The 72,089-nt window shown below is 41.6% G+C and overlaps 2 protein-coding genes and 1 long non-coding RNA gene across 3 annotated transcripts; 1 reads left to right on the forward strand and 2 right to left on the reverse strand.

The window, feature by feature from the left end:
- Window positions 1-8,372: 8,372 nt before the first annotated feature.
- LOC135311920 (transcription factor SOX-17-like) lies at window positions 8,373-10,620 on the reverse strand. The gene is made up of 2 exons (XM_064442715.1): window positions 9,891-10,620; window positions 8,373-9,662 (listed from the first exon to the last, which is right to left on the reverse strand). The coding sequence occupies exons 1-2, from the start codon at window positions 10,603-10,605 to the stop codon at window positions 8,716-8,718; spliced, it is 1,662 nt and encodes a 553-aa protein (XP_064298785.1). The 5' UTR covers window positions 10,606-10,620; the 3' UTR covers window positions 8,373-8,715.
- A 6,580-nt stretch (window positions 10,621-17,200) lies between these two features.
- On the reverse strand, window positions 17,201-19,245 carry LOC135311922 (transcription factor SOX-17-like). The gene is made up of 2 exons (XM_064442717.1): window positions 18,753-19,245; window positions 17,201-18,524 (listed from the first exon to the last, which is right to left on the reverse strand). The coding sequence occupies exons 1-2, from the start codon at window positions 19,048-19,050 to the stop codon at window positions 17,572-17,574; spliced, it is 1,251 nt and encodes a 416-aa protein (XP_064298787.1). The 5' UTR covers window positions 19,051-19,245; the 3' UTR covers window positions 17,201-17,571.
- Window positions 19,246-21,958: 2,713 nt separating this feature from the next.
- LOC135311921 (uncharacterized) lies at window positions 21,959-30,721 on the forward strand. Its single transcript, XR_010371471.1, has 3 exons — window positions 21,959-22,875; window positions 25,152-25,342; window positions 28,058-30,721. It is a non-coding gene; the product is annotated as an uncharacterized LOC135311921 (long non-coding RNA).
- Window positions 30,722-72,089: the final 41,368 nt, after the last annotated feature.

The raw sequence follows: 72,089 nt of genomic DNA on the forward strand, positions 1-72,089 counted from the left end.
CTTTCTTTTAGTTTCTTTATCCTCTCACTATTTGTAATGTAGTGTTAATTGTTTGGTTTAATATCTTTCTGGTTATCAAAGTTAGGCCAATTTATCTGCAACCCTCCAGTGTTGCTGTACGCTGTTGCTGTTGCTGTGTCTCCGGGACACAGGGCTCTACCCACCCTGGGGACAGTGATGCACAGACATCAATATGATGGATACAAAATGCCTGTTTATTTAACTGCGTCACACACTTATATAGCTCTTGCGCTTCCTGTTCCTGCCACTCCTATGGGGAGGAGTCTATCTTTCCGTCACAGCCTGTGATCTTCCAGTCGCCGATCCCTGTCTATTCCCCTGCACTCCAGGTCAGGCTTTCCTTAAGAAAAATACTGTTTGTCCTTTTTCATTCCAGGGAATCTTCCTCAGGATTGTGAAACAGAATGAGAATGTAATGATTACTCTCACTGAGTTACCCCTGATTTTTAGATTTTCCACCATGGGTTTCCACCAGTTCACAGAATCACAGAATGGCAGGGGTTGGAAGGGACCTCTGGAGACCACCTCTTCCAACCCCCCTGCTTGAGCAGTGACACCCAGAGCAGGGGGCACAGGAACGCATCCAGGCGGGTTTTGAGTGTCTCCAGGGAAGGAGACTCCACACCCTCCCTGGGCAGCCTGTGCCACTGCTCTGTCACCCTCACAGGAAAGAAGTTTTTTCCCACATTGAGGTGGAACTTCCTGTGTTCCAGCTTGTGCCCATTGCCCCTTGTCCTGTTGTTGGGCACCACTGAAAAGGGTTTGGCCACATCCTCTTGACACCTGGCCTTTAGATATTTATAGGTATTGATGAAATCCCCCCTCAGCCTTCTCTTCTCCAGGCTGAACAAACCCAGTTCAAACATAATTATTTTTAGAAAACTGGAGATTGCATAACTACCGCTTTTGAAAATTTTACTACACCTAGCAGAATAAAACTACTGATTTAAAGGCCTAGTACAGACAAAAGCCAATTGCCTTCCCACTTGAATAATTTTTCCCCTCAGCTCTTGATTATTGTTATTTTTTCCATTAGTTGTCCTTCCTCAGTGCTTTGTACTTAAGATGCTATAAATACAGTGCAGTGTTTCAGAGGTTGGTCTCCTTGCTCATGCTGTAAAAGGAGAGAAAACCTGTTTGACAAATGAGCTTTCCAAGCAGTGACAGTCACAGTAAAAACTGACACTGTTTACCTTCCTGCTATCAAGGATAACAGAGGTAAACTTTGGAAATCAGTTGGTTTCTCTTGCTTTAACGTAAACCATGAGAACTCATGGAGGTTACAGATATTGGAAAATATCTGTAATTCCTGGATATTACTGTAGTTCTAATTTAGGAAGTATGAAGAGTCAAGTGAACATGGTTTGTTTATATGGGATGTCACAACACTGTTATTGTTATTCATCACTTGGCACAAAGGGAACCTTGGAGTACTTCCAGACAATCTACAAACTGGAGTAATTTCACATAATACTTGAGACAGCTGAAGAGGTAGCATCAGGAATGGGTTTTTATCTAGCTCAGACACTGAGATTCACTCCCAGGTGTCAACTGAAGAACACTTCAGGTCTATGATAAATTCAGCTCCAAAAGGAGCTACTTATACTGCATGAGCAATCACATATTCCAACCAAGACCCTGCTCTCAACCAAGATGCTGCTCCATGAGGATGCAGGTCTTCAGGAAGTCCTATGCCATACCTGCCAGTCTTGTGTTATTGTCTTGAATACCCCTAGTACATCTCAAATGGTGCCAGACCCTGAAGTTCAGGCAAGAACAGCATTATTTGGAAGGTATTTGGGTCACAAAATCCGTTGATGAAGAATACATTGAAAACCTTGAGAGAATATTTCTTAGGCTGCGGATGAGAACTTAGCACACAAGAATGACTACAAACTTTTCCAAAACTCAGGGATATGCTATAGCCTTATTGCTGATGTAAACTCAAAGACAAAGTCAAAGGCAATCTTACTGTCACCTAGCTACAAAATGCTTAAAAATTCTGTTCCTTTTTTGAGATGATCAGTTATTTTGTCCTTAGCAGAGGTAAAGATTCCCTAAACCATGAATAAAAGTGAATAGAATATTGCAACATTCTTGATTAAGCCAAAAGTCTAAAAAAGCATCTGAAAAGATTAGTACATACCACAATATGTATTTGCCTAAAAGTCAGTTTGTTAAGCTTCTCTCTATGAAACAGGAATACAAGTTTACATGTGACAGAAGATCACAATAAAAAGTCTGTCGGCTTTTCTTTCAGATCTCTAACCGGTAAAATAGAAAAATGTTCATACTGACAGAAAAAGATCTGGTAAGTTAAAAAGGTTCCCTAACAACTTCATGAAAATGTATTTATTGTGGTTACAGATCATCAACATCATGTTTCAGACCCTAACTCAATAGAATGTCATTAATGGCAGCACCACTGCTAAAGAGATGAGCAAAAAGCTTGTTACGATAGTTGAAAACCAAACTGAGAGGCAGATCACTTGTCACTACCAAGAGCAACTGGCAACATTTTCTGAAGGTATTGAATAGAAAAGTGAGTAACGCAGGAAACAGAGCAGTGAAGGAATCAAATCTTTCCCCGAGGAAGTGGAGGCTGCTTAGTTGCCAGGCTGCAGAGGTGGAGAACAGTGTTTGTTATACTGCAGAAGGAATCCCAGGAATTTCTAATATTTCATTTAAGGGAAAATTCTATTCTTACATGCACTGCCAGCCACACTTGTCATCAGCAGATCACAACCAAAGGAGACTAAAAGCAGCCAATACTTTTCCTATGTCAAATAAATTCTTAGCAATAGTATTACAGTGTTGTTAAAGTGAAAAGGGGCGGTATTACATAAATCCAAACTAAAGTATAATAAGCATATTGATTCTGGATCATGAAGGGCAGCTAGCTGCCCTGCTGAAGTTTAGGATTTGTGTAGTTTTTTCTGCAATACCCAGGTCATGCGTGCACAGCAAATTATATGAAGGCCATTTGTGAACAGTGAAATGAAAATTCTTGCCCAAGGATGTATGTTGTAGCTCGGGACTGTTACACAAATAGAGGAAATAGCACAATTATGTCAAGGTTGTCAGGCAACAGAACAAGCATGAACATGCTGTGGTTTACTGCAGTAGGTGGCTTCTCTACAGCAGTAAGCCCATATTGACTGAACTATTAACAGGACATATATTTTGATAGCAGTAAGTAGTCATTCTGAATTACTTTATGTATACTGAGTCAATCCAAATAGATCATCCTGACCGGCAGAAGCATGAAGGTTGTTAGGAATGCAACAATATTCATGCCCAAATTACCCCTAAAGAGTTTCAGTCATCTGTCACATCAGCTTTTTCAAATTCCGCCAAAACTAGACAATTATCTATAAATACAAGCAAGCGATTTGCTCTTTTCTTCTAAACATAGATGACATACAACACATTGCAATTCTTTTCATAAAGGAGAGAAATGAACGTTATGCTACTACAAATTGTTATCAGATGTTATTTATCCTTTCTCAGCCATCTAGTGGTCATGTTCGCTGGCAAGACCTCTTCTGAAGGGAGGCAGCATGGCTGCTCATGTCAACCTAACTATGTTCTCGGCGCATAGCTTACTGAGGGAAAGCAGTCATTCAGGCTCCGTTGTGCATATTTGATTTTTCATGTTATGAAAAAGCTGCGACAGATGAGTTGCAAACTCTGCTCTGCATTTTTAAGAGGAGCAAACTTGGAAGCCAAATTACTAACAGCGATTGCCGCCCTAGAAAAAGTTATAACGTGCTGCAGTTTTACTATACTGGAATTATAAACAGAGGGAAGCGCCGCGTAGTCCCAAGCCCTCATCAGCACTTAGCTGCTTCTCTGATGGTTTAGTCAACAACGATGTGCTGAAAGCTACAACTCAGATGCCACCTGAACCATTAGGCACTCGCGTGTCTACCATGAGCCACACACAAAGTTCCCAGTGCTGACATAAACTCAAAGCAGACAGGTTGCTCCCGCTACAGGTCCATGAACACTACCCGCAGAGCAAAACTGGACTAAACCCAAAAACTAATAATTTAATTTGGATCAGTGTTATTGGTTTTGTCACCATGAAGAAGTTTGTGGAAGCACAGCCTCAGGTTGGTCACTTAAGGTGGCAAAGTTCTGACACAGGATTTTCAAACTGAGGGTTTTCCTCTGTTAGCAACAGTGCTCTGAGCTTGATCTCCTTGATGCAAATTTTCGTTTGAATCTTTTACTTTCAGTCTTGTCAAGACCCAAATTTCTAAAGAAAGTGTTTCACTGACTGACAGGCTGTTTGGAAAATTTTCTGTCCTGAGACAGAATTCATCTGGATGGAATTTTTGTGAGTTTTGAAAGACAAAGCCTGTTTTTCTATGGGTAGCTGTCCCCCACACTAATGACACAGAGTATAGTGATGCTGCACTTGCTGAGAAGTTAGTAAGGAATGCTTTAGGTTCTGTAATTGGAAATCAGGCTCTCCTCACATGGATGAAACACACCTGAGATCCCTTGCTGGATGCTAAGAAAAGGCTGACGGAGTATAAGATCATTTTCAGACACTTTAATTTATGGCAACAAAATAGCGGCCTTGTTATTTTTCATATCTCCAGTGGTGATTTCCAGTCTGTATATGAGTAGGTACAAAACAGCTGTTATTCCCCGAGACATTGCCCTGACCTATTTGGGAATAGCAGGATAGATCTTCTCTTTTTTGCCTCAGTTTCGCTTGTGGGTTTCTCACTCTGCTTTCAAAGAATATTTGTATTGAAATAACATAGAAAATTTCGGCTGAGAATAGAAGAGATAGCACTTGTATCTTGATAAATTCTAGCAAGTTTTCCATGCATTAAATAGCTCTCTACAGGTTTAACCTGCCATTCCAAATCCATGGTGAATTAAGTCCATTCTTTTTAAAGCAAGCCAAGGATATTGTGAATCAAGGCTCTTACATCAATATTAGTGAGTGTTTTGTAATATTACACTTTCAGACATCATACCCAGATCAAAAATATGAAAAATTGAAACATATTCCATTCATCTGATGCCAAATCTGCTTCACTTTGCTCACGGAAACCACTAACCATTTTCACTGTTGATTTAAATGAGCAAAATGATCGTACATTGACATCTTGAAAGAATATGCATGTCATCAAGGAAATATATGTAGTCTAGCTCATGGTAACTTACAGAAGTGATACTTTTCATTAAAATCATCAAAGCATAAGCCAAAAGCAAGACTACATAACCTGACTATACCTTAGACTGTTCTCCAGTAAGTAATACTGATCTGTGCATTTGAAACCAGGATTTGTAATGTATTGATCAATCCACGTCCATGAATTCACAAATACTGGTTTACCTTTCCAGTTAATTTGAACACAACCTTTAGCCACAAAAACATATTCTAATAATCTTTATCTTTGTTCAACAGGGGACAAATTTTTGCTTTAAACAGGATGTGTGCAGGATAAATTTTGTTTCTGAACGGCAATAACAAGAAGCTTTAAAGTAAATCAGACACCGTAAAGTAATTCCACAATGCCTTGGAAAGAACCCAAGACTTGCTGGTACCTAAATATATTCTCTATGGGTAAATGGATCGGCCACCCCCAATGTGAACAATAACTATATTCCCCTGATAACTCCACGGAGTACTCCATGAAATTAGTTTTCTCGCTGATAAGGATGGAAATTTAAACTGATGCTTATTAAAAATGCAGAAGATGCTAGAATCCTACTTTAAACAATGACACAGTAAAATTTTATTTTAATGAAAAACTGTGTTTCTAAAAGATTGCTTCAGCATTTTTCAATGCCAATGTCAGAGACATGGAATTGTTTTGCCTCACAGAACATCTATGATATAGAAACGAATTACTTAATAATGAGAGGAGATACCCATAACAAAAGAGCCTCAGCAGCTCAAATATTTTCACTCTGCTCATTACTAATTCCCTATAGGTGAAATACATTCCAATAACAAGTGTCCTGAAGTATTCTGAAAACGGCTGGAAACAGATCCTTAAAATTTTTTTTATTGTGAAATTCCTGGAGATTGCATCAAGTTTCAGGACAATTGGTGTTTTAAATTTTTTAATAGCTCAAATGCTTTTCCTAAACATGTATTAAAATTTTCTGTATTTTCCCTGGTGCTCTTTATATTGAGATTCTTTACTAAAGGACTCATGAGATCATTAGTAGTTTGGTTTTACCTGTGTCAAGAGACATATTACATAACCTTTGGATGTTTCCATTTCTTAAAAGTTTGACACTTATGTCATTTATATTCTAAGAGCTGTGGCCCTTTCAAATTCTAGAGATACGTGTAAGTTATATCCATGCGTTAATTAAATCTCAGACACCTTAGAACTGTATTTAATCTTAAAAAATACACAGGATAAAAGAAATAATGAGAACATATTGCAATGTACTACCTGTTTTTCAGTTGCAAACTCTTCCATAGACAGTAAGACAGCCAGTGAGAAATACCGTCTCTACACAATCATGTACCTATTTAATTAAATACATTTTTAAAACACTGGAGTAAGCCAAGGTGCTTATTCATAATTTACCTGACAAGAAGTATAAATTAGTCATTATTTAGGACTACGCTGCCATAGTTAAATTGTTTTTGCTCTATTGTCCTAGGTTTCTCCACTTTATACTGCGATCCAAACCCAGAATTTAAAACCTATCTATCAATTTACATTAATGTAGTAATCAATCCACATACAGCCATAAATGTATTGCTGGCTAAAACACTTCATATATTTCCCTCGTCTGAAAATCCATATTCATTTAAGAAAGATTTTCAATAAGTAAATCAATAGTTTTAAGAATCTCTGGAAAGGAAACAATATCACTCTCACTAACCAAACTAACCAAAGCAACATGGCCTCTGTAGAGCAGGTCTAAGGAATAAAATAAAATATGGAACAAAATCTAATAAAATTACTTTTATATTAAAATACTTAAGAGCATCCACACCCTAATTTCCAACTTACGGTACAGGTGGCTTTGTATGTGTGATGACCCTTGATCTATCACAACAGAAGAAAACAGAGTCCCTTTAAGAATTCCAGAAACCTGCTCTGATAGCCTCAGTTGATCAGAACAGCCAGAACCACTAGAGATTGACATGTACAACACTTACCAGCCCATAAACTCCTCATGCAGCAGCTCCAGGGAAACCAATAGTGAATCTGGGCAAGGAATTGTACTTGAGCCCGTCCCGCCCATGCTTTCACAGCAGTATCAAAGTAAGCACTGCACAGGCAAGGCCCAGCCACCCAGAGCAGCGTGGTACCCAGAGCACGAATGGGACGCTGTTAACCACACTACTCATACCGGAGAGTGCTCAGTGTAGCCTGTCAATATAGGACAAATTACATTATCCCTACGCAGGATTTTTTAAAAAATATTTGTCTTATTCTGGAACCAATACAGCAGTTAAATTAATGTTCCTGTTCCTAAATAAGTGCCCACCTCTGGTAAATAGCCCAAATGCCTAAGTATCGTACTGAGATGATGTCGAATGTGGTACAGATAGCGATGCCCGCATCTCAAGTAATCTCTCAAGAGTTTCCATTTAGTTGTTAAGCTTTTTGCTTACCTGAGAGCACATGATGAGAATGAGACGCACTCTTGCACTGGCAGAAATGTCACAGAGCAGTGCAGCTGAACATGCTAAAAAACCTCCTGTTTTAATGGCTGATACTGGCTGTTGACTCAGAGCAATCAAGCATTTGGGCTAATGTGGGTTTTTTTCTCCTTATTGACATAAGCCTGAAGCCTGTGACACAGAATGACCTAAACCTACTTGAAGGTAGGTGGCAGAACGTAAAAGAACTTGTAACTACAGTACCAATGCTATTTGTAAATCATTTGGTTCAAACAGAAATCACTACGTAAAGCAAAATCACCTTCACGTCTGCAGTATCCAAATCCAGTGGGCTCCCAGGCACATTTTAAAATTAGTATCTCAAACTTACCTAGCTGCTTTGTTATGGAGACTATAGTTTCAGGGCGGGGGGTTTTCCCAGTGCATTAATGACAACTGCAAATTCCAGTTGACACTTACAAACCAAAAAAAATATCCTACAAAAGACGCGGGTTCTGTGCTCCAAGAGACAGACCGCAGCAGAGGTCTAGCCATCCACCTATGTAACAGGAACACAGCCACACCAGGGAACAAATTTCTTTGGTCCTGGAGACCATTTCAGAGCCACTGTCATGGTGAAAGAAAGTGTCACACAGAATCTGCGTTCTCTTTACTCCACCTTAGGGCATGACTGATTTAACTTTAGATTAGTCTCCCAAGAGGGCCACGTGGCCAAGAGAAAAACAGAAACAGCCATACATAAATTTATTTTCCTGAAGTACAAAAAAAAGAGGATAAATATAGACAAAAACAGGTAATAAAAACGTGCTCCGGCCAAACAAGTAACGGTGCTGATGTTGCAAGAACGACAGTTTTGGGCATGGATGTAAGAAAGATGTAAACATGCTGGCACATGAGTCGAAAACCAGTTTGAACCACGCTTTTAATGTGCACGACGAAAGTAGCATATTTCCGCCCGCCGGGGTTTGTGAAAGTCTCCCAGTCCGATTCAAATAAATTACATAAATAGGAGCGGGGCCGGGCACCTCCCTGCCCGTCGGTCGGCGCGCCCCCGAGCCAGTCCCTCCTCATCCTCACACGTCGGGGTAGCCGCAGTAGTAGACGGCGGTGCTGGCGTCCGACACGGCCGAGGAGACGGGCCCCGCGCCCGCCTCGGGGCCCGCGAAGGGCAGCCCCAGCTCGGGCTTGCAGGCGAAGCGCAGGTACTGCTCGAACTCGGTGCGGTCCACCTCGCCCAGCAGCTCCTCCTGCGGCAAGTGCTCCAGCGGCTCCCGGCACGGCGCCGCCTCGGGCGGCGGCGACGGCTGCCCGACCGCCCCCGGCCCCAGCGCCGGCCCCAGCGCCGGCCCCAGCGCCGCCGGCGGCCCCAGCGGCCCGCGGCCCGGGCCCGGCGGCTGGCAGGCCTGCCCGTAGTAGGCGTGCAGCGGCGGCGGGCAGCCCAGCAGCCCCTGCAGCGAGCCGCCCGGCCCCAGCGCCTCGCCGGGCGGCAGGTGCCGGCGCAGCGCGGCGCCCGCCGGGCTCTCGGCCGCCGCCGACGGGTACTCGGCCGCCGCCGCCGACGGGTGCGGGGCGTAGCCGTAGGGCCCCAGCGGGCACTCCTCCTGCAGCCCCGCCGCCAGGAACGGCGCCTCGCTCTCCGCCGCGTCCAGCGGCGACGGGTCCGGCGTCGGCAGCCCGTAGCCGTCGAAGCCGGCGCCCAGCGGCGGACAGTCCCGGTAGTGGCCCGCCGCCGCCGCGTAGCCCTGCTCGCCGTAGGGCAGGCCCAGGCCCTCCACGCACATCCTGCCGCCGCCGCCGCCGCCGCCGCCGCCGGGCTCGCCGCCCAGCCCGGGCCCCGCCGCCTCCGCCAGGCCGTGCTGCAGGAAGCCGCTCTCCGCCCGCTTCAGGCGCTTCACCTGCTTCCGCCGCCGCGGCCGGTACTTGTAGTTGGGGTGGTCCTGCATGTGCTGCACCCGCAGCCGCTCCGCCTCCTCCACGAACGGCCGCTTCTCCGACAGTGACAGCGCCTTCCACGATTTACCTGCCACCACGAGCACCGTCAGACCGGCCGCCCACCGCAGCCCCGCGGCCCCCGCGACCGACCGACCGACCGCGGGCTCCGCGCCCTCGCTCCCGCACCCCGCCGCTACCCGCGCCGCCACCCCCGGGCACTCCCGGCTCCCGCCCGCCGACGGCCCCGGCTCACCGGCACCCCCGGGACCCCCCGCCACCCGCCCGACGGCACCCCCGGGAACCCCCCTCTGCTCACCCAGCATCTTGCTGAGCTCGGCGTTGTGCAGGTCCGGGTTCTGCTGCGCCAGCCGCTTGCGCTCGTCCTTGGCCCACACCATGAAGGCGTTCATGGGCCGCCGGATCCGCGCCTCGCTCTTGCTCCGGCCGCCCGCCGCCCCCGACGGCGCCGCCTCGCCCTTCGCCTTCGCCTCGCCCAGCGGGCTCAGCGGCTCTGCCCAGGGGCAGGGGCCCACGGCCGGCATCATGGTGGGCAGCGAGCACCGCCCCTGCGCCTGGTCGTCGCTGCTGGCGTAGCCCGCATCGGGGCTGCTCATCTCGGGTCGGGAGGCGCCGCCGCCGCCAAGGCCGGGCGCTGCGGCGGGGCGGCGGGACGGGCTCGCCGCTGGGGCCCCGCTCGCTGCTGCCGCCCGCCGCCGCCCGGCCCTATTTGAGCTGCGGCGCGGCCAATGGGGCGGCGGGGGCGGGCGCGCCGCGGGACGGTGCCGCCGGCGGCTCCCGCTGGGGCGGCCCCGGGGCTCCTCCCGCCGCCGCCGCCGCTCGCCGGGGCTGGTGGCTCCCGCGCTCCCCGTGGGACCGGGTGCCCCTGGCGAGGGCGCGGAGTTGCTTCGGTGTGTCGCGGTACCGCGGAGCAGCGCCGCCCCCCGGCAGAGATCTCCTCCCGCCCGGCTCCCGCCTCCGCTTCGCGGGCTCCGCTCCCGCCGCCCGCCCAGCGCTTTGCCTCCTCGGCTCATCTGTCTCGTTAAGCCACGGAGTGTTCAAAACCAAGCCGACCCAGGGAAGTTCACCGGAGTGTTTAGAAAGGCTGTGGATACAGCCCTCCCTGTTTTTCCTAAAAAGGGGTTTATGGGGTTTTTCTGCCACTTGATTTCACGACTGTCCGACTGCCGTCATCGCGACGGGTGCCGATAACCGGGACCTGCTCATCAGCTGTTAGGATTCTTCCGTTTTAACCTTTCCAGTGCCTGAGCGTACTCGCGGCCGTGCCGTGGCCGCGCCCTCACCACGCGTGGGGCAGGCACGCTGCCAGTGCAGGTCCCGCGCGGGCTGGATGCGCCGCCGGTTCCCCACGGCCGCGCCACCGGCGGCCGGGGCGCGTTTGTCGGACCACTTCGTCGTGCAGCGCGACCGCACAAGCCGAGAGCATCCCTGCCTTCACCCTGGAAATACAGCGTCTTATTTCAATACAGAGGCTGTGCAGCTACGGGGGGAGGGGGGTGGGGAATACCGAATAAAGCCCGTGCCCTCCCCTATTAAGTTTGCCGGCCGTCGAGGATAAGGCCTTTTTACCCCCAGCAAGGCGCGTTTTTCCACGGCAGCCTCTCTCTGCTACGGTGGGCGCGGCGGGGCGGGGAGGGCGGGGTCCCGCCGGGGCGGGGCGGGGGCTGCCGGGGGTAACGGAGTGGGAGTACCCCCGGCAGCTCCCTGCCCTCGGGGACACCCCCCCCCCGGCTTCTCCACCGACCGACACGGGAATTCTTTAAGGCATCCTGCCACTTCTTGCCCGATACCTCCGTGCTCGTGCCTCGCTTGAAGTCGCGACTGACCACCTTGGCGTTAGTCCCCGACGAAGCGCGGGGCTGGCGCGAGTTGTTTAGTCCTTTGTCTCCCGCGTGAGGTTGCAACTGGGGACCCCGAAAAGCGAAGGCAAATGCCTGCGGGCGGGGGAGGGGCCGGGGGCGGGAGCCGTCCCGGAGGAACGGCCAAGGGGCCACTGGAAGGCAAAGGTGTCCACTTAAGGCTGACAGAAATCCGTTCTGAGAGAATTTAGCTGATTATATTTACATTAAACCCCCTTAAACTGCGGGGAGGAATGGCTTCTCCGCTCTAGTTTTTCACGCACACACAAAATTCTTGAGGTATCTATTTTAAATTTCCCCGGTACAGAAATACGCAGCCGCCCCCGTTCCCTGCCGTAACCCGGGGCCGACTTTTAGCGAAAAAAATTTGACATCCTCAAGGACGAGGCGCGGGGAGGGGGGACACGACACGACACGGGACGACGACAGGACCCGTCCCGCAACTGCCCCGGCGCCGCTTTCGGCGGGCTCTCGGCGAGGCTGAAGCCGCACCGCGCCTCCTCTCGGACGCCTGCGCGGCGCTCCCGTCCTCTTATGTCACCCCTCCGCGCCCGCCCTGGCGCCCCCGATCGTGCTGCTCGGCAGCGGGACAGCGAGGCCACCGCGGGGCGGGGATTTGCCGCCCGGAGCCCCCCGGGCGAGCGGCGGGTCGCCCCGTGGATCCTCCACCCGCGGGCTGCGCCCTCCGTACCGGCCCGGTTAGGCTGGGAACCGGCCTCCTCCGAGCAAGCGTGGCTTTGAAACGCGTTTCGGACGTAATCTGTTGATTACGTCTAAGCATGTAACTCCACCCGGTCTTCAGCCCTGGGAGCCCACAAGCACCCGGGGGACACGGCGATCCGGAGTGAGACCGGATCACAGGTGGCTCCGCGCGGCGCTCTGCGCGGGCGGGGGAACAAGCAGCTCACCCTTCTCCTGCGCGGGCCCCAACGCCTTCATCACCTGTCGCCTTTGCAGGGCAGGAGCTGCTTATTCCCGCTGACAGCCATGTTCTCTTTGTTTTCCCTTTCGGAAGCTGTGGTGGGCCTTGGGTTTTTTTCCCCAGCCCAATGAATTAAGCTGAGGATAGATTGGGTGGCATCCCTGCTGGAGAGAGGTCACAGAATCACGGAATGTTAGGTGTTGGAAGGGTCCTCTGGAGATCACCTCGTCCAACCCCCCTGCTTGAGCAGTGACACCCAGAGCAGGGGGCACAGGAACGCGTCCAGGTGGGTTTTGAATGTCTCCAGGGAAGGAGACTCCACACCCTCCCTGGGCAGCCTGTGCCACTGCTCTGTCACCCTCACAGGAAAGAAGTTTTTTCTCACATTGAGGTGGAACTTCCTGTGTTCCAACTTGTGCCCATGGCCCCTTGTCCTGTCACTGGGCACTATTCAAAAGAGCCTAGTCCCATCATCCTGACAGCCTCACTTTAGATATTTATAGGTATTGATGAAATCCCCCCTCAGCCTTCTCTTCTCCAGGCTGAACAGACCCAGGTCTCTCAGCCTTTCCTCATAAGGGAGATGCTCCAGTCCCCTGATCATCTTGGTAGCTCTCTGCTGGGCTTGCTTGAGCAGTTCCCTGTCCTTGAACTGGGGGTCACCCGGCTGCCATGGCAGGTGCGAGGACAATTACAGAGCTGCTCTTGCTCTGGGCCAGGATTCACCTCTTAGTTGAAATCTCTTTATGCCACAGACCTCCTGTGAGCTCCTCAGCAAATCATTCAGGGTGAAATACGTACACTTGAAGTATCAAAAAGCAGCAGTCTTGACTTCTCAGGAAGAGACGAGACTTCTCGAGAAGCCTTGTCCTGCCAGCACACCATGCTGCAGCTGCCTCTGTTTAAACACACAGAGGGTGAAAGCAACTGTCCTCTTTTTGTGGATGGGAAGCTGAAGCAGGGCGATGGAGCTCTGACCTGACAGGCATTTAATTACTCAACACATTAATTCTCTCTTCATCCTTAAGCACACGTGAGTATGTAAGCACTGGAATTTACAGACCTTGCCGTGGCACAGGCTACCCGGTGCTGCCACGCAGCCACCACCAGGCCCGATGGGGCACACAAGTATCTATGTGATGGACCCGAGGAGACATTTGCGCCAGTTTTCTGCCCTCGTCAAATCGCGGGGCAATTCGGTGGCGGATCTCAAGGGAAAGTGAAGCCCGGCGGGCCCCTGGGAGCTCCCACTGCTGGCTGCCAACAGCGGGTCCCACTGCGCTGCAGGCAGAGCTGCAGGGCTGCGGGCAGGGCTGGAACAGGCAGGTGGCCCGTCAGTGGTTGTAATGCCGGGGACCCGACACAGCCCCCTCCGGCCCGGCAGCCACACGAGCACGGCGCCGCTGTCGTTGAGGCTTGTCGCAAGGCTGCAAACGACCTGCCGCTGTCACCCACGCCGTTTGCACCAGTGTCATTGCCCACGCCCGGGTGGCCAGCTGGGGTTTTCAGGACACCTTCCCGTGTGGGCATGCTAAAAGCAGAGGGTTTTGTGTCCTTCACAGGCAATTTAAACAGCGGGGGAGATGGGGGAGGTATTTATTCCAAAAGAAGACTAGGGTCGCCAAGTAAACAAAGAAAACTGGTCTGCAAGAATTCCTGCAGCAGTATTGCTGCTAATGCCTTCTGTGAATTACTCTCTTTCTAGTCTGAAAAGCACATGGCTACCAGAAACGGACAGAAACCCGCTAAGGCAAAGCTGTTTTTCAGAGCACAAGAGCGCTGTTTCCTGTCCCGTCCAGCCCCAGCCACTCTCCACTAGCGAGTGGGGTTTTCTTCTGCAGTCCTGCCTTTTCCCCGCCATCTGCCTGGTATAGACGAACCTTGGGCTGGTTTTAACTCAACACCTTTGTATGAAACCTCTTTCTCTTGGGCTAGGCCTACTTCCTTTTCTACCGATTTACCTAAGGAATAGAGAGCGCACGCACACACACACAAAAAAGAAAAACGAAAGGAAGAAAAAGGCGCTTGCAGTGCGACACCCACGTAAGGAGCTTGGCTGCGTTAGGAAAAATTGAGATCCGATTACAGATGTCTTGAAACATGATGAATTGGCAAGAAAGGGACAAAAAACCCAACCAACCAAACAAACAAACAAAAAAAAACAAACAAAAAAGATAAGAGCTTCATACCTTTTGGGCACAAGTGGCCTGAGGGAGCTGCACAGAGCGCTCATGGTCCCTGTGGGAAGGGGCCTGAAGGCTCTGCCCAGCTAATGCCCCATTTAACTGGAGAGCAGATGTTCTGGCAAGGTTAAAGAGGCATTTAAAGATGTCACCCCATCTTTTTGGTGAAGCGAGGAGCAAACCAGAACCACTGCAGGAAGGGCCAATGGGGTTTCCAGGGAGAGAAGAGCCCTGGTGCACCACGGCAGAATGAGGAGGCCATGAGGCGCCTCGTTCCGTGGCACATATGTGCAGCCTTCCCCACAGCCTCCCAAGGCAGGTAGCGACCGCTTCCACCCCCTGACCGTTCCAGAACCATGGAAAATACTTGCGAAAGGTAATAAATCAGTTTGAAGTCCTTTTAATACACGATTGTCGTGGGCATTCATGGGATGTGAGGAAGGTTTGACATTTCCAACAGGCCTACAGGACAGGTTTGGGTGTATAACCTTTGGAATCGGAAAGTCGAGACATGCTCTATGGAACTTAGGGCTCGGACAGAGCTTCAGAAAATTTTGCTCCAAGTATATTGGCAGTGCATAAACTTGCCACATTTTAAGCATGTTAAAGAAGATTCAGACAGTTGTTCTCACAGGAAGGAGTGGCAGGGTGGGGGGAACTACACGTCTGGATACATACAGGAAAGCACATCCCTTAGATTTGAGTCTGCAAAAGCTCTGTGCAAAGGGCTGTTGTGAGATCTTCCCGTACATCATCACCACACACTGTTTGGCACCCAGGACTGCTATGCTGGCCAGCCCTTTTTCTAAAACCTGTATATTTATTTAATGCAATTTATTGTCAGTCCCATCTGGTATTACTATAAAAGTTAAGTAGAAGATTTTCAACCTTCGTCATGAACCCGCTTACAATTTCAAGTCCCCTGCAGCTTTCAGCTGTTCGACCAGCTGGGGTGAAGGAGAGAGGAGGGGAGCAAACCCTGCACCTCACTGGAAAATGATGAGAAATGGTGGCCAAACTTATCAAAAGCATAATAATTATCTATTTGCAAAAACAACCAGAGCGATTTTCCTCCAGAAAGCCGTGTATGTGTGCACAAAGGGCAAAACGACTTTAATGTAATCCTGTGAGTTATACCCATATAATAAAAGGAAAACTCAACCAAACAAACCCACCATTTCTCATGCCTATTTCTTTACTGGGTTTACGTACCTGTGCTTAGGAACACGTTACAAATCTTTCAAAAGTAAAGAATCAAGAAGACATCTAATGTCCTCGCCTTGAGCTCGTTGACCTCATTGACAAATTCCTTGACCTCATTCAGGGATACGTCATTTTTCCTCATGTACATGTGGAAGAGGAATGAAGTGAGTGGCAGGGTGGACATTTTAGGTATACCTCAGAGAACTGAAGACTGTTTGAAAAGTAAAACGGGAAGATGGAGAAACTAGAGGGTACAGAACATTATGGGTTTGAAAGCATTTGAATTCAAGACACACTTATACCATCCAATTATACAGTCAGTTTTTGCCGAGGAGGCTGTGCTTGAAACTCACTGACTGAGGCAGCTTGCACCTGGGTCCGCATATGCTATTTTGTCTTTCACCGGTACAAACAGAAGCCTCTCTAAATGCAATTTGAAAATGCACCCAATTTAATTTCCCGTCCTCACGGAAGACAGGTTAATCAGTGGGCAAGTCTGCCACTTCGTCCTCGGTCCCCTCCTCCCCAGGGCTCCGTTCCACAGCTTTATCTTAGGAAGCAAACGACCCAGGTGACTCTTCCCCCCTCCCCCCGATTTAAGTAATAAACATAATTTACGAGTCCTGCCCCACAGCCAGAGTGAGTCCCACCACCTAAATGAAAACGCAGTTTTTCCACGGCCGTTTAACTGCAGAGCGTGTATTTGTCAGTCACAGAGACATTTCTACCTGTAGTGCTGAGACAGCGTAAGGAACCTCCTTAGCACAAGGAAAGGTGAGGTGCTTTGCCCCACGGTTGAAGGTGCCGCCGTGGCTGGGTGCCCGAGAGGCTGCTCCTGGCCGGCCGCCTCCACTAGCGGCTCGTGTCGAAATTTTTCACCTACTTTGAACCCCGATTTAGTGCTCTCATTCTCCGCAGCGGAGAGCTGGTGCCCCTCGCTGCCCCCCTTCCCCGGCGCAGCAGGGGCAGCCCCCGGGGCACCAAAGACCTTCCCTCGGGGTGCTTTAGCAAGCGCTTACCCCGCCACTGCAGCGAGGCGCTTTTCTTGATGGCAGCCCCAGGGTCCACGATTACATTAAACACAGACCCAAACCCCGACCCACTTTGGTAAGAGCTTTCTTATAGGCTTTTACACTTCAAACAAAAAATATGTCGCCCCTTCTTTTTTTTTTTTTTTTAAATTCAATTATATTAATCAACCGCCTAAGAAACCATCAAAAATGTTAAAAACAAACAAGCAAACAAGAACAGCATGACATAGGCAGTTTCAGAACGCTTAAAGCTTTATGATTTGAGCAAGAGAGACAGAAGACGATGGCCACAGAAAAGCTGACAGGACCTAATGCTTAGTGCAAGGGAAATTAGTAAGAGTAGTTGTAAAAGCAATAACAATCGATTACGGAGGGTGATAGCACCTCTTTGAGAAGAAATCAAGGACCGGTTTTATTATTTTCCCTTTATTTGTAAAAGTGCAAAATAATTCTGTACAAATCCGAAATATAAAACCCAGCACTCTGTACAACGTTACAAAAGCATACGGATCTCTAACAAGATCTCAGAAATTGTATTCCACCTGCGTAACTAGTATCACGATCCCACAGAAGGAACAGTTTTACATGTCACTGTCGGACAGCGATGGCGTAAGACCCGCACCACCGGGACAGCGAGATGGCATGTGGCCTTTCAAACCTCGAGCAGGTCACGGACACCCTGTCAGTTCTCAAGATTCAAATAAATTACATAAATAGGAGCGGGGCCGGGCACCTCCCTGCCCGTCGGTCGGCGCGCCCCCGAGCCAGTCCCTCCTCATCCTCACACGTCGGGGTAGCCGCAGTAGTAGACGGCGGTGCTGGCGTCCGACACGGCCGAGGAGACGGGCCCCGCGCCCGCCTCGGGGCCCGCGAAGGGCAGCCCCAGCTCGGGCTTGCAGGCGAAGCGCAGGTACTGCTCGAACTCGGTGCGGTCCACCTCGCCCAGCAGCTCCTCCTGCGGCAAGTGCTCCAGCGGCTCCCGGCACGGCGCCGCCTCGGGCGGCGGCGACGGCTGCCCGACCGCCCCCGGCCCCAGCGCCGGCCCCAGCGCCGGCCCCAGCGCCGCCGGCGGCCCCAGCGGCCCGCGGCCCGGGCCCGGCGGCTGGCAGGCCTGCCCGTAGTAGGCGTGCAGCGGCGGCGGGCAGCCCAGCAGCCCCTGCAGCGAGCCGCCCGGCCCCAGCGCCTCGCCGGGCGGCAGGTGCCGGCGCAGCGCGGCGCCCGCCGGGCTCTCGGCCGCCGCCGACGGGTACTCGGCCGCCGCCGCCGACGGGTGCGGGGCGTAGCCGTAGGGCCCCAGCGGGCACTCCTCCTGCAGCCCCGCCGCCAGGAACGGCGCCTCGCTCTCCGCCGCGTCCAGCGGCGACGGGTCCGGCGTCGGCAGCCCGTAGCCGTCGAAGCCGGCGCCCAGCGGCGGACAGTCCCGGTAGTGGCCCGCCGCCGCCGCGTAGCCCTGCTCGCCGTAGGGCAGGCCCAGGCCCTCCACGCACATCCTGCCGCCGCCGCCGCCGCCGCCGCCGCCGCCGCCGGGCTCGCCGCCCAGCCCGGGCCCCGCCGCCTCCGCCAGGCCGTGCTGCAGGAAGCCGCTCTCCGCCCGCTTCAGGCGCTTCACCTGCTTCCGCCGCCGCGGCCGGTACTTGTAGTTGGGGTGGTCCTGCATGTGCTGCACCCGCAGCCGCTCCGCCTCCTCCACGAACGGCCGCTTCTCCGACAGTGACAGCGCCTTCCACGATTTACCTGCCACCACGAGCACCGTCAGACCGGCCGCCCACCGCAGCCCCGGGGCCCCCGCGACCGACCGACCGACCGCGGGCTCCGCGCCCTCGCTCCCGCACCCCGCCGCCACCCCCGCCGCCACCCCCGGGCACTCCCGGCTCCCGCCCGCCGACGGCCCCGGCTCACCGGCACCCCCGGGACCCCCCGCCACCCGCCCGACGGCACCCCCGGGAACCCCCCTCTGCTCACCCAGCATCTTGCTGAGCTCGGCGTTGTGCAGGTCCGGGTTCTGCTGCGCCAGCCGCTTGCGCTCGTCCTTGGCCCACACCATGAAGGCGTTCATGGGCCGCCGGATCCGCGCCTCGCTCTTGCTCCGGCCGCCCGCCGCCCCCGACGGCGCCGCCTCGCCCTTCGCCTTCGCCTCGCCCAGCGGGCTCAGCGGCTCTGCCCAGGGGCAGGGGCCCACGGCCGGCATCATGGTGGGCAGCGAGCACCGCCCCTGCGCCTGGTCGTCGCTGCTGGCGTAGCCCGCATCGGGGCTGCTCATCTCGGGTCGGGAGGCGCCGCCGCCGCCAAGGCCGGGCGCTGCGGCGGGGCGGCGGGACGGGCTCGCCGCTGGGGCCCCGCTCGCTGCTGCCGCCCGCCGCCGCCCGGCCCTATTTGAGCTGCGGCGCGGCCAATGGGGCGGCGGGGGCGGGCGCGCCGCGGGACGGTGCCGCCGGCGGCTCCCGCTGGGGCGGCCCCGGGGCCCCTCCCGCCGCCGCCGCCGCTCACCGGACCGGGCGCGGGCAGCGGTGCCCCCGCCCCCAGGGACCGGGGGGGGCCGCTCGGGGGAAGGAGCAGCGTATTCGTAGGCGGCCCTCGGAGTCGGGCCCCGCACCCCGCGGTGGCCGCAGAGCCCGGCCCATCCGGGTCGCCCCACGCCGTCCAGTCACCCGGCAAATACCCACCCGTCACTGGCCCCGCCAAAAACGGGCGACCTCGACCAGGGGAGACACGAAAGGGGTGGGAGGGACAGGTAATTCCAGCCGTACCCAGGTACCTCGCAACCGCTGGAGAGACGGAAGGGGCTTCTTTTGTAGGCAACCTTGGGAAGTACCCTGGGAGCAGCCAGCCAAGCTACCGTCTCTATCTCACACCTCGGCTTCCCACCTTCCAGTGCCGCCTTCGCCTATTTCACCTCACAAGCCCATGAAAGGTGTAAACTGGTGGGGCAGTGGGATACTGAGTTCACAGTAAAGCCCATGAAATATGTTCTATCCCACTTCTTCATAGTTCGTAATGAAATTAGTATCTGCCAAAAGCGCAAATGGTTTTTTTATGTAGTGGGAGTTGACTTAGTTACTATTTAAGCTGAGCTTTGCGGTGGGTGTTGCTTGCTGCCTTGCCTTGTTCAGGATGCATCGGATTTGCCCGAATACGTAAACTGTAAATACAAACAGACGTTTGTAAAAAGTCCCTCACTTCACAATACACACAAATTCTACCTCTCACCACTTAGGTTCTTCTTTGGCGCACAAACTAATGTAAAACCCGGCGTTTCACGGGCGCTCTGATTTATATTTGCATTGTTATGCGGTACTCTTCAACGCATCAATGCTTATTTGAGAAACCGCTGAGCTTTAAACTGAAGATCAAAGAGGTTTATTTGGTTAAGGACACCTCTGTTTGGGTAGCCGCTTCGATCAAATAAACCAATATTGTAAGAATTCTCCCTGAAATTAAATGAATGAAGCCAGCATCGCCATTAACTTATTCTAACACTGAATTTCCTGTTTCGTGCAACGTAAAACCTGCTCCTTCGCACTTGACAGCCAGCAGATGTTCTAAAAAGCAAAAAGCCCAGCGGCGAGCGGCAGCGCCCGGGGCTGGCAGCAGGGCGGGTAATGCTCGGGGCACGTCTGCATCCGTGCGTTCGGCTCCCCTCGCTTCGTTAGAGACTATAAACAAACGATATATTTCCAGACTGGTGGCACCCTGTGTTTAGCCCTGTTGCGAGGAGTCGAAACTATTGGCCAAAGGCTAGTGGCTGCCTGAAACTAAGCAAAGAGAAGGTTTTCGGGTTCTTCCCCCCCCGCCCGCCCTCCCGTTCAAACACACGCGCTAGTCCAGCACAGCGAGAGGCAGGGATTCACACAGCTCTGCTTTCCTTCCTTCTATCTGATGCTGTGAAAGGCAGCGGAGGCGAAAACAATGCTCCTACACATGTGTATGTGCAAACTAATCTCGTGCTAGTTATGATAACACCGTTCTTGCGACAGTATAATACATTCAAACTTGATCGTAAAAGAAGTTTGTCGGGACAGACCCCGCTGGCAAAGCCGACTGCCATCTCAGCACCGGCGCGGATAGCCAGGAGCACTCGTTAGGAATTCGGTGCTTTTTCAATCGTTTTTAGCCCAGCGCCTTTGGGACGCTACCTGAGGGCGCGCCTCTCCAAGGCTGGCGGGCCGGTGGCTTTAGCTTTACGGCCGAGGCTGTGACAGTTCCCGACCAGACGCTCTGGGGCTCGGAGCCCTTCGTCCCAGGCCAGTTGCCCGAAGACAGGTCGCGTACCGAAGCATGGCTGATACCCAGAGAAAATTCGGAATTAAATAGAATCCCGGTCGCGCCTGAAGCAAACTGGCTCAGAAGGAAAGCGTGCGTATTTTTTCTTCTGCAGAGAATACTCGGCTGAGGGGAGCAAAATAACTTCCAAGCAAAACAAAAACCAAGAAAGCAACAATGCGCTGCCGTAAGGCAGTCGGTGCATTTCCAGTGACTCCCAGACCAGTTCCCAGCGCACGCCGAGTTACTGGCTCGGGCAAAACTGACCGCCTAGGAGTTTAACGCGCAGAGGAGAGGGTTACCTTTTTTACCAGCTGATCTTGCTAAAACGCCAAACGGTCCCTTTTACTCTACTTGGCAGAAACATTTTCGTGAGCCAAGGGAACAAATCCTGCAAGAACTTGCACTGAAAATGTTCAGCGAGTAGAGGGACTGGGTACAAATACACTTTATGGCAATTTGGGGGGTTGTCACTTCCAGCAGAAAAGAAAATGTTTTTCTATATAATGAACATGAGGTAATAAACGAAGCAAACTGCCGCTGACTTTGTTTGGGAGTTTTGTGCAAACTTTTTCTACAGCTCATTGATCTGGGATCAAAGAAAGAAAGGTGTGTTTTGAACCTAAGCCGAGAAAGTAAAAGCTACCTGGTTCGTACAGAAAATGTTGGCAGTTTGTGACCCTTTCGGTGCTCCTGGCCCCACAAATAGATTATCTCACCGCTTTTCTCGCTTTCTGTTTCGACTGCTTAGGTATTTTTGAAGTGCAACTTTAAAGCACACCGCGCACCGCTGATTCTGACTCAAGTTGCGCTCCGCGCTTAGACCTCGCTTCCCTGAAGCGCTTAGTGAAGAGCTGCTTCTGACGCTCCCGAAACCTCCGTGGTCGCACGACTCCTGGGGTCATTCGTTAACTTTCCCAACCTAACAATGCCGCCGAGAGTTCATCCTTCTGATTTATTGACCTTTTAAACCCGCCGGTGCACAGCGCGGGGGCGCAGAGCGGGGATCCTCCGGCGAGAGATGTGTTTCTATTTCAGGTCCATTACAGAATGCGGTGTTGGAAGTGGTGCTCCCAGCGTTATCAGAGCCGACCACAAATGCCACATGAAAAGCAGCAAACATCCGGAGGGTTTCCTGCGAATCGAGCAGTTTCTCAAGACAAGAGCCCTTTTTTTTTTTTTTTTTTTTTAAAAAAAACCGTGTATTTAAAGGCAAAACACCCTTTGCCTCTTTAAAGCGGTTCAAAACCACTAAATGAAAGCAGCCCAGCCCGACAACGCTGCATAGTGCGAGAAATCTCCCCGAATGAAGACTTGTTGGGACTTTGCGTTAGGGAAAGCGTGGGTCAGAGAGGCCCTGGTCGGGAATGACCCACTCCTGAATGGCAAAAAAAAAATTAAAATAAAATACATAAAAAAGAAGAAAAATGTCCCTTTCAGAAACTCGATAACTGTCGAAACAACGTTAAGTACTTCACAACAATTTAACAGTCCCCAACAATCAAGAACCTACTGGTTCACCTGCGTCAGTTTAACCCGCAAGTCGCTGCCTAGCAGCCGCACCCACACACCCAGGCCCGCAAAAGCTCGCTGCGCGGAGCTGCGCGCAGTCGGAGCGGAGCCGCCCCCGTGGAAAGCGGCACCGCGCCCCGGGTGTGCCGGGTCCGGGCGCGGGGCTAGGGGCACAGCGCTGCTCCGCACGCCCAGCTGCCCGCACCAGCCCTGCGCGGCCTCTTTGGGGTGTGCTAAGCAACGGTGACCCCGCATTTCAGGACCAAGGGGCGTCCGGCGCGGGGAGAGGGACGCGCGGGGCTCCCGCCCCGAGGTAAGAGCGCTTTCGCCTCCCGGCGGACGCGAGTGGGCTCCCCACGCCGCGCCCCGCGCTCCGGGGCTCCACTCGCCTCCGCGGGGAGCGAGGCGGCCCCCGGGCAGAGCGGCGGGCTGGGGGCCGGGCGGGGCGCGGCGGGGGGGCCGGCAGGAGGGGCAGCGCGGCTCCCGCCCCCGCCGCCTCCCCGCCGCCCTCCCTCGGGCCGCCCGCCGCTGCCCCGCAGCCCTCTCGGGGGGACCCTGGGTGCGGAGAGAGCCTCCGCCGCGCTTTCGCCTAGGAAGGAGTTAAGTCTGCCGCCGACGGGACTGCTCGGGCTTGGCTTTAATGTGGCTGTAACGCCTTCTCTACCACCGCCTGAAGACATAAATCAAATGTATGGGAATCAGCGGGAAATGGCGTGTTTAACTGACACGAGTGCTGGGTGCTTCTGTAATATCTACTCCAGAGAGATAATACCTGGACCCAAAGAAATTCCGGTAAAGTCCAATGGCAAATGCTACTCAGCTTAAATGACATTGAAAGGAAGCCTAGAAATAGCACTTTCCTCAAGAAAACCCGTAATCTAGACCCAAGGCTAATCAACCATTTTGTTAATAAATTTATCTACTCCTTTAATATAAAGATTAATTCATGAGACTAAGATCACAGAGTTGTTGCGTTTCTCTCTGTAAAACTGATCAGCAACAGCTTGATTACACAGGGAGTTCCCAACTTCATTACAGTTTCGCTGCTCTTCGGTTCGCGAGCGAGTTGCCCACGACGCAGTACAATAGCTGGGGCCAGGCAGAACCCCCCTACGCTTGAATTTCCAAGAACAGAAATCCTGTTAGTTTTCATACTTAAGCACATACAAGTCATAAAAGAAAAAAAAAAAAAAAAGAAAAGAATGCTTTATACAATGCTGGAGCCGCTCCAAAAGATCAGGGATCTGAACTGAACTAAACAATTTGGCCCAGCCTCTATATTTATCCTGGTTTTATGTCAGTGGAGCTACTGCAAACTTGTACTAATGTAAGGTTGATTCTGGTGTGGTAGAAGCAAGTCATAACTGTACGATTAAAAAGCTGATCCCAGTTACACAGGAGTGAAATAAATTTCTTCTTTGGCATCACTCAGTTCCCAGAGTATCCTTATTAAGGCCAGAAGAATGAATGTAATAAGATGTTCTCTAGAAGGGGACTATGCTACTGTGTGTCATGCTACTGCAGTCTTGTAGTGTACATTTATATATTGCTCCCTTTAGTAGGCAGCAATATTTCACACTACTTTCAAAGCGTAAAGTTCTTTGTCTTTAGCCAGAATAAAATTGTGGCATTATACAAATGAGAAAGTGGCTCGGCCTGGAGCTGGGCAGTTACTGTTCCACCATGCCAATTACGGTCACCAAAGAGATGATCTGGGTTTTCAGCATATGGAAACAATCCTATGCTAGCAGTTTGGCAGAAGTATGTTAGTGATACTAACAAAACTATTAAATGATAATCCAAACATCAACGGCTTGCCATCTGCAGTTCTGATTAATCAAGTGATGAACAAGTAAGATCAGAGAGAAATTAAGAATGGATTTAAACCCTCAACAACACTAAAGTTGAATAAAACCTTTTGCCAAGGTGGACAATATGATACATATATTTTTCAGAAAAAAGTCGCCGCTGCCCTTTCTTCCCTGACACTAGATGCAGCAGTAATGTTAAAAAATATCTGTTCTTACATGACCAAAAAGGGCATTCTTTCTAACAAGGACATATGAATACAAAATTGAATGCTGTTTTTGCAAAGCAAAATATCGGTTCATTTGAAGTTGTGATTTTAAAATTTGTCCATTGGAAATGCTCTGGGTTTTCGTTGTATCTTTGCAATTACATTCAGTGATTAAGTGCACTATAGCTTTTGACATCTGACATTTATCGAGATAAATAAAATACAAAAAGAAAAAGAATGGGCAGTTAGAAGGTTCAGGAAATAAATTTGGTTTCACTTTTCGATAGCTTCAAGTGTTTGGTTTTCTGGTATTTATGTTCCTTGATTACTGTTAATACACAAAACAAATTTTAATTTTAATATTATTTTATTATTCTTTTATTAATCTTTTATTATTTTAATATTAAGATTACAGTAACAATAACTTTCCCTTGAAATACCATATAAAGTCATAAACAATAAGAAGACACTTGCACAACTTCCCAATCCAAAGCAGTCCGTCCGATCATGGTTCTAACACTATTTACCAAACTCGCAGCACTTTCAGTGGCAGACATCTGCTTGCTTTACAGTGAAGTACAATGAAGTCTACAATTTGTCTGCCTGGAATCCATTAGTACTCAATGTTCAGAACACCTTTGACTTCCACCAAGCAGTGAGAAGGGAACTCTACCCCTCATGGATCATGCCTGATGTGGCTAGCAACTTTAAACAAAAAAGACAACTAATCTGCAAAACCTCCAAGCTAAATTGAGCAATACAGGTTGGTTTGTTTGTTTTGTGGGGTTTTTTTTGTTTGTGTGTTTGTGTGTTTTTTTTTTTTTTTTTTTTTTTTTTTTTATCCAGACATTATTACTTGGGCTTGAATATGCTTAGAATTATCTAGCCCGCGATTCAGCAGTCACATCTATTTTACTTGCGTGGCCTATTTCTGTTTGAATAAAACCTAAGAACCGAAAGCCCCCTTTCCTCCTCCTTTGTCCCCTTAAAATCACCTTTTTATCTTCACAATGCGCTTTGAAGGGTATTTACTGAAAGGATGAGAGAGCAGTTATCACACAGAACTGAAAACTTTTTTAAAAAAAAACAACCCAGGAATTTCAATAAACCTACTCTGTAGCTAGATCAAGAACTAGAGATCCTCACTCCTACTGCAAACAACCTGCAAGATCTAAGGTGATTTCTGCCCAGCTATTTCCAGTTTACCGGCTCCATTAAGATAGAATGCCTGTTTAACGGGGCTCTAGATGTAGATGTTATGAGAATATTCAATTTAGAAACGTTGCTTCAATGAGAAATTTAATGACCTTTTCAGCTTTTAAAAATTAAGTCAAATCTTTAGGAGACAGTTTAGGTAGTATCTAGATGAACTGTGTTGACTGCTTCAACAATTAAAGCCTGGAGAGGTTTGAATTAATGAAGCAAGGTAGGTGACTACCGAGCTTTAGTGTATGGGTTTACATGTGTATAAATATACTTGGTACAAAAGCAAAGCATATTTGTGGTTTTTTTGGTTCACACCAGCATCCCGCAAAAAGTAAAGGTAATCAGTCATTCAGCACAGGATAAACCGAAAAATGCCTAAGAAATATTAACCACCTACAATGGTAATTTACTAAGGCCGGAGTTAGAACTAAATCACACCAAAATTAGCTCACACAACTGCAATACCTAAGTTTCCAAAGGCATCTGTTTCCAGCAGTCTCCTAGCCTTCCCTCCCAGTTAGTCCAAAATTGCAAGATTTACTACGGCAAGACCTATGCCATTTCAGGAAATAAAGACAACAAGTGTTGACAGTTGCTAGCAACACTTTATACGCCAGTGCATGTGGGTGCATGTGGGTGCTCAAGCGCTGTGATAGTCCATTTAGAAATAAAATCTGAGCTGAGACAAGCCAAAACACCTAGGTAGTTCAGCTGACAACCACTCAAGCACTCACCAGAGGGAGCCCATTTTCCCCAAAAGTCATCATCTGTAGTACAGCCAACCTGCTACCTGCTGGGGCCTCAGAACTACCCCGCTAAAAACTCTACAGCTGCTGGGAGGAGCAGCTGCCAGCTAAGGGAGCCTCACAGACATGCTGTGACCAGGAAAGTACAGAGCTGTAAAGGATTCTGTAGCTGCTTGATTAATTTTTTCTGCAGCACAAATGGTACTTCAATGAAGAAAATGCTACATTTGGCTTTCAAATGGACCATTTCTGAAGAAAACCAGTCATATATCTGCAGCATGTCACTGACAGATGTAAACATTTTATATTGTCCTAAGTAACCTTGTTACTGTTTGTTAGACTATATTTGTGACATGCTGCCATTGAATACTTTCAGCTAGGTTCTTGCAAGAAAAGTATTATTTTTTCAATAGAAAAATAAAAACTTTTCAGAGAATGACTTTTCTCACTTTATGTTTCATCAGGAAGAAGAACCAGCCTTCTAATGTATTAGTAATTCTCATATATTCTTTAAAGTCCAACTGACACACTTCAGTAATCTAACTTGCACTGCAACCAAGCACAGAAAAAAGCCTGAGCTCGTAGCCAACACTACAACACGTCCTGTTCAGGAAGGACCTGCAGTTCCTTTCAGGGCCAGGTCGTGTGTGCACGATCAGTGTTTGGAACAGGGCATAATATAGAGGTTTCTTGGCAGGTTTCAGAACCTGGCAGAGCTAAAAAGTTGGGTTTTTTTGTTTTGTTTTGGTGGTTGTTTTTTTATTTAAATCTTAGGCCAGCTAAACACAAGATCCATTTAGCAGTAAAACTACCCTGCTGCCTGTCTAAGCACGAAAACCTTGCTAGTGAAGATGTAGTTACATCAGCAAGCATGTGTTTCTGGCACTAAAAGATTACCTACAGTTGCATACCTCCTGCTATCTGTCCTTTTTTTCTTTCAGTATCATGAAGTATTATTAAGCTACCACTTTTGCTTTTAGTGTTTTCTTTGTTCTTCACATGCTCATTTCTTAATTACCTATTAATACATTTCCTCAGCATTTTTATTTTTGCAGATACTCCTAGCCAGCAGTCAGTAGATGCCACAGCACAGACCTGAACTTCTGATAAGTAAAAATCAAGCTGCACTGATTATCTCCTTTCCATAAAAGGCAAATCTATCCATGCAATCAGTTTTCGTTGGGGGGGGGGGGGGGGGAGGGAAGGTTTTTAAATCTCCTTTTGAGTTTGCAACAGTGCAGTCATGCATTTTTCGCCACTTGTCAGGCCAATTTAATACAAAATCCAAGCAACAAAGATTTAATCTGAGTAAGTAACAGTTGTGCATAACTTGGCAGTTGTATGAATGATTTCAAACTAATTCTTAGGATTTTTGCAGGCTGCAGCTTCTGAAACATTCTGAAATACAGTCAACTCATTTTTGTTTAAATATGTGATTACAGAACTAAGGGTGGATGTATCACTTGTCTTTGGGAAGGGTTCCGTATTAATGGAGACCCACTCGTCTGTCAACTTTCCCTAACTAGATACTGAATCATAAGACAGCACTGGCTATACACTAGCCTATAGGAACTTCACTTCACAGGAGCAAGAAATTAATCTGAAATTGAAACAAGAAGATAAAGTTATTCGGTTACCAAATTACATACAGGCGTGAGTATGGAATCTGGGGAATCCCTTTGACAGATGCACATGGGGTTTATGTTTATCTCTCAAGAGAACTCTTACTGTTGAGCACACAAAATGGTGAAACACTCAATAGGTATTTTTTCCACTAAACAGTTAAGTTACAGCACAATTGATAGTATGGTTAGTGACTTTATGCATGCGTTTATAAACCACAGCTTTTTATGTCATTAGCTGAGCCTGAAATTTCAAATTTCACCTTTCAAAATTTCCTTAAACAAAAGAAACCACTGCTACTCATAGGTACCCGCAAGCGGCTAGTAAACATGCATTGTCATTTACTTATTCAAAGGAAAAAAGTACTCTAAGCTATTTTTCCCTTTGCTAGAGATTTTCAATGAAACAGAAACTTAAGAAATCTGTATTTGAAAATTAGTAGATTGTGATATGTTTTCAGATGCTGTCCCAAACAGAAGCAGAAGATTACTTGCACAGCCCTTGCAGAAATACTTTCCCAGCTTGCTACATGTGTCCTTGCACAGGTTGAGTTTATTAGATTAAAACCATAGTGGTGAGAAGAGGTATACAACACTTATTTATTCTTATAGTACTACAATTAAAACAATTAAAAACCAGTAGTGTTGCAGCAGTGAGTGGTGAGACAGCTAAAATGTCACTGCTTACAAAAACTTTAAATACCATGTAATACTAAAGTATATAGTTGCCTAAGATGTATAATTAGATAGGATTAAAAAACATTTATTATAAAGATTAGGGACACAGACTGCTGATTATTGGCTACTTTTACAAAGCATAGATTATTATTCATCTTTTCTCATAGAAGAAGAGTTTATAGGTTCACATATATTTAATGTGATTTCATCCACAGAACAGCTATACGATACGGTCATTGTCTATATAGGCGTAGGGCAAAATCTATCCTGCAATACTGAAATAAGAGGTGAGTAGAAAGACATAGCTGTATGACAGAATTTGATAGCAAATATTGTGAATAAATTACTTCTTTAGCTCTGTAAATTTCAGTGATATATCTTAGTTAAAACCTTAATTAAATATATTTTTACAGAAAGAATTTAAATAATAATGTGAATTAAATACAGTACATGGCACCAGAAGTAATTTGGACATATCACTAGGAAGATCACAAGGCATTCAAGGTTATATTTTAAATTTCTAGCTAGAATCATTAAGTCTACATGATACATTCATTAGGGAAACTTTTTTTTCAAGAACTGATTATTACCCACTGCTCTGTTAAAAATAATTTAAAAATGGGTATCCAGCTTGAATCTTAGAAGAAGGGTTGTGTGCAATGTTAATAGTATAAAGACAATTTTCTAGAAAGTTAATTAAAAATAAATTGTATAAATTCCACAGCAACAAATTGTTTAAAAAACAAAGTTCTTAACATGAAATGTTTAACCACCTTTTTGGGTAAATCTAAGAGGAGGAGCTCTGACCAGACTTCCATGGAATAACTGCATGTCTAAACAGAAGAATGGTCCAGGAAGGAAGAAGCTGAGAACTACCATTTCGGGAGACTCTGAAGGGTATATGACTGAGACAGCACACCAAGAACACAGAAGCCGTTGCAGCTTCACCCCTTTGTCACAAGCTGAACTGAACATAATTTTGAACAGCCACTGTATCAAGAACTAAGGTGAAACAGTGATGGGATATAGCACTCCTTGAGAGTTTCTATGTGACTGCAACACTAGATGATCAATTAAAAGTCGTGTTTATCAGGTCTCTACCTACTGCTCTTACCTTGTAATTGAGTACATCCTGAAAAAAACTACTTCATACTTTTTCCAAACCCAGCTTTTGTATACCATCTCACTACAAATGGCACTTATATGCAACTTTTCATCTAATAAATGCTTTACAAAGATATGTTAACATCACTAACACTGTTCTGGACCTTTGGGAACTTAGGACAAACAGATGTTTTAACTAACTTGTCCAAAGTTGCAGGAGAGCAGAAAAAGGTGTTGGATCATGTGCCTCTCCTTTTCCCCTCTCCAGTTTTAAGTGCAGTCCCATGCTGAACCAAAAGATACTGGTCTCAGACTCTCTTTCCCCCACATCCCTGCTAAAACTCTGGGGGAATCAGGGCATCATTAGGACTCTTCAGCAGATTTGCCTTTGGTGGGTGACTAGTCAGGGATTAGCAACAACAGACTAATTACGGTCAGTTGTGAGAAGGGCAAATCAATGGTCCAAAAGAAAATGAGTAGTAAGGAACCCAAGCCAAATTTAAACCTTCACTTCTGTGCATTCTGTGAACTATTCTGGAACTGAGCTTAACTCTCCTCTCTTCTAAGCTTAATTGCCTTTTTCCACATGGATCCCATAAAACTGTGAAGTGGCAAATCATTCAGACAGAAAAACAATGGCTGTATTTGTATATAAATCAGCACTTATTGTATAGTACACATGACTATATAACCAATACTAGCGCATCTGATTTTTTTTCATTACTTTCACTACAAAAAGTGTGATGGCAAGCTGAAGTTTGATTTTAAATGAGTACCAACTTCTCTGAGTACAAGAAAAACAAACTAGCAAATAATGAATAGTCAACTGATTTTTATAGTTACTCTACTAATAAATAAGTGAATGAATCAGATAGTTATTCCTTTTATAAATTCTATTTGTTGCCAAAATATACAAGATACAAAACTATTCAGAAAAAATAAATTAAGAAATATTGAAAAATTAATTTATATATCTAAAGACTCAAATTTGGATAATACAAAAAATCTTCATCATTTGATAAGAAAAGATTTTTACCTTTTTATAAAAATAAAGGTATTGATACTGCTGACTCAGTATAGGTCAAATTCCAGTTTGGATAATTTCTTTTGACTCTCTGTAGTTTTGTTTACACAGTGATTTTATACTGGCTAATTGCAGGCTCTTACCTTAGGAATTTAAGAACCCCCCAGAACAATAACACTTTTTAAAAAATTTATTTTGCATTTTTAAACTCTGGGTAGTGCCACTTGTGAACTATTAAACTACAGCTACACCCACTCCAAGCAACAACTACATTTTTGTGATCAGGATTCCCTTATACGTAATTTGCATAGAAGTGTTGAAACCTTCAGGATAAGATCCTCTATAAATATGTACAGTCTTTAGAGATACACATGTTGCTTGCATTAAGTTTCACAGATACCCTTTTTTTACCGTAACAAAACTTACACAGAGAAGAATTTCTACAGTAATTTCTTCATAAGTATTTTTTTTGTGAAACAAAAATCAGAGATTGTTTATCATGGTGAACTTTCAAAATGGAAGGACAAATAGACTGGCATTTTATATGGATCAACCAGCAGTAAAATTAAACTTTTAACCAATCAAAATGGAAGAGGGTATATTTTTATTAAACTTGCAAAATTCCAGAAGTGGGGAGGGGCATCAAGGAGTTTCAAGAACAAGACTGTAATTAAAATTATCTTGAAAATTACACAAGTGGCTTAAACATAACGGGATAAAATTCAGCATGGACAAATGCAAGGCATTTTAATGAGGTAGCAATAATCAGTGTTAAAGATGAGGAACTTAAAAGCAAGGAGGCAAAGTAACAGTCTTCATGTTCCTAGAGGGTTGGTGGAGGACAGAGTAATGACCACAGAGGACAGGACAGAAAATCATGACATACTTAAACTGTATTAAGGAAAATTTAGCTTTAATGATAAGCAAAATAGTCTAAAGGAGAAGACAGTGAAGTGTTGGAATATGTTGCCTGTGGAGAATACAAAACCCTCCAGTTTTTATAAATAGAGAACAAATGCATTTTAAAAACAGGCTGACAAACACCTATTAAGAATGGCACACCTACAGCTGACCTTGCATCATGTCACAGAATCACAGAATGGTTGAGATTGGAAGGGACCTCTGGAGCCATCTAGACCAACCCTCCTGCTCAAGCAGGGCCACCAAGAGCCGGTTGCCCAGGACCATGTCCAAAAGGCTATTGAATATCTCCGTGGATGGAGACTCCACAGCCTCTCTGGGCAACCTGTGAGGGGGCAGAGTAGTCAACCCCTGAAGCTCCTTCTAACCTTAGTTTTCTAAACTTTAATGAAAAATTATTCTAATATTTAGCTTTGACTTTAAAACTAACCTGCTGATTTTTCTTCATTCCATACTTAAATCTTTGTTTTACCATTTCAATTTCACAGTATGGCTTTGTTAACTTAGGAATTGCTATTCAGAAACTGCAGAAGACAAATGATGTCCTGTGTTAAACTCAGCCCTCAAGAATATTTAATAATCCCTCTCTGTAGATCCCTAAGGCAAAATAGTGAATTCACTGAGCTGACCTTAATGTTTCTTGCATGGAATTTAAAAAAGCATTTCTAAAATAAAATTCAATAAATAAATCTTATATGCGGGAACTATGCAAACAAATAATCTCTCAGCAGTGCTCCCCTCAAGAAAAGCTTATAACTATGTAATTCTGTTTTCATATTGCACACTCAGATTATGCTAAGTCTTCACAGTTTAATTTTCAGCCTCATGCATAAAGTACATTAGTCCCATTGGTCAGCCTTGTGATTAAAAGAAGGCAGGTGTTCCAGTCATTTTAGAATCAAATTCCTCATGAGCTATTTATTATTTCCAGTGAACAGAACAGCAAATCTTCTACATGCATGTATTATAATTGCTCACGCAAAGTTGTGAAAAGCTAATACTGAAAATTATAAGGGATACAAAAGTAACTATATGTTGAAAAACTTATTTTTCAAGCCAGTTTCAAGGAATTCTTTCTAACTGAAATGCTGGAGTTAAAAAAATTAAAATCAACACTCAAGTTTGAAAATCATTACAAAAAGAAAATGATAGATATCTTTCAAGGAAGCATCCAGTTTCTTCCTCACTTTTTAATAACCCAGCATCACATATCTTTAGTTTTCAACCTTGCAATTTGTATCTAAGTACATGACAGATCACAGGTGATTAACAGATCTGTAAGCATCTCTACCCTACCAGGGTTCTGTTTTAAGATACTCTGCTACATCCTAGAATACCTTTCCTAAATAAACTCCAGAAGGTAAATATGTAAGACAATAGCAGATGGGGGGTGATTGGATGTAAGAACATCAAAGGTTCTCTGAGGGAGCTGAACTACAAGAGAAGCTTTGAACCCAGGTTAAAATGTCACAGGGTGCTACCTGAGCACTGCATTTATCAATTTAATTCCTTTAGAATCAACAAATAAACTTTGAGACAAAGATAATTTAAACCTGTATATCTTTCTTAAAGCTATCTTTGAAGTTACCTTATACCTTAATACATAACTACCGTTTTAGACACATATTTTAAAAACATTTAAGAAAAGTTCCCAGCAAAGTAATGAAAAGATGCAATCATACTGAGTCGCAGACACACCTCCCCCAAAAACCCCAATTATAATCAAATGGCAAAGTAACAGTAAAACTATTTTTCTTTTCATTAAGAATTTTAGGAAATAAATACCAGTTTTCTACTCAAGTAGCCCATCTCTCTTTCCAAGATGAACAGCCACAGACGATAAATATAGAACTTTATCTAATAAAATAAATCATGTTGCAGACACTCTACTCATGATAAATTCACAGCACTAAACAACATGCCCAGATTTATTGGCCAATGTTTTAAAGTAGGAACCTAAAACTGTGCTGATGAATCTAGGTATTAGTAGCTAAAGCCTGGTTTACATTCATAGCTGTACTTTAAACAAAAAGATTTATTTAATTGGTACCAGTTCTGTGTACAGTAATCCATACTTGAGGTGTCTTTCTAAAAGACTCCCACCAAAATCACTCCCTTTACTGAGGTTTCTAAACACTATTTTTTTAATTTAAGTCTTGGTACAATCCTGTTCCATGAAAAATGCTAAGTCTCAAACCCTCCCTGTTCACACAGTGGAAGGATGGGCAGACAGCCCCAGTTATTGTTTTTCTTTTTCTTTTTTTTTCCCCCCCTCCACTTTGACATTGTCTAAACTCCAGCAGACAAGAATACTGGCTTCTGATGTACAATGAAGAGGGCGAGGAAAGGGAAGGTCGGCTTTCTCATGCTTCCCATAATTAGAAGGGTCAAAGAAAAAAAAGTGGAGTATGAAGATGTAACTGTAACTTAGAAAAAGTCAGATGCTTTATGGAAGATGGATGCATAAGAATAAATACAATGGAATAATATATTGGCATTCAGGATGCTGTTGACTGTTTAGAAAAGTTACAAATTTGATTTACTGTATAAAAATTTCTAGTGAGAATTTTTAGTTCTCTTAAAAAAACCCAACTTGTAGGATTTTTTCTCTGTTAGAGGACACCAAGAATGATTCCAAGGACTAGTGAATACTGTAATTTTTTAAAAAAAGTTCTGGTAATGGTCATAGTTTTAATAACTCACTGCTATACATAGGCATGCACCTTCGCAGCATCAACCACTGCTTTTTCCACTTGTTAAAGAGACTAATGCCAAATCCCACATAAGAACGTTGCTTCAGCAGAATTTGACGACTTTATGCTTGTAATTCTATTTCAGCCTACTGCCCTCAGGTGTTTGGAATCATGTTAGTGATGAGTTTACCTGGGAAGAGTATGTAAAATACACAACAGTTGTTACTGAAACAGATAGACATGGAATTGACATTGAAACAGGACATTTCTGGAATTTTGTTTATTGTATACCAGTATGGGATTAAGGTAACACAATCTGCACCTTTGAAGGAGTGAAGAGACCTCAGTATCCCAGATGATGAAATGTGGAAGGATAATAGACAGTGATAGTTCTTAAAGGGCGCAGCTTATTTCTCTCAAGTTGTAGGACCTGGAGTACATGGTGGCCTGCGGTAGGGTACAGATAGAGAGATTTAGTCTATAGTCTGTCATGCTCAAACACCCTTCCCTGGAGAAGCTGTGTCTAAGACCAAGGACAATGTAAAATATTTGGTAACAGACTTATAAAAAATAGTTTGAAAATGAAACAGCAAAAATCCACAGGATTTATTTTCTCATGGGTAATAATAAAGAGAAGTACTCTGAAAATTCCTTTTAAGTAATAGAAATTGCATAGTTATGCACACAGTAGATATTTTCTGCAAGTATCATGTAACCTGATAAGTCAAGCCTCTTCACAGAAGTCTTTCAGCCCAACTCCAATAAATATTATACTCTAACTCATATATTGTTATAAAACACAGCCTTTAAATTGGACTCCCACGTTCAAAAGCTGCTGCCTTGAAATCTTAACAAGCTTTATTGTTTGGTATGATCTTCTGATAAAAAACTTGTTCCAAGGGTCTTTAGAAGAGAGATCACCGAATTTTAATCCAAAGAGTTTATGAACAATATGTGTAGATTCTTGTTTGAGAAATACCTGGCAACAACGCTGTATAGCAATTCCAACCAGACTATCTGTGTAAAAGATAAGCAGATTTAGCCAAACATGCCTTTATCCGGGATTGCAAAGCATACAAAGAATCCTGAAAAATTTCCAACTTCAGAAATTAGCTGTTTATTTTGGAGCACCTGTATCAATAACAGCAAAACGTACCACAAAGGTACTAACTGATCATCTGCCTTACAAAATTGAAAAGGAATGTTTTGCTTGTAAATCGGAGAAGGAAAAAAAATAAAAGGAAATGAAAATGAACTGTCATGTGTAGATCCTCATGATAAGTTAACAAAAAGACTCTTAACAGCTAACTTACAGAACCTTTAATTTTTACCACCACAACAATTCTAGGATGTTTTCACATCTGAAAAATTAAACTGTCTCTGCACTTTTGGAAAGAAAATTCTGTCAATACCATTCCACATCTTCTCATAGTTCTTAACTCTGTCATCTCAACTTCTTAATTTTGAATTAAAGGTGATGGTAACACCTTTATGCACTAAATAAAGCAGGGTACCTCTTAAAATGAAACCAAATCTACTAACCAGGGAAAAAAAAAAGGATGCAAACAGTTACATCTGCTTGGCTGACAGTTACATAGCTGGTAATGGGCTGATAACCTGCCCCAGCGCAGAGCTGAATATTGCACCCTAGACAGCAGAGGTGGGAGCTGAACCAAAATTAGGACAAGCATCTTCTTTCCAGGTAAGAGGCAGCCTTTTACTAGGTATGTTTCTTTGGGTGTCTGTTTTCCACTATCTATCAATCACTCTTTGGCTGATGCTTTCCTATGACATCCTAATCAGGTCAACGTGGACCATTTAGCATTCTTCCACAATTCTGTATATTAGAAATAGGATGACACATTTCTGATTTTGTTTAAATATATGCCCATTCTACCCAATAGGCATATATTTAAACATATGCCCATTCCAGTCACTAACATGACTATTCTGATTTTGCTTTTTTTAAATTCACCCTTATTCCAACATCACGGTTTTTCCACTGTAGTGTAAAGTATGTTTATTTACTAACCGCATCTCTTTCCTACCAACCTGGTTTGTTTCCTTTTTTTTTTTCCCTGTGAATTTTTTTTTTTCTTCATTATTCTTTGGCTTGAATTACTTGGGTTTGCAGAAGCTGACTGACATATAACAACATGAATAGTACCAAAGCTTAAAAAGACAAATCCAAAGCTGTGTAATATTTAGGCTCAGTTACTTTCTACATGCAATATTCTTTTATAAAACGAGATCATTAAAGTAGACCTCTCCAAATTCTGTACACAAAAGTGGTCCACTCTCTGTGAAACTATTCATTGTAATACTGCTTTATACTACGGGCTAGTCAAAAGGGGATGTATCTGGGATGCTTAAATGGAAATAGCTTGATTGCTATACCTCATATAATAAAAATGGTGTGTTTCAGAAATGCAATACTAATGAAAAGTTCATAGCTAATGAAAAGTAGGAAACAAATGATACGTGCCACTGGGACCAGCCAAATGCCACCAATATATTAAATAAAACTTGGAAAACTTTTATTGACTAGCAAGCTCAGCACGTCGGAATAATAAGGAAGTTTGGAATTTCCTCTCTCATTTGGAGTGTCTTTGCAGAAATATCAGCTGGTAACTACATCAGACTGTGCTATGTATAGATTTGTTGATTTACAGAGGTCTTTAGAAAGCACACGCCCAACATTTCGCTTCACATGAATAACCCTTATAGACAAACTGCCTAGCATACCCAAAATTTGGAGAATGAGAGACAATATTACTTTTCAAAGTTTAAGGCATTAAAAAGGGTACTTGTTTATTTTCAGCAGTATCAAACTGAGGTAATCTAACAGAATTAATTTCTAGTTATGAAAGATATTCTCCATACTTCCAAAGGTCATCTTCTTGCAACACAAAGAAAGAATAGTTATGAAGAAAAGGATGAACGTATAATTTCTTTCCAATCCCTACAATTAATGTAATTTATCAGCTTTTTTTTTTTCCAAAATATACTTGCTGTGAGTTTTTCAACAATGTTAATCCATTTTTTTAAAACTTATTTTTGATAATGCTAAGTGAAAAGTGAATGTAAATATGAAAGTAAATGGAAACATTAAATAAAAAATTGAGTATTTTTCTTCAAGTATTTGCATTACAGCAGTACTTTCAGGGACAGGGCATAATGCCTTTCTTTACCCAAACACATCCACTGGAAAAAAAAGATACACTAAGTATTATTACTCCTTTTAAAAATGCTATAGAATAGAGTTAGAGGTTAAAATAGAGTTAGAGGTTAGATGATCCACTTCATGACACATTGGAAAATCTGTGGCAGAGGTCCAATTAAAACTTGGTCAGATGAAGAAAAAAATGAGGTCAAGTAATATGCACACCTCGTTAGCATATATGTGTGGTGGCTGCTCTGCATCGCAGTAAGTCATCTCACCCACCCAGCTTGCTTTCCTCCTTCCTTCTTCACATGCACAAATTTTGCCCAGCTGCAAATGGGAAAGGGTGAGCAAAGGCAGAGAAACGGATCAATGCTGGTTTCTGAATAAATAAACACACAGTTCTGATAATTTACTTTTGCTAACAGAACAGAATTCATGTAGTAATTCAAGTATGCTTTGCTCAGAAGATTCCTCAATATGACAAATGCAAGACTGCACTTTGGACTGGATCCCGCACTGTACCTACCAGCCATGGAGAAGTGCTTAACATTCCTATTCCTGCTCAGCATTTCTGCAAATCTGCAGATTTTTTTTTAAGTTATAGCAAGCCTCAAGGAAAGAAGTCACAGATCTACAGATAACAGAATGATTTCTGAAAGCCATTAGTATGACTTCTCCTTTAGCAATAAATACTGTGTGTATGAAGAAGGGTTTACTTTCCCAGAAGTGCTTATGGGACTTAAGATTGCACAAAAGGGCTGTGAAATGTGTTTCCCTCAGTTCTGGCTCTTTGGTTCCTGGAGCCTCAGGTCACATTCAGCTCATAGTTCCTATCAAGCTTTTCCCAAAGGACCTTTGGGCTCCTGCAGTAGCCAAACTTCCCTGGAACAGGAAACTCTATTTACACTGATGTCTTAAAGCCTGGTGCTCACGCATAAAAAGGAAAAATAATACTTTTAGGAACTGTATTTTTCTTAACCTTTAACAGACTACAAGCCTAGCCTAAAACACACGTGCTGTTAAAGCAAGTTTTCACAAAACCAAGAAAAACTATTTCTGAATAAGTAAAAAAGCCCCTCATTCCCCTGAAGTGCCTGCAGCTTTCTGACAGTATGCAATATCTTGACGGGAACATTGAACAGAAAAAGACAAATTAATTTGTCAGTTTTCACTGTCTTAAATGAAAGAAAGACCATCTATCAAAATTAAGAGAGTAAAATGTTATAATCTTTCATCTGCATAATTTTTGATGCAGGTACTTTTTTTTTGCTTTGAATAGTGAGGGGACAAACTTCTGTTTCAACTACCCATTCACCAGGGAGAAACAAAGCCTTCCTTGGGGAAGAGCCCTTGCAAGAAATTCCCCCAGGAAATTAAAATAACCCTCACAATGGCAATGTGACTCCTGAGCAGAAAGGTCCTGCAAGATCTTCTTTACATGTGAAAAATTACAGCAGGCTACTGGGAAAGTGAAGTAGAAGTAGCTACTTTTCCTTGCTTCCATTACATGTTTCTGTTCTTCACCACCCTTAATAGGCTGTTATCTCACAGAGAACACATGTAACTTCCATTTGTCAGGCAGCTTTTTTATTTTTTTTTAAACTGCCATTTTGCATATAGGAGAGTAATCAAAAGTCAAAAAGAGGATTTTTATTTAAAAAAAAAAGACTCACTGTGACTTCATCTAAATCTTAAGATGCTTTTTAATTTAAATATAAGTTTATCTTCATGCAGATATAAGTTTTGGTTTGCATTTTGATTACTTCAGTGTCAAGTTCAAGCTTTCCTGCATTACTACAGCTTATAATCACATCCTGTGTCTTTCCTTCCCCATAACATCATTTGTTTACTACTTTCTTTTTTGCCACATCTAAAGTGAGTGAGACTGCCAGCTCTGTAAGTTTCTGTAAAATGCCTAGCACTTTACAAACCACATAAAATAACAACATTTGTCCAACACAGGATAGGTGTGCTGAAGGCTGCTTTGAGATACTGAGAAAAACCCTTCTGAAAAGCTGATTGAGCTGCTTGCATGAATGCTACTGAAAATAAACCAGATAGTTCAATGCTGCAGGCATCTGATTTCCATATAAAAAGCCTAAACTGCAAACTTCGTATTCAGACTGAGATTTTTAAACATTCCCTCTCCTTCCAAAATCATTGTATCAAACCAAATATCTGTTCCATAAAATAAGATATTTCACTTCTGGATTCTTACTCATATTTTTACAGAAATCTACTTTCCAAATACAGAGATTTCAACTCTTTTGTTAAACTTTGTTTAGCTCCAGTGAAGTAATTGAGGTGCAGATGATGTAATCTGATTACAAAGTGAAATTGCATCTTTTAATCTAACAGTAAACAACAATGTGAAAGATAAAGGTGCTGTTATAGCAGCATATTCTTAGTGACGACATAATTTTGCTTGAGGTCGACTATTATACTTCTGGTTTAAAGCTGAAAGCTGAAACATGCAATCACCTTGTTTCTAAGAATAGCAAACAGCATCTGCATGACCTTTTCCAAATTATATTTTAATGTAAGATCTTTAATGCTTTAACCCTGACTCCTAGAATGAACAAACCTATTTAATTCAATTCCAAATGCTAGACAATTCTTGGCCTCAAACTAAAAGTCTGGAGACATCACAGTTATATTCTAGGAGCTTAAAGAAAGCATAAGGACATAGGGGTTTTCCATAACTTTCTTTCACTAATCACAAGGACTTGACAATGTAACCTCTCTAATCTGTCATCTAGGAAATGAGTAAGATCCCTAAAAATAATTGGGAGTATCCCAAGGTGAATAAGTAGGTTTATGAAAAAAAAAATTATCTCTGTATAATATTACTGGTTTCTTTATCTTGGCATTTGTCCACCTCTGTCTCGTTCTTGTGCTGAATTGTCTTATCTGTCTAAGCCCCATCATCACCTCGGTTCTACAGTCTCTTCAAAGAGGCTGGTTAGATTTTTCATTACTTCCTATTACTACATTCTTATTTAAAGCTGAAATGTAAGAAGAGATAAACTTACTATTAATAGCAAAATCTTATTAAAATGCTGTTCTCCCTCCAGATTTTAAGTGTCTATAATATTGTGCATGAAATAAGAGACATTGCCCATTACTACGTAGATGTTATTTTTTCCATCTAGATTTTGAAAAAAGATTAATAAATTTAATTCTACCAGATTGTTCTGTTTCACACTCATTCTTCTGAACTTCTGATTGTTTTCTTGATTTTAAAAAACAAAGTCAGTTACATAATAGGTATTATCCAAACACAGGCTTTTGGGTTGCAGTTACAACCTATTCAACAAACCTGAAAATGTATCTGTTTGGTGAAACATGCAAATGACATAACTAATTTAAAGTTGGAGGCGAGCATGTTTATAAGGCTTTGTTCTTTTAAAACTCTTAAGGTACCTAACAAACTGAATTTTAATGTAAATATTTGTAGATTACTTCCATTAAAACTACTACAGAAGTGAAACTCTTGTTGATAGCAATTCAAAAATACTATCTTAAACTTACTAAAAAACCAAACTAAAGGTGTACAAGATCTGATAGATTTTACAAAGACGGGAAGTGGTAACATCTAGAAGAATAAAATGTCTCTCTGATAGGACACATACCCCTTTTTTTAGATATTTTTCCACAGAGATGGAATAATCTGTTTTTTATGTAAAACAGAGGCCTAGAAGCCCCAGCTCTGAACTCCCTTCCCTCTTTCATCATCTCTCCATTTCGAGTTCTGTAAATATCTGGGAGGCAGGAGATATGAAGAGTATACCCAGAGTAACTGCATTCTCTAGATTTACCTCTGTATTAATTTGGACGAAAATTCTCTGTTCATCATCCAATGAAAACACAGATTTGGAATCTAAGTCATGTAGCACTTATCCATCTCTGACTGAGGTATTAATCCTTGCATATCATAGTCCCAAATACATATTTTTCTATCCAACTATGTAGTCATGCTTTGAGTTGTCTTTTGACTTTCTGCAATTTTTTGTTACATGTTTTCAGTCACAGACTAATCAATATCTAAAACAATCACTTAAAAAATGGCAGTCACTACAATATGTAGACAACTGTATCAACTGGCAATCACAACATCTAGTAGCTTGGGCTTCTACAGGTTTATAGACCTAGGCAGACAAAATCTAGCTTTAATGATTCAAAATCTATGTTAAATAATTACAATTGGAAGGTTATTTTTAAAATGACAGAATACATTCAGACAGAGTAAAAGAGATTAATTTTCATTTAGTACCTGGCTAAATAACGTGTTTGTCAAACATCTAGACCATGGATCTAACAGCTTGGAGTCATATTTAGGAGATACTAGGAAGTCCATGTATATGATAGAATCATAAGAGTGGTTTGGGTTGGAAGGGACCTTTAAAGGTCACCTAGTCCAACCCCCCTGCTATGGGTAGGGACAGCTTCCACTAGATTAGGTGCTCAAAGCCTCATCCAACCTGAACGTTAAAGTTTCCAGGGAGGGGGCATCCACAGCTTCTCCCAGACCCTCAGATACCCTAAGTTATGTATCTACTCTTACCATGAATAATTCCCAGCATGTTCTATTTCAGCAGTATAACCCCATGCATATAAACCACCTACCCTTGCCTTAATGTTACATGGGCAACATTAGACAGATACAACCATTCTCTCCTCCTTCACTAAAGGACCTCAGTTCTGTCTTTCACATGGGCACAGGACAGTTGTACCCAAATGTATCACATTTAACTGACTCTCGATGCCTAAGATTTCAAGCTGCTCCTTCACTCCCATCTGGGACATTATGCAAAACCTCAGAGGCTTTAATAAACAAATAAAGATTCCAGAATTTATGAGAAAAAAATGCACCCTATTTGTAAAGTTTTTGTATAGTTTTTAAACAGCTTTTTACCATTCTTTTAAATAATTTCAACTAATATTAATTTCAATTTAGTGCTTCACAGTGTTGTACTGTATGAAAGCAAGACAGCTGGCCCCAAAAACTTATCATCTAAGTGCTCATCTATGAATAATTTTGCTATACACATTGTACTTACATGCACAGGCGAAGAAAGGCATGAAATCAACATATGTTTACTGGGAAGTTGTCCAGAAATTACTAAATATTATAGTCTATATCTAAGTGCTATGTCGGTTTATTTTTAAACTTATCATGTACTGCATTCGGGTGATCAGCTATTAAACTGGCAAACAAATCTCTTCATGGCAACTTGTCATTATGAGCCTTTTGCAAGAACTGTATTTTAAGGAGGGATGTTTAAGAGGAAAGGGTGGAGGTATGGAATTGGTTTGTTTAAAACTAGTGGTCAAATTCACTTATAACATGACACTACTGACTTCAAATTTTCACTAGAGATAAATTTGGAGTAGGGATTTAGAGTAGTTTCAACTATTCCATCATCATACATAGAGAATTGTTTTATTGGAGCCTTTTCAGAAATATGAGGTCTCAGTCATTTCCTCTTCCTTTTATTCCCTCATTCTTTCTTATCTTAATTTATAGTGATGTGTTTATAATAATAACTTAGTAATACAGACACTAGTTAAGCAGCAGGAACCATCTGAAAGTGACTTCATCAGCTACATGAAGACTGTCTTTTGCACTTGTCCTTGACCTGGGTATGGGAGGTAACACCAAAGCAGGAGACTAATGAATGTCAGACCATCCATGAAATTGCCAGCCTAAATTGTCTGTAGGAACAAAATCCCCCCAAACTGTATAACCATTCTTTTATTTTACTACTATATATATATAAAAATATAAACCAAAACTTTAAAAAAATCATTCCTGGAATTTCCTCTTAAAATCTTTCAACTCCTAACTGACTGAAAATAGTAATGTAATGAGTCTGAGCACTTCCCTTCCTGACTTGACTTTAAAGGAGAGTAATACTCAGGTCTAAAAAGTTTTTGACATTCACACAAATTCAGTAGAAATTATTATTCCCCCCTTGGAAAAATATTCTATTCCAAGGGAAGATCTTTATCTTAAGCAGCATCATACAAACTCTTCCTTTAAAACCAGAAGTTATGATCCTAACAAGCAATAATTTCAACACATCTGTGGAAGACTTGTTTGAAAATGTACAGCACAATGCTGTATGCAGTTGTACCAAGGACAATATGAGGGTGGGATACAAAGATTAATCACTTTTATAATAGTTATTGAAGTGTGTGCTATGCTTAACTAATAATTCAAAAATATTAGTACAGCAGCTGGGAACCACAATGAACATGGACTTGTATAAGTAAAAGAAATCCTCATTTCAGAATGCTGTGACCTCAATTTATTGAAGGTTAATGTGGTACTTGCAAGTACAGCTACATCAGAGGGCACTATCTGAACCAGGGACAACTTTATGCTGCCTGTGCATCAGGGATTGCAATATTTCACCTGTTCCAAAAGAGATGATTTCCAGAATCAAACACCTGCTGTTTTCTTTTGCTGTCTGCTGCTGCAAGCAAGACAGAAAACAGACATTATAGGTGGCTGCAGTCCATGCTTCCATCTCTTCCATCCTTCTACCTCTGGTGTTACAAAATCTCCTTTTTGCTTTCAGTAGGAATTCATTCTCTCTCTTCCTTCCCAGCAGCCTAGGAAGTCAGTGCTGATACAAGACTGGAAGGAAAGGTCGGGAGGTGCTAGAAAAAGTAAAGTTCCTGTATCTCAGCAGAATGAGGCCAGGAGAGTCCTATACTTGTCTGGTCTCCCCAAAGCTTCCATGGCCCTCTGAAACCCAGTTTTGTGCACACTGCTTCATTCTCATTCTCTGAAATATCAGCTGATCCCTCACCCTTCCCATCTGAAACTCTGATTTTCCTAGTCCAGAGGTTCAAAGTCTTCACTGATGCCTCCTAATCCTTTCCTTCCCCTTCCTTTTTTTCCCTTCAATTCTGTTTATCCAGTGCTGCAAAAACTGAGTTTGCATACACTGCTGAAGGGCCTCAGATCAGCTCAAATAGATCATATGGAGCTGCCAGTTCTAATAGATCTGATTCCCATTTATTTTTTGCTAAATATTTAAACCAGTAGCTAAAAGTGTAGTGACATTTAGAAAATACTGGATGTAAATATTATACAAGGATAAAGGCAGTCACAACATATATCTGCACTACAATCCAAAATGTAACCCCAGCTTGTGTGGACAGACAAGTCAGTTTAAAACAGCCTAAGCCAGGTATCAGTACAGCCTGATAACATCAAGTTCAACATCAGCTGCTAAGTCTAACTAAGCTCCCAAGTAAGCAGTAGCTAAATCCTGTGTTACCAGATCCCAGACTGGCAACATGAAAATAAGCTTCAGTACATTTAAACGAACAAACACACCATCTTCATAAAGAACTGAAGACATATATTGGCAGAAGAAAGGGAGATAATCACAAATACAATTCATATATTAAAATGGACTCTACAGAAGGAACAAAAGGAAACTTGGCGACTTTAATTCATGTTTCCATATTCTGATCAATGTAGATTAATTACTCAGATGATAAGTACCACTTCCCTTTTATGCTACACAAGTATTCCCCTATAGACCTTGTAAATACAGTTTTGGTTTTGACATACATCCTAATAGGGATGTCAGTCATATGTGTACTTATCCTTACAGAATGTCATGCATATGATCAAGCAGTAAGTCAAGAAAGATCTAGAGAACTACAGTTTGGGATTATGCATACATAACATTGCTAAGTTCACTGATAGAAATTCAAGAAGGAAGAATTTCATAGATGAGTGAAAAAGCTCTCTTTAAACCTTCATTTAAGAAAAGAAGCATTATAAGTCTTCAGACTGAAAAAATATAAAAATAAAATTATGCCAAACTTCTTTACTGATGTCATAAACTCTAGGTCTAGCTTGTCTCCCGAGAAATGCTTGTGGCTTCCCATGAGGTAAGTTCTGTCTTTCATCTAGACAGTGAAGCTAGAAAGTGATAGCCATAGTTTCTCACTCATCTGAGTTGACTTGGCAATCAGCTCGCTTCAACAAAGAGCTCAGCTATTTCACTATCACTGGCCTTGCACGTGTGAGCATTGGAGACACATCTGCATGAAGCTGGCCAACAGACCAACTTGTGAGACCCCTATGATGACAGGAAACCTATGAATCTATGAACATACAAAATACCCATCCATTCCTGAGATTATCTTTTCGGACAGATAGACATACAGTCATTAAACTGCTTACCATCACTTACGTGTTTAAAGTACCAGTACAGAAACAAAAACATAAGAGCTCTTATGTTCATGAACTACTCCACTTCAAAGTGACATTAAAATTGCAGTCTGAGGATCATTTCTATTACACATTTTTAAAGATTATAACTTGGGAAAGAATCATACAAATGTTGTGTGCTATCTGGTGAGCTGGAAGCAGCCACAGATGTGGCTTTATGAATAGTTTTTCAGTCAACTTTCAAATTTTATTTTAGACGCTTTCAGAAAACTAGTAGAAATATATGGAATTTTTGTATGGACAAATTATTTGCTGAAACTTTTTGCTTATATCCAATAAACAGGTAGTTATAAACTTTGTAATTTCATTTTGTAATGAAACCAACAGAAAAATTTACATTTAAATTGGCACTTCAGGATGGGGGACTAAGTAGTCTAATAGAGAAATAGCTGCAGAAAATACACTTCCACCAGTAATAATGTGTGAAACAACTTCCTGATAAACTTTTTGTGTGAAAATGATGGTGGGGGCTTTCTTCCCTTTCATTAGTAAAATTAAATTAAAGCAAGCTGAATGGCCTAATCTTACTGGCATGCACATGATTCTAAAAGTACAGTTAGATTTGTACAGATGGGAGGGTTACATGTACAGCTCCAACTGCAGGAATGAGTTTTAAGTAAACCACCAATATGTGTGAAGACACCTGTTATTAAATTAGGGTCTTCATTTCTTTGTCGAGGCAATAGCAAAAGTAAGATGTATCCACCTAAGAAATTACTTTTCTGTACATTATTCATTCTAAGCAATTCAGGCAACAGGATTACAGAAAATAAAAGGCAAATTACCTTTTTAAAATCTAAAAAATTCCATTGAAATCTGATAAACTACTATGGGACCAGTGGAGAAATGAGTAGAAAACCCATTCATAAAAGTGAGCAAGGAATGTATGGTAGGTGACATTGAACTAACCCCGGTAAAACACCACAGGCTCTTCACTATTAATTTGGAATGAGCAGGACCTCAATTTTCTGGGACTTGCTTTAACTCTATGTGCACTGGTTTCATTGTACATCTATGTAGCTGATTTAATCATCTGCATCCTGTATTTTTATTTACCAGCATCAGCACTGGGAGAGGTTTTTATACCCATGGATCACAGAAAAAAAACTTCCTTTCTGTAAAGGGAGCTATGGATTTAGACAGTGATCGGATTATCAGTATATGTCAAATACTCAATGTTTTCCTGTTTATCATGGAACCTTCTACACCTGAAATTCTATTCAAACTTCCCTGAGATATAAGTCAGTCAGTCATTTATTCCTTTTAAGATAAAAGTTGCAAAGAAAAGTACAGAAGGATTTTAAAAAAATCTAATGGACCTTAAGCAGTGTACAGAGACACACCTACATGAAAAATTTCTGTTTCTTTGGTATGCCAAACTGAGGTGCCTGGTGTCATCTGGCAAACATTCCTGTGCTAACACAAAACCGCCCTCCTTCAAGTAATGCCATCTGAGTCAAACTATCTAGGCAAAACCATGTCACGTTATGGTGATTGCACTCGCTTGACTGGCATGAACGACCTTTTTCTGAAAAAAGGCATGCATATTAAAACTAATCTAAAATCTAAAAAGATCTCACTGTTGCACAAGCCCCAGCATTGGCATTACAGATCTTAGCAAAACTACAGCTACTGCCTTAATAAAAATTTTGCACTTCGTAAGACCTGAATTATTCCCTCTCTCTACACTTCACTGAACATAATGGACATTCCCTTACTTATTTATGTGAGGGACTCTTTAAGACTAAGCACTAGTAAGCATCAAAGATATTTGTTTCTTCCTGCAATTAGGTTTTGTTACTGCACAGAAATCAAACTAAAAAGTTAATCTTTTTAACTGCTATTGAGAGATCCTATTCCCCCACTTCACCAGGAAGGTAGTCTCCAGACACATATGTAGTTCAAATGAAGCTGAGAATCTGGCCCACCATACCACAATACACACACACACACACACATATATATCTCAGTCATAAATTAGATTTTCTAAACCAACTGTGTCTTTAAAATATATCTATACTAAACAACTATTACATTTTCTAAATCAAAATTAATGGGAATGTGTATTAAATATTCATGTCAGTTTTTAATATTTCATTAACATCTTACAGAAATTGAAACCATATTATCCTCATCACCAATGGGCATATAACATAACACCTCAAGAGCAAGTGGCAAAACGGGGTCAGAAACATGTGTGACAGACAATATCAGACTTGTTTTAATTTTTCTATTAAAAAGATGCTGTGTAAAATAAAAGTTCTTTTCTAGTAGGTTTTCCACCTTTCCTACCCCTAAGGTAGTTCCCATTAAATGATTCTTCATAACTTCTCTAATAATTAAAATGAAGCCAAAGAACAGAAGAATCGATTTTACATATGCTGCTCCCTTTAGATATAATTAAAATTGGCGTTTATTGCAAAGAAGTGTTAGATTGTTAAAGACTTGGTAGTCTTTTTATTATAAGACTCTGCTGGTGTTACAGAACCTGAAATAGAAGCTTATTCTCTTTCCCTATGTGACTCACGATCTTGTCGATCATGACAGAAGACGCTAAAAATACAATACATTACTGCATGCAGTGTCTGTAAATCCCAGGAAAGAAGTAGATTTAGACATTTATACAGCTAGTCTGGCGACCAAGTGCTGGTGAGTGTGTCAGCAAGTAGTTGGAAAGCGGACAGTTTGTGCTGCTGCTATAAGGACAGGAAGCATTGAGAGTTTCTGCAGCGGTGGTTGGCCTGAGATAATACCATTGTATAAGCAGGCTGAGCGGCCTCTCCCAGCGCTGGGAGCCCGGAGCCTGGCGTCTGGCGGCCTGGCCCCCAGCCAGGCCGGGCCCTGGGCTCTGCGGGGAGGGCGGCTGGCCCTCCGGCAGCTCCGCGCACAGTCCGGGCCACACCTCACCTTGCAAAGGAAATCTGGCGAGAGCTCCAGACTTTATGACTTCTTCTTTACAAGTCCCCTCTTTTTTTTTTTTTTCTTTTTTTTCCACTTCGCTTTGGTAGTGGTATTCACACTGGGCTCTCAGGGCACTATTTAGAGTCACAGGCAATAAAGGAGCTGATGACAGGATTATTGGGAAAAGTCATACTTTTGCTACCCCAAAATGCACATTATGTTCCTCTCACTTTTTAAACAGTGGCAAATTACTATCACCACCACCTATCACACAGAATAAAAGATTAATTTCAACAGGCAATCTTTTTAATTTTTATCCCCTTTAATTCGACCAGGTTTATTTAAGATATATGTTCTGTTTAAAAGAGACATTGTTCTTAACACACAAAGGAGTTCAAGGATGTGGCATCGGTGTGTTCCCACCCACCATTTGCTCTGATGGTGTTACATTCTCTGAAAAAGCCATGCAAGTCCCAGTGCAAGTACTGTGTGAAGTACATTTTTAAATTATGTGCTTCAGTAATGGTAAATCAAAGATATTCAAAGTTGAATAAAAGCCTTCCCTTTACAAAATCTACGTGAAAAAAACCCACCAACCAACAAATAAAATATAATATAGCACAGCCAGCATCTGCTACCTTTGCTCCAGAGAAGCAATATTTTGCAGTCTAAGCAGCTTCCCCAAGAGCACCCCTCATATGCCTTCCAAACATACATTTACAGATATACATGAATGCTCATCATGGTGGATTTAAGGATCTCCTTAAGCGTTCTGTTGAAAAGGCAGCGAATGGAACAACAGTAGGTACAGCTAATTAGTGAGAATGCCAATATTTGCCAATTCAGAAATTTCAGGTATTTATTAAAATTAATGGAAACTAGTGTAAGACTAGGAATAGACTTCTGTATCAGCATCAAATAAATCTATTCTTGTTTTTACATTAATTAGCAACAAATACATCCTCAAACAGTATGCAGTACTTAATAATTTAATTTTATAATAAAATAAGAACTTCAAGACGTGAATTACCTTCTTGCACTTGTTTTATAAAAATATTTTACAGGACCTATTATTGTTAAATAATACCAATTTAATTGGTGTAGCAGTAATATTTGATACAGCAATCATTCTGGCTAGCAACATAACTGGAGTTCACTTAATTTTTGCAACATTATTTGTATGTGTTTATCAAATAAAATCACCATAGCAGCAAGCTGTCAGTTCCTAAACAGCATATGCAAAGATGGTCTAATATTTAAGGCACTACACTTAGCCTGGATCTACAGAAGGGCTGTGCAGAATAAGACCTTGTCCATGAGAGGTATAATCTATGTATTGTGAAGTAGCAAAAGTCCCCAAATTAAAACTGTTATGGCTGAGTTTAATAATAGTTCATATTTTGAGACAGATCTCAAAATAAGCAATGACATTTACTTTAAATTTAATGTTTAAAAATATTTTTCCTTGTATTTTGAATTTTTAACCTCTAGGATTTTGACTTGCAAGCTGCTCTACAATCAAGAAAGTGAGAAGAATACTTTAGTATCACATCATATTTTTAAGTCACACCACATTCAGAAGGAAAGGCTTCAAAGGAAAACAGAATCAGCTGTTTAAAGCTTTGTTTGATTTAAACAGTTTAGATGTATTCTAGAAGAATATAAGAATATAATAGCAATGAAACTATCTCATATTTCTCAGCCAAACCAAAAGGTGCATTAAAAAGGGCCTCATTATAAAAGAGGTAAAATTTAAAATAAATTATTTTGTTGCATGTATGAACATATTCAAAACACTTAAAGAGTGATGTATCAACATAAAAAAAAAGAATGATGAGTAATTCTGGACATCAACTTGACACATCTTAAAAGTCTCGTTTTTGGAGATGATTGCTTAATTAATACAAAAAAGCCATTGCTTATTTCTGAACAATTGAGAATAAGAAACTATTATACAGGTTTCTCTTGATTCCTCTAAAAGTTGTAGTGGAGATGAAGTCCGAAAGGGTTAACTTCTTTCTTGTCACACCTATTGTTTCTATGCAGTGACAACGTAGAAAACCTGCTAGCAGCCTAGACATGACCCTGTAGTAACCCTGCTGTATGCAGTTCTCTGATTGTCTCCTTTGGACTGATCCAGCTGGTTGTCCAAAGATCCAGTAAATATTTACATGCACAGAACAAGGTAGTGGCACTTTCCGTGTAGAGCTGGTAACAAGACACAACATCTCAGCTCTGTGTCAACAGCTAAAAACAAACAGTGGCTGCTAGTGAAGAACATCAACTTTCATGCAACAGTCAGCACTCAGGTACTCATGACCGTGACCTACACACTTATCACACTTCGATCTGCATTGTGAAAGCAGAGACTACAGTGGTGGCTGCCTGCAGTGCAGCCTCGTGGGCTCTCTGGTCTTGAAGGTACTCGTTGGTCCTCCATGCTGTGTGTCTTCTTGATCCCTTTTACCACTTTATGCAGACACAACAGAAACTACATGATGAAAGATGAGATATATCTATGTAATTGTTGATCTCAAAAACATAAGCCAACTCTAAAATTCAGCCTGTAATCCAAGGGCAAACACACATATTGCTATTAGTGGTAGGAGTCGGAGGAGTTAGGCAGCAAGGGGCACTATAAGCTTAGTCACTAAACAGATTAAAATGCAGTCAAATGTAATGAAACGCCTGAATACAGCATTTCACCACGTGCATCTATTTTTCTGTCCAGGAAGAAACCTATTTAAACAATAGTGGCAATGTTTTCTCTAACTGAGCTCAGGCTCCTGGTCTGCCTTGCAGTTCTACCATCCATTCCAAACAAATGCAGAATGACTTGTGTTTCAGTAAATTATATGTGACTCAAATAGTAAAGAAATATTTTGCTGAAGGGAAGTAGCTCTGTACAAGAGCTTTAAGTAAAATATGGGCTTTGTAGAGTCAAGAACCTATCTAACTGATCTCAGATCAAAAAGAATTAAACCCAGGTCTTACAACTAACTTCCTTAACTACGACTTAAAACATTATCTTTATTAATTGCCTGTTTTTCTGCAGCCTCCTGCAGAAAGCATTTTGGGCTGCAGTTTCATATTGATCTACTCATATACTATTTTCACCAAGGATCCACATTGCTAAATATCTTATTACCAACATTTTAAAACTATTAGTCTTGATTTGAAATAAAAGTTAAAGGAAACTGAACTGTCAGAGAGAGGTCAGAAAATATTACCCTTTTCCCTGCCCACTCTATTTGATTTATGTAAACTGAAGGGTTTCATAGTTTGACAAAAAAGACAGTCTAGCCCAGGCTAAGTGGAAAGACAGCCCAGGTTTGTGAAACTTCAGTGAAATCCCTGTAGCTTTTGGCAAATTTTGGATCTCTACTGGAGCAACTCCAAAAAGCCATTTAACAATGCATTGCACAGCCCTGATGACAATGCAGATTATATGTGTATAAAATTCAAGAGAGTGTGAGAACCAGGTTCTGCTCTATCGTCTTCTACAGAATTTATTAAGAGCAGTTAGCCAAAACAGGCAGAAAGAAAACCAAAAATCCTCAGCAAAATAGGTAGTTTTCCAAAAGATGAGGGCTGGATTGGTGAAAGAAGGAAGGTTCTTCAATAATAAGAAGCCACAGTCAAGTATGAGAAAAGGTGTAAAAATAAATGTTTACTGTGAGCTCAAGAAGGATTAGAACAATAAGTAGATGGACTTCTTTCATCTCTGCCCTTTCACCCATACGAGTCTCAGTTAGATCATTACAGGGTTCAGGTGTGACAGCTTGAGTGATAATTTTAGACCAAAGTGTCTTGCAAGGAATTTTGAGATCAATGTCTTGCAGTGGTTGGTGGCTTCAAGACTGTCAGGAAATAACACGCTACAGAGGAGAAATCAATATTCGGATCTGCAAGTAACAAAGATCTATCTCATGGCACTTCACCAGGAACAAAAAACCCTGTAAAACACATGACAGAATGGGATCAGAGCAAAACTAGGGAGCCAAAGCTTCAATGTGTTTTGTGATTACAAACAAGAGGCAGTTTATCAATGAATTTTTTAAATATTTCTCAAACTGCAGCTGGACATCAGTGTCACAACTTTTACATGTATCCAAGGTTTCCCTGGGTTGCCTCCTCTTAGTGCTCTTCCTTGCTACTCCTTCCCCCCAGTCTTCCTGCTGCCTCCTCACCCATCCCCACACACTCTGCCCCATATTTTTCTCTAGTACTACTGCCTCTTCCACATCTGCCTGCCAGTAGGTTCAGTGACACAAGCAGGAAGCCCAAGCTATTAAGCCCTCTTGTGGACTGTTATGATGGGAGCAAGGAGAGCAGGATGAATGGAAAAATTATTGACCTTCCATAAGTGGACAGAATGCGGAACCTTGACAGCACCAGATTTATTTCCAGGCTCAGGAAAGTGATGTGCTATGGCAAATGTAGACTTTTCTGATTACTCTGTAGACTTTTCACTTACACAGCATAAGTGCGTAAGTGATAATTCCTACAAATTTCCTTTCTAATCCTAAATATTTTCATACATTTCTTATTGTCTTCCTCTTTTTATAACTCTCCTTTGTTCCTCCCCCAACATTAGGGTCTCCCTCATCCTATGCCACTTCTTTTTCCAACTCTTTGCATTTTAAGTTGCCCTCCTTTCTCCAGGATGCCAGAAGAAGGAGAAGAAAAAACTTGAGAACTGTCTCTGTCCAACTTAGGTAGCCCAAGATGAGTTGCAAAAAGGCCTTCCTTAACCTCTGCTACTGTATTTTGTGGCACACTCAGTAGTGGCAGAGACTGACTACATGTTAGCTTAAAATTTAGTGAAAACTATAAGCATCTAAAATTCCTTTTTTTTTCTCCTGGAAAGTATAAGAGATATAGAGCCATGGTAATTCTCTGCTTCCCTCCAAATAACTGAAATTTCAGGTCCCTGCGCCAAATAATATAGCTGCTAGATTATTGCAGTTTAATATTAATTAAACACCAAAACACTACAACATGACTAAAGAATGTGTTTTTCCAAATCTCATCTTCAGAAGATTGATTATATTCTAATTAAATAAATTTTTAAAAAATCCCAAACACAATACCCCCTCTCCCCTTCCATGAGCCAGAAACTCAGAGGAAAATTTCAATCCAAACTATTTAAGTATGGTAACATTAAGAAGATCTTAGAGTGGGAGGTGTGGGCTCCTGGGCTGGGGCCTCAGAAAGTGCAAAGTGTGATCAGTTCCAGTGTGATCACTGTGATGTCATCCAAGAATAAAATTCCAGTAGGAAAATAAAATTACAGGTTCTCTGCCCATTCAAAGGTGTGACCTGCAGGGTATTTTTTTCTCTTAATACTGCAGCCCATAAGGAAAATGCAGATGTTTTTGAAAATCTTTGTTCAAATCTCAACATCTTGTTCTTCAGAAATAAAACCAAAGTATTATCAACTTTACAGCTACACAAGATCAAAGATACTTAAGAAGAGTCATTGCCTTGAGGTGACTGAATGGCAGCAAAAGCCATCCTGGAGTCTCAGACCATGACACTGCCTTTCCTCTGCTTTTTGACCTCACGTAAGGGAGGAGATGAGGGGAAGAAACTGAAAAAGAGGTGGCTTGTAGTACAATGGCAGAGGGGAAAAACATACAGTTCTGCACTGCACTGGGTCATCTTTGGGTCCCTGTGACAGATATCTGGAACTGAGTGGTCCCGAGGAAGGTGCTGCTTTGCTAGGAACAGGTGAATTCTGAATGCCAGAGCACAGAGTGGGGCTTGCAGGGTGACACTGCTTCCCAGGAATTCTGTACCTGGAAAAAGGAACCCTCAGTACAATGAAAGATACAGTTGTGCTGATTCACTAGTACAGAGGACAAGCTAAATTTGTAAAAGGAAATATATATGTCAAAAAAAATCACCCCTATCACATTTGGGAAGGGTGATATTTTTTAGTGGAAAATTGTCCTATTTAATAAAAATCAAAAGAATAGCACAAAAACAAAAGAAGATAAGTGAAACAATGGAAATAAAGTTTATTTTTAAAAGAAGCAGAATGGCAAGAATGCAAATTTGAATGATGGTTTAGGTGAAAAAATATTGCCTGTCTAAAGGCAAAAATAACTACTTAGAGGATGCATATATTCTGCTTTTCGACATTATTTATATGATTGAAGACAACTCTGTATACAGACCATATCCTTGTTTAGTGTAATTGAAATAAACTATATCAGTTGTTCGATTATGATTTCATTCTATGTGCACTATATATTTTGTATCCTTTGTGTATCTAGCTATAAAGGCCATACTACATGCGCTTGCTTTCTACTGAATAGTAAAAACACTTTACCCTTATAAGAGCTTTATACCTTATGAAATCAGGTGAGGGGGAGGCTGACTCACATACTTGCAGATAGGCATTGCAACATTACAATGTGAGGAAATAAAGTAATGCAGGATTAGGTGAAATCTTTTTAGAGGCACTACTCCAAGTTTTATATTGCTCTAAACAGCACCTACAATGTGGCAGTGCCAGTTTACTCTTCTTGCACACTAAATGTACAAGATGCCAGGCGTAACTATTTCTTTTGTCACAGCATTCACATTTAGAATTATATTCATTAATTAACTTGCCAGATATAAACTGCATATCATCCTTTAAGCTTGTTTTCAGTTGCACTGGGGGTAACTCCTTAGGCAACAAAAAAGTAATGGATTGCAGATGCATATGAATTAACACTAATTTCACACAGTATATGAACAGGTCACAGCTTACAGTAGTTCGTGCTTAGAAATGTTATTTTCAGATAAAAATGCCCCACAGAGACCGTGCACAACACATTTAATGTTTTGGCTATGGATAATGTTTTTTTTTATTTTATGAAACAAGTAATAGCAATCAGTTTTTCATCTTAAGATGTTTTTTGCAGTTCAAAGGATAGGCTTGTGCAGAGTGGATCTTATTGGTGACATAGCCATCTTCTAAAAACTCTGGAATTCAGCTAATAATAAGTATTTTATTAGGAGTAACAGCTGTATATTTGAATAAATATGGCCATCTCAGGACTCCCAGAAAATTTAAAAATGCATGTACAAATCAAATATTCCTTCCTGCTTACATCTTCATAGTTTCCAAATGCACTACATCATAGCAGTAAAACTCTAGATTAATGACAACCTGTTACTTATTAACAATTAGTACTATGAATTTCATTTCATTTTCTTAACTGCAGATGCTGTGAAGACAGGTCACCAGGAAGAAGTCTGCTTTAGGAAAATCTTGTTAAGATTTGATAATACCAAACTTAGAAAACAACAGTTGCCTATACTACCACTTCCTCTGTTGCAACCCTCTGTACTACTGCACCAAAGAAGGTGTAAGGCTGGTGGTGTGTTTCAGATGAACCATTAATATATACATACCCAGAGAGGTGAAGCTGGAAGAGAATGGCTACTGCAATAAGATATTAAACCAATATTTTTTTCTGTTCATCAAGTTAAAATAGAAATTAAAAGTCTTTTCAGAAAGACACAAGTATATCCTCAATAGTTTTGCCCAAATTCTTCTCTAGGGCACAGACCTCCAAGCTAAAAGCATAGGATAAAGAAAAACAAGCTCAGCCACTGCCAGGTTCACTTTGTCAGCTGTTAGGATATGCTACTGCTCAGGGACCTTTAGGGACAGTTTCCATTCAGAAAAAAGAGTACGGGGAGAGGCAATTTCAGCTGAAGTTTCAAAATCAGTAACAGCCCAGAAGCCAGGACTCTGGGATTTATAACAACTTTTACCACCATAAAGAAGAGTGCTCTCTGGGTGATCTCCCCCTTGGATTTGCGTTTATGGCTTATATATCTTTATGGCATATCTGTTAACTATTAAAAAGCATTTCTGAAACACAAATATTTTACGGGTGGAACATGCTCGATTGTACCAAATTCCCAAACTCTTCCCAGGAAAGAGGCTCTTGCTTACAAATGATCCGATACGCTAAAATTCTGCTGCAAGCTTAGACACTTTTTGTACTGCTCCAAAATTTCCATTGAAATAGCAAGATGTGATACACTATGGAAGTTTTAATGACAAAAGAAATGACTGAATTTGTTCAACTTAATTATCAAGAAAGAGTTGTTTTTTACTGGAGGCAAAATTATGGAAATTGAAAAAAGGCCTTGTGTTTTTTAAGTTTCCCAAAATTTGGCATCCTATTCATACTCTCTTATCATTTTCATGCCTCTCATCCTATAACTGGACCTGACATAGCTGTACTGGGTGATCATCCTTTTTTTTTTCTATATTTAAGATATGGCATTGTAAATATTTTATTCTTAAGAGCATTTTTCCTATAGAAATTTTATTCTAAACTCTTCTTACCAAAAGTGTTTTATTGACTTCACTGATCTGCTGGAGTTTATTTCAAACTTTCATGTATCTGCCTACATTTTTTTCAGGACATGCTCATTACAGTTTTGTCTCTGAGGCCTGGTGAAGTTTGAAAATATTTTACTACCCAGTAGCATCTCTAGTACAAAGGCAATCCTCTACAGCAATGTTTATAAAATTCTATTTTTTTATTTTTGTATCTTTTATCTCCAGTTATTTTCTAGTTAAGAAGCACAAAACTCCGATTTCTTAATTTCAGCCTAGAGAACGCACACTGCCCTCCAAGTTTACTCTAAACAAGGTCATAAGTTTGTTTGGAAAAATGCTCATTTTGAAGAAGTAGGCACAGGGTCCTATATGCTATTTTCATATTCCCAGGTATTATTTGTGGGAGGTGCTGTTCTGTCTAGGCAAGGATACTTCCAGTAACATTACTTCTACTTGTTTGTACAATCCTCCAACAGCAGCAACCTATGCTAATTTTTGCACAGGTATATACAGAAATTTTGGCACACGTTTAATAAAAACAGGCCTGGTCTTGTGTTCCCAGCACAGGCAAGTCTCCAACAAATCAGTGAACTGGCAATTTGCCTGGCTAAGAAAATGCATGATTTCATTACATTTGCACTTTAATCCATACAGAAAGAAGAACCAAAAAACCTCACTCAGAGTTTAGTTCTTATATTCTCAGCTTTTTCATCCAGCTGAATAGACAGCTTGGTGTGTCATAGAGTTCTCTCAGCTACTGCCTCAACTTTTAAGAAAAAAATGAGACCACAGGTCTGGAGTCACAAGGCTAGAAGAGCCTATTTTCAATTTTACAGACAGAACTGTGAGAGGGACAGTGAAAGCACCATCCCCTTGCCTTCAGAAACTGCCATGAAACACAACTGCAGGAAGAAGACAACAGAGCAGCAGCCACCACCCCAAAAAAAGTCTTCAGGCTGCTCATACCAAAGTGAGCATGCTGACATTTTCATGTGGTTGACTAACTTTTCTTTATGGCTACCATAAATTCAACTTGTTATAATTACTGTCAATAAAATTAATGAAATTACAGGCTGTTCAACAAAAGGAATATCAATCTGTAGCATTTTATTAGGTCAGTAAGACCTTCATTTATCACTGGTACATTTTGTGTAAGGCAGGGATTTGGCTCGTGATTTGTAACTGCTGTAATTTCTTAAAGTTACATTCCAGGATCTTAGAAGCATCTCATATATTGATTCTGCTTGCTTGATCAAGAAAAAGCTTCTCAAATTAAGCAGAACTTCTAAAAGACTTTCTGAAGACTTAGAATACCTTCGATCCTGAGCCAAATGCAAAAAGAATAGCAGTTTAAAAACCAAAATGCAGCAGATTTTCAGTAACTGCACATTTGGAAAAGCATGTTAACTACAGCCTTTCCTAAAAAGGGTTGTAAGGTTTTCCACATTGGAGCAGCAGGCATGAAGAAATCAATATCACACTAGCTTCCTGTTTACTATAAAACAATTAGGAGAATGCTGCACATTTTTTCATTTGTGATACAATATTTTCTTTTTGATAATTAATGTGAAGTCATGCAAAGCCCTTTCCGATATTAAAAAAAAATGAGCAACGCACATTCAAAAAAACCAGAGCAATACAACTGTGTTTTATCTTCCTGAGTTACATGAAGTAAAAGGTTCTTGATGATTCAACAATCTACTAATAATTGAATTGCTTTACAGATACTTTGACACTGAGTGGCTGGTGCTCTGGTGTCAGAACCTAAATCTTGAGCCCCAGACAACACTGACAATGGGAAACATACTGGAATTTCACTTTTGAAACTCTGAGTGATGTTATTTTCAGAACTATCTGGGTTATTACACAACCTGCCTTCCTTTTTCAGCCATGTCCTAGGCACTGAAGAATTCAAATTTCACTGAAAGTCAATGGGTCTTAGAGTTTATATTACATGAAACCACAAGCATCACTCTAAAAAACTCCCAACAAAAAAACAGTTAAACAAATAGCTCCACAGGTTGTACTGTTTAGTCAGACTTAACAAGAATAATTTATTTACTTTCTAGAGTCTTCTGCCCTTGTTTTAGTAAAAAGCCAGTTTTGGCAGATTATGTCTAATGATCACAAGTTTCTGTCAGCAGTCTGGACTCTCAGTGAAACAATCAGCAGCTGTTCACTGGAATGATAAAGACCTAATCCTATTTGGAATTTTTTTTTTTAAGCTGCAAGCTTTCAGCCATCAGCAGAGCAGCATTACATTTTTTTTGGTTCTGACAGGGGAAAACACCAGTGGGTTTTTGTTTGTTCTTTTTTTCATCACTGTAGCTTATTCCCATTTCAAACAAGCTAAACTGAATAGCACAGACTGCCTACCCTAAAATTCTGTACTGATGCAGATATAATGATGAAAGTAAATGGGATAGCACTTGGTGAAGATACAATCCTGTGGGGACTTTCTTGCTTTGACATAAGTATCTCAGAATCAATGACTGAAGAAACTAGTTCCTGGTCATTTAACTCCACTGTAAATAGATACTTTTCTCAGTTGTACATGCAGTTATACAAGACCTGTGGAAGCCCTCTTATTTAATTAAGCAACAAAAAAATAAGGATTGAAATCAATAAAAATTAATAGGGGTCAAAATATTTAATAGCATTTTTCACAACACTGTAGAAAGCAGAAGTGTATTGCCGTCAAGAACCTATGCTAAAAACCTAGATACATAAGTTACTAAGTCCTTCAGGCACTGAAAAAAAAGGAAGACAGATTTATTCTCATCTTTGGAAGGGTTTGAAGAGGTTGGGCTAGAACTCTCTCACCCCTTTGGAGGATATCTTATATATGCAAATACAACTGTTCCACTACATATACTAGTTGCTGCAGACTGGCAATATAAGTCTATTCTTTATGGCTAGAAAATACAAGCCTTACCATTTACTCCTTTTTGTGATGTTAACACACCACAGGAAATTAACTATGTCTACTTTCTGCTGCACATATCATTTAGCTACGGTTGAGCCTGTTCTTTTCCAGATCCACACCTTTAGGATTAGAAGACAAGTCTCTTTTCTCGCTTAGCAACAGTGGACACTGTCTCAAGTGGTACTTCAAATATTAACACTCCCTTTTCAGACCAGTCACAAACATAATGGACATTAAGAAAGCAGAGTAGATAAGGTAGGTACTTAACAAATTCACACTGAATTTGTGCAAGCATCCCTTTTAGTAATCAGCTGGAACAAGGTGCTTATTTCTAAAGCGTTTACATGGTTTCCCAGGTTAATGTAAAGAAGTCAGGCATTGAAACTATTAAAGAATCTCCCAACCTAGCTGTACGCAAAATTACTTGCTGTAAGACAGGATACATTGCCCTACCCAGTGCAAATGAGGAAACTTTACAGTACACTAGGGCTGTCTGAATGAAATTAGACCTGTTCCCATTTAGGAAAAAAATCCCATAATAACGAAGTTCGTTCTTTTTGTATGGTTGTTTTTTTTTCCCTGCTAAGCATTCTCAGATCAAATCTTGGTAAACAGCAACTTGAACTGATATCCTAGGAATTGACTTCAAGCAAAATTATGAGAGTACTTTAAGAGACCAAATCTGCTCTGCAAAGAAAATCCTTCCTAGCTCTACAAAACTGATTAAGGACCACAAGTGTCCTGCCTAATCACAACAGCAGCCATGACTGGAGTTATCACAGTAATCAGTGTTTCATAAAAGATATACAGGAAAACTGATTTAGAGGTACAGGGACAACACTTACTCTTTCAAGCAGTAAAAATAGAAAGATTAATATATTAGAGTAAAATATCTGCTTTTGTACCATGAAAATCACTTATCTGAACAAATAATCTCAGAGGCTCCTCATATGAGAAGCTAACCAAACATGCCCACAAGAGGACCCATGAAAAGCAAGTCATCACTTCTCTCATGACTATTTGCCTCTCAGCTACAGAAAAGCAGACCCTCCTTTGCTTCTGGTTTTGGGATGCTACTGGCACAGTCTATCCAAGGAAATGTTAGAATTAGTCTTCTTTTGTTTTCAATATGTTCCTCAATACCTATTCCAGGTGAAACATGTTTTAAGGCACTAAGAAAAGGACTTTTCTTAGGTGTTGAATTTACAGCTTGAGGGAGTTTATCAAGCAAGATCAAATTAAAGAGTGCTGGGTTATGTCCTCAGATAATTTTTTAATTTAGAACAATGAGGCTGTGTTTGGAAACTATACCTGTCACTTTCAAATATGCTTCCTCCTGATTTAACACTGATTCGTGGCACAAGACCCAGTTTCAAAATTAAGTCAAAATGAAAGCAGTGCTTTTTAAATGACAGGTCAACTGAACCCGAGTGATTTTAGTGAAACACTTATTTGTAATTGTCATCAAAACTTGTTGGGTTTTATATATGTATTTGTAAAGAGAAAACAAAGCTCTTATAAGGTGTTTTCTTTTCCTCCTGCTGAAGGAAAAATAAATACCTTAACGTGAAAATCACTTTCCAGCAAGGGAGAAAAACAGTGAAATCATACAGGAATTTATTAAATAATTATCACTAGTTGTAAGGTAGCAGCACTTAGTAGATCTCATGAGAGGCCAAATGACACAACTAGTACAAATGCAAAATAAAGAATTTTTATTCCAAAAAGTTTAGTTTAGTTTAGTTTAGTAGGTCATAAACACTTTATAGCAAGACACTTTTTAAATTAATCTTTTGTTTTTACCTGGGACTCTTGTGTGAACCCTAGGGTGTAGCTGTTTTGCTCATCACTTCTAAAGATATGAAGATTCACAAACATTTTGACTTGTACTGCAAAATACAATTTTGCAATTGTCCTGCAAATTCTCCTGAAGAATACTTGGGGTAGAAGAAATATATCTTTAACTTTAAATCCCTTTATATATTTTTCACTGTTTACAGAAAATACATAGTTGTTTTCAAAGTTCAGATTCTTATGAGCAGTGAAGAACACGTGGTATCTAATACAGAATTTACATCAGTGCAAATGATGGTATGCTACCATCGCAAGCAGTGCATGCTGGTGTTAAGCCATTTTCTAAGAGCCTTTCTTCTGAGGACTTGTGTACTGGGTTGCTGAAGCTGGTCCTCCAAAGGTTCAGACTGAGGCCCACATGAGGCCTGAGTTGAGCGGAGGAAAATGCCTAACCTTTATTTTCACCTTAATTATGCTATGAATATCAGGTCTATAGAAGAGGGCAAATTAAACACAATTATTACACCTGAAATAGCACTCTGTCACTTACTGTGTTACTTTAGCAATGTTGTTTCAGCATTCCATTAACAGACCCAAAATCATAAGCAGCCTCAAGCAGGAAGGAGATAGTGACTGTATTCCTGCAGGGCTAAAATGCCACCTTTCTATAAGTAACCTGATAAGCAACTGATGTTTCCAGCAAAACAAAGTAACTTCCAAGCTATTATTAACTTCCAGTAACTAGTAAGATGTTATGCATTTTGCACACACCATATATTACAGAATTTGGATCAAATGAACTGTATAAGCAGAAATCTCAATCAGATAATAACTTTAGTCTTGAAAGACATAATGCCAAATGAGGCTATCAGAAAATCCAGAACTGAAACCAAAATGTTTCTTGCAGTGGATCGGAATAGCAGCGTAAAGTAATTATCTTTCTTTGCTAGCAGAAACCTGCTGTGGGAAAAAAGTATTTTGCAACCCAACTGTTTTAAACAGGGCAAGGGCAGACAAAATATGCTGTGCTGAGATGACACATCTACTGTACATCCTCTGGCAAGCAGGCCCCAATATTCTAGACAACACATAAACAAGTGTCTTTTTACAGAGGGACAGAATGGCTCCAGTTCCAAATCATAGCTTTCAATAACAAAGCAGGGAAGTGAAAACTCCAGTTTATTTACAAAGCGTACGTGCTACAAATGACAGAGATAAAAGCCTTTCTGAGAAGAAATTCAAGGGACGTATTAGCTTGTAGCCTTACAGTACTCCCTTTGATATACATTAAAAGTAGGGATAGATGTGTGCCACAAACCAGATGTGAAACTATGACAAACAGTAATGTAAAACCTTATAAAAATTAAAGGATATAATAAGAAAAATTAAAGAGTATCTATATCTATCTTGAGAAAGTAAAAGCTGTTCCAGGGCCTATAATTTCAGCTTTTGAAAGAAAGAAATCCAAAGATTTTTCTTGGCTCAATATTTTTATGGGTCAACTGCAAAGACAACATAAAAGCCAGGAGGAGGAAGGAGTTTGCAGCAGGAAGGAGAATGTGACAGAGGGGAGTGGAAGGAAAAAGTCAGATGGTCCTACATAGTTTGTGCCTTCTGAAAATATTTTGTACAATTTTGCCATCCTGTTAATTTCTTTTCATTCCTTGTTAGCACATCAATTACACAGATTTAATTCTTCATGAGTATTTTTATCTCTAATTAAAAAAAAAAAAAACAACCCGATCAGCAAAACCCACAATATGGTTTATAGGTGTTCAGACTAGATTATCATACTTTCTACCTTTATAATCCATGAGAAAAATTAGGCTATGAAACTACCTTTGTTATAAAAACTGTTCTTCAAGTTTTCTGGACAGCAGCAGTAGAACATGTATGAAGTTACCAAAAGTTTTGGTGTCCTGTAGAGCATTTATCTGCACCACAAAGAGGCTGACTGGACACCAATTCGTACATACCAACAGGATTTAAAACATCAGCAACAGATGTGTCTTAACAGAGCATATCCAACAACAACTTTCTTTACCAAAAGCTTATGGCACACTGTTCATACAAGAATGCTTTTACAACCATTGTTATATTCCTGAAACAATATGGAAGCCACTTAACACCAACTTTCAGCAGCTTAGAAGCCAGCTTTAGGTGATTTGGCCTTGCTTCTCTCTTACTACCAAGGCCTTGCAGAGAGCAGCTGGGTGTGCTGCTGTGAGAGAATTTAATGGCAGCCTGTGTCTGGCTACATGAAAGGTGAAATTGTTTTTCCCCTCTCCCCAGCTACACCAGATGAGACTATAAACAAAATCACCTCTTCCCTAGAAACGGCATTTTCTCTATGGAGGGCAGAAAGGGGCACAGCTGATGGGCGAGTCAGACTCACCCTCCTGGCACACCTCCTTCTGGAAGCTTCCACAGAGCTCTTCCCTTGCTCTTCTTCACAGGCACCAGCTGCACAACTGGCCTCACCAACATAATCATGCTTATAGTCTTGTTGTTAATGAGGGAACTCTGTTCAAATCCAGAAAAACAGCATAAATGTGCAAAAACCTTCCATCTTGAGGACAGCAACTGAGTCTTTCCTGTCAGCATGAAGGCGCTCAGGGCCACTTTCTCCTCTCATCTCCCAGCCAGGGTCGGGGCTCTCATCTCCCCAATGCCCCACCATGGCTTCCCTTTGGGATCAGTCTTTGTCCTTTATTTTCTTTGCCTTTTTTTCCCCCAACACAGACCTTTTCAGAGAGCTGTTACTCAGAGGAGCCTCTCAGTGGCCCAGCCACCAGTGGGTGCGGAGGGTGGAAGGAGGGATCAGCCATGCCAGCTGAGGTGCCTCCAGGAGTCAACTGCACCCTGCCGCCTGCTGCCTGCTCCGAAATACAAACCACACCGAAAGCAGGCAGGACTGACTGACTGCGCTTGCTCACCCTGGGCATCTTGGCCACTAAAAACCAGGCCGTATCACCTTTTTGCAAGTAAATAAAATCTGAGAGGATGGGGCTGCGTGCTGCCATCCATTGCCAGAGGCCCAGCTGCTGCTTGCAAGCAGTGGCTGCCAGATCACCGAGCAGAACAGGAACAGTTCTCTTCTCCACCCAGTGCATTAAAATGTGGAGTCTGAATAAAAATGATGCTGTCATATGAAGTAAAATGAATGCTAATACACAGGAAGGGTCAAAGGTGCTTGAATTTTGCAATTAAATCTGGGATTTGACCTCTTTTTTTTCACCCACACTTCTCCAAATTTACTACTTGAATACAAAATTGATCTTCTGGGAAGTTTCTAATTCAATTTTGTTATTAAAAAATCACATTAAGATAGGTACTTAAAAATTTGGCACCCAGCACCCTTTTTTTTTGTCATAAATATTTCAATGGAGGAAAAAACAGCAACAGAAATTCCTGAGATTTTCCCTACAATTAAAAAAAGATAGGTTATAAAGCTTATTTTATTTCACACTTGGCTTTCAGTTAACAAAGGCACAGCATAGCATAAATCCTTTTGGATATTATGTGTAATGTATTACCTTATTTTTGGACAATTGCACATTGACTGCAGCTGTTTTATAGGAAACTATGTTTAAAAAAGCTAATTATATTTTAAGTATTTCAAGGGAAGTGGCCAGGAGAGAGCATAAATGACAAGGATATTCATCAGACACTGGCAGGAGTGAAAGCTTTTTGTGATTGGGATTTTAACACATTTCAGGAGCCTGCTGCCTGGGATAGTTTTGTGATTACGTACCCACTCATCTATTTCCCCTCAGTGTTTATGTTGGAAGGATGGCACGTTATTTTGAAAGAAATGAAGAAAAAAAGGAGTTTGTAGAGGAAACTGTAGCAACTGCTCCTGATATGGAGTAATTTAACACTGAAACATATAAGCAAAATACACAAGTTAAATGTTAAAAAAATGGACGTGCAATACTAGCGGTTTAATTCTTTCAAAGTAGATTGTGTATCATTGTCCTGAAGGTAAGGTGAGCCTTCCCCTTGACTCTAACAGACCCTGAATTATGCCATATATCTAGACCTTCCTGGTTGTTTTGGGAGGATGAAATTTGGTTTGCTTTGCTTTGTAAGGAGAATAGAATATTCCCTTCAGACCAGAGGCCAGGGCTGCTTGCCACTGTAGACATAGGTGCAGGCATTGCCTCTACTGGCATTTCCCTTCCTCTTTCCAGTTGTGTTATTGAAAGAACTTATCTGTTGTGGTCCCTGTATTTTTCTGATTTGGGCAATTCCTTTGGTGACCATTGAGCTGGAGCAGTAAAAAGAGCATTGGAGTTTTTGTGACACTGCACAGCACTCAGGACAGGGCAGCGTCTAGCTCCAAACAGTGAAATATAGCACAGTGTCAGACAAGAATCTGTTGGCAGTCTTGCCATCCCAACGTCTTGAAAGAAGTATAATTTTCTAAAAAAAAAAGAAGAAAAAAAAAAAGTAGTGCCTGTGAGTTATTTAAATAAGCAGAATTTTATTAAAGACTCTACCTAGGTTTCATATATGCTTTAGGGAATTCAGAATCCCAGTAAAATCACAGTTATTTTTTTCCTATAGTCATAGTAAAATTTAACTAAAAGGAAGATGAAAAAGCTTGTAGCTGCAGAAACTGTTGTTTTAAAAGAAAAACAAAGAACTCTGTCTTCTAACATATCCTCTTTCTGGATGAACTAACTTTCCATAGCATGACAGGATTTCCCCACTGCCTATCAAAAACATTGGTCAACACCTTCTTTCAAACAGTGGAATAGTAACGTTGCTAAAAACCAGATTGACTGCTAATGTACAAGATCAGAAAAAAGAAGAAAAAAAACCCTCACTGAGGTCCTCAATTAACAGAGAGGAATTGGGGCAGATGAAGTATTGAGTCAACACCCTTTGCCTCAATCCTTGTAGGCTATGCACAGCCACTGTAACAGGGTAGATGAAGACTCACCTAATGTAAGGAAGGTTTACGGTGAGCATAAAGTCTCCAAAAGCATCTAAAATATTGTTTGTATTGCTCCATTTCACATTGGAAACTACTTCCGCTTTTATCTAGGACAAGAGTCACGGTATCATGCCAAATCATGATGTAACTCCAAATATTACAAGCCTGAGGCACCCACTACCTGCTGTTAAGACCACAGCCTTATGGATAAACACACATTTTAGATAAAAGACACACCTAAGAAAAACATTTGTCTTTTGTACAAACTTGTAATACCTGGAAAATATGTCAACAAATGTCTTGTGAGTTAGGTTCAAAGTATTTATCACCAGTATGTGTAACACAGTTCAAAAGAAGGCAGAGGAGAGAGGCTATCCAGTTCTCATAGAAAGCCAAAGAGATCACAGGCTGACTTGGATTACAACTGTAGTGATTTTCACAGAAATTGCTGCTGTACTTCAGCTGAAAGTAAAAAAGGGAAATTGCACAGCTTCATGAACTCCTGCAGTAAAAGACAGGGAAAAGTCCCTGTGTTGGAGTATACTCTAAGTGTAATAAATAGTTCCTGGAAGAAACCAAGGTCAGCGTTCTGCAAGGTAATCACTTTTCAGCCACTCACAATGCTATGCTATAAATTTAAATTTGAGAGGTCCAAATAAGATCTCATGGCCATTACTGTTACTCCACTGACTCAGAGTTAACAGCTTTCTTAAACTGGTACATGTGAGTCAAAATCACATTTGAAAGCAATTGTCCTTGCCCAAAGCTGAAAATAAGTTCTACTGTAAAACAAATGTAATTATGTCTCTGCAGGAAGGAACACATCCAGAACTATCATGAAGTTGGTTGTAATCAATGACCTTTTCCGAAATACCTTGAACTCTTTCTTTTGTTGATGGGACTTTCTAAAAGTATACTGGGAGCCATAGGTTTCTGGCTTGTACCCATTTTAAACATTGCTTATCGCACAGTGCTACAATTTGTTATCAGATGACCCTGTGCTCATATACAAACACAACCACTATCAGGCACAGACAGGCTATAATCTGGCAATAACTTTAAAAAACAGAAACAAATACAATGTGTAGGAAATATTAATAAACTCAAGGAATTCTGGCACAGAATAAGACTACTAGTAGGTATTTGGAGGGAAGTACAGTAAGACATGGTAAAAGTCCACATTAATTCCAGTCTTACTCCCTATGACAAAGTGTCCTAAATAGCTACCATCACTTGAAGTACTCTGTTTAGAGCAGTTCAAAATCCTTTTGCCTTATGTATCTTTTGCAAATGTGATAATTACCTTGTTTCATGGGATTCTATTGTGGCTAATGAGTTAATACACAGACATTTGTGCAAAACCAGTCATTTGATTATAACCATTATTTTTGCCTTGGAAGAAATGTCTTTGAAGAAAGACTATTCCTTTAGCAGATACCATACTAGCATATATTACAGAATAAATTTATCAAATTTCAGAATTCTTCACTTCCTGTAACAGGGGCCAGATTTTTTAAAAGCACTCCCATATAACATGATATGTAAAGCAGTCTAATTTCAGCAGCTACCAGGGTTCATAATGTGGTTTAGGTTCACGTTCTCTCATGCCTTAACAAAAATGACACTTCGCTGTACTAACCATCAATAGGAAGTCAGTGAATTGCTGTCCATTTACTCTAAAATGGGGATTCTTTCCCTGCCTTATTAGAATATAACAAAAATAAAATCTGGGAATGACTATGCAGCTACTTTAGTGATTAGTACTTCAGATACTTTAGTGATTGGTACTATATGACCGGCCGCGTGGATAAGAACAGAGAATCTAACTGCATGGTTCTTTTGTCAGCATAACCTCTGAAGAGCATAGTGAGTTTTCATTAATTAAACAAATTGCCTATATCAAAAGACTCATTTATACTATTCATTGAAAGCTGTGCATGACTTTCAGGGGCATAGCATGCAAAATACAAAGGCCATAACATTCTAATTTAAGCTTACATTGAAATGGTTTTTTTGTGAAGAACAATGTATTTGCCCAGATGCAAGTTCATCTTCCTTGACCAATGCATGGGTAGACTTAAATTCCTCATTTTTCCTGCCTTTCTATCTGTTCATCTGGTACAAACCAGGAGGATGACCAAGCACACAGTATCTCTTCTCACACTGTGTCCAGCCTTGGGATCCAGAGGTCACAATACAACTACACAGTTAAAAGTCACAACTGGAAACTACAGCAGGGCATAGTGATGGCCCAGGTATATTCAATACCTAGTCTGAGCAGACAGTGCATAATTTTGTATTAGGCTTTAGATTGTTTTAAAAGATTATCATATTATCTCCCTCTTCTTTTTTGGATCAAACCTTGCAACATGTTCATGTCATATTACCAAAATCAAAATCCAGAAACTTTGATTGGTGTGTCTGCCATTAATAAGGATCACTTAGGAATTATGCTTACCAAGTGAAGTGGGATTCCATTTAAATGGTGCTTGTTCTTTCTAACCTTATCCCTCAAGCTGATGCAAGAGTTCCTGGAAAACTTCAAGCTTTGACATTTTAGAGATAGGCTTACCTAAGAGACCATGGAAGATTTTAAGCCACTCAATACTATTTTTCTCTGATATGTGAGGCACATTCCTTTTTTTAAAGATCTTAGTAGTTTATTTGCAAAATTGGTTGAAACGAATCAATATTGTTCGAAGAAGGGTTTGATTTTAGAGAATCCAATCTCTGGATTGACCATTCATCTAGGTATTTTAACACAGTTGCTCTTCTCTCATCATTACCATGTCGTCAGTGATGACAATATTCCGACTGACTAATCTGGAAGGAGGCTATGCCTAAACTGGATGAGGTTATGACTCTAAAGTTTGTTATCTTTTTCTGCTAAGGAGATTGGTTGGGGAACTCCCACTCAGGAATTCTTTCTTTGGCCAACTGAAAGGAGGTTGAGGTGCCAGGTCGATCTGCTTTATTACATATATTGGTAGATTGCACCCATGCTTAGACAGTGAAATAAATCAACCCATTGTCTCTTATTAACATATAATATTTGTATTTCAATAACATCTGCAAGTCTCAAAGCACCTTTTCTAATGTGGGAAAATACAGTTCTTCCCTAGAGATATTTGTTACCTAATACTATCAAAAAGTGCTATGGAAAAACAAGGCAGAGAGGGATATAATCACATTTACATACGTGTACATGTGTCTGTGTTTGCAGACATACCGTTTTTATTAAAATCAACATGACCAAACCTAAGCATTCAAAATTACTGAGACCAAAAAATTATGTGATGGGAGGATTCCCATGTAAAATAATTTACTGAAGTCTCTTAATTAACTAATATTACTCAGCTGAATATGGACTGTAGAGAAGCTGTATAAGGATAATTTCAAAAAATCAGAATGCCATGTGGGATGGTATGAAGTACATATAAGATAATAACAGGTATTTTTATCCAGCAAATCTATAGCTCAAAAAAAGTTATCAAATATCTGTTAAGACTTATTTTCTAAATAATCAAATTGATTTAATGAAAAACTCATTTTAATAAGTCAGTTAATTTTATAGCAATTATTTAATTAACCATGCTACCATCCTTCAAGTATTTTCTGATTTTTTTTGCCTGAGAGTGATGTCAAGACAATTAAATTTCTGAAACCAATAAAATCTAATTATCTTTTAAATTCAAAATAACGTCGATCTATTCTAAGATACCCCTAAAATTTACTCTCATTTAACTAGATGATCTTAGAGAAGTTGATGCAGTGCTTTAACTGAACAAATTCTTCTTTCATTTATACCTACCTAACATATTTATAGACTAACACATTTGACTAGTGGAGTCAATCCAATTTTTTTCTATTACAGATAAACATAGAAATTAGTCATTTTACTTTGCAAACCCTAGATTAAACTAACAAAGTAATATTACAGATCTAAATTTTATTGAATATCTATTCCCCATTAAAATTGAGCCTACTTTATCTGAAATATAAGCTTCCAGGACAACACAGAAGTCCACAAATAAGCAGGGAGTATTAAGTAAGAATAAAGTGGTTATATCACCTCTCTATATGGTATTAAGGAAATAAGTATTCAAATATTATATCCAGTTCTGATTATTACACTTCATAAAAATAAGGATTTGGACATAATTTTTAAAAGTACAGGAATTATTTGAGGTTGGAAACTAGGCCTTGGAGAAAGGGACTAGAAAAAGAATCTATTGATTTTTTTCCAAGAGATGGTGAAGCATTTTGGCTACAGATAGTTACAAAGGGAATACACTTTTGACAGTAGACAGTGCTTTAGTGTACCAGGAAAATGACTAGATGTTCCAATGATTGGAAACTGATGGAACTCAACACAGTTGGAATGCTTCCCTAATTTATCCATTGAAGTACACGACACGGTGTTATTCTGAATTCTTTATGATTGTGATCAAATTGAAAGCTGATGATGTTTAAGGTTTGTAAATGCCAGAGTTTGGATTAGTGGTCATTAATAATCTCCTCTGACCCTAAAATATAATAATAAACTGGTATCTATATGCATAAGAAATTCTGTAAAAAACATTTCTCTCCTTAAGAATATATGAACAATATATTATTCTTAAACTTAGATGTCCCTAACTTGCTTCACATGGCTTTGAGGCTAGCTGGGCAGAGTATGAGGTGGACTACACTCTTCAACAAATCCAATTTTTTAATCTAAAATAATTATTCAATTCTGCACAGATGGGTCTGGTCAACTCAAGCCAGCAGAATCATTCTTTTGACATCTCTATAGTCATATGAGGTATAAAGGCTCATGGTATTTCAGTTTTTAGTTCCTATGAATGCATCAGGGAAAAACATTATTGTAAGTGGAGAATTTTGTTGCTGCGCTGGGGGTGCAATTACACTGCATTTTGATGCACCACCTTAATTTCTTCTACCTAATGAACTTCTGCATTGTTGTCCTTTTAAAGTGCTTAGATCAAGGCGACATATTCCTCAACTGATCTAAACTGACACAGGGCTGTTAAACTTATTGCAATGTTGATTTCAGCATCCTGAGAGATGGATTCCCAGATTGCAGAAAAGTGAACCTAAAAGCAACAGGACAGTTTTCCTTTTCCCTTTTCCTTTTTTTCTTCTTTTAGCTATTTCAAATAACATATCTA

Source organism: Phalacrocorax carbo, chromosome 2, assembly GCF_963921805.1.
Source record: "Phalacrocorax carbo chromosome 2, bPhaCar2.1, whole genome shotgun sequence".
NCBI lineage: Eukaryota > Metazoa > Chordata > Aves > Suliformes > Phalacrocoracidae > Phalacrocorax > Phalacrocorax carbo.

Excerpts from the sequence above, each read along its gene's own strand:
- LOC135311920 (XM_064442715.1), bottom strand. The coding sequence starts at position 10,605 with ATGAGCCGAGGAGGCAAAGCGCTGGGCGGGCGGCGGGAGCGGAGCCCG. Across the intron at positions 9,663-9,890 it reads CGAGCTCAGCAAGATGCTGG|GTAAATCGTGGAAGGCGCTG; the intron begins GTGAGCAGAGGG and ends TCGTGGTGGCAG.
- LOC135311922 (XM_064442717.1), bottom strand. The coding sequence starts at position 19,050 with ATGAGCAGCCCCGATGCGGGCTACGCCAGCAGCGACGACCAGGCGCAG. Across the intron at positions 18,525-18,752 it reads CGAGCTCAGCAAGATGCTGG|GTAAATCGTGGAAGGCGCTG; the intron begins GTGAGCAGAGGG and ends TCGTGGTGGCAG.